Raw genomic sequence first — 72089 nt, 5'->3', positions numbered from 1 at the left:
TACCATCACTGTTCATTCCCAGAGTGATTATTAAGATGTAGGCTCTTTGCTGAGAGTGATGTATACCATAATTCAGACCATCTGCTTGAGATGAAAAGGACTGAAATGAAATGAAAATCCATTGAGAAAACCTGGAAAGCAAGCTTTTTTTTTTTTTTTTTAAAATCACAATTAAAACTCCTGGGCGCTCACTCCACAATCCATGCTTTTAATCACCAGGACTTGATAATAAAACTGTTTCTTGGTGAGTAAACCTTCAAAGACAGATTTTCTTCTGTGTTTATGCTTATACTCAATAGAAGACTGTGGAGTGCATCTAAAAATAAAAGCAAAATAATTATGTTTAAATAAACAGACTTTTCAGATACTTCAATGTAACGCAATCTTCAAAAGTTCCATACTTCCCTTAGGGATGGCATTCAGTCTATTATGTGTTTACTACAACTTACATCAGATTAAAGTTTTCCCTCTTTCAGCTTTAGCTCTTGGACCAGGAACTCTTATTGTTGTTGGTGTCACCCCACTGCTGTAGAGGGTGTGCAGGTGGGTGTTTCACTGTTCTGTGGTGCTTGCTTTTCACCAGTTCTGCCCTGACAGTGGTTGCCTGGGCTTCAGAGAGCATTTTATATGAGGTCAGAGAAGTGTTTTACTAAGTGGCTGCTCTCCCTAACAATGAAAAGGCTACAGCATGTTCTGGAACTTCCCCTTCTTCCAGGAGTCTTACAGATCCATCAGACACTCACCCTGTGGCTTCAGTAGGCCCTTTGTGCTTCCCACGTCTTCTGGAACAAACTGTAGCATTCATCCTTGACACTAGGAATATACTGGTTCCCAAGATGAAGAAGTGTAGTTACTATTCACTCTCCTTCTCACTTTAGAAAGAAGTTAGGAATGTCTGTGATAAGAATTCCCTATGCCAGTCCTAGAACTCTACATTAATGATTAAGTAACCTTTCTCTAGTAAGCCCCAGATGGTTTTTGAGGGAGGGAGAAGTCAAGGGAATCCAGTTGGCTTTTGGCAGGTACTACACACTTGTTTTGTCTGCCCATTTGTGACCACAGATCTGTTTCTTCACCTTCAGGCACCAGTCTTTCCCTCTTCCTGTGGGCTTTTCCACACATGTGAGTCATTGCATACAACTGTGTAGGGTGCTCCCTGTAAAGGGTATCCAGTAGATAAGAAGGAGGCTGAAGGCAAAGCTTGTGCCTAACTGACACCTGCTGAGCTCTTTTGAACTCACAGAAAGGCACTGTGTATGTTGGCAGCAACCTGCTTATTATTCAAAAAACTGGCCAAATCAATAAAAGCATCATAACATGATCAAAGTCACCAATTACTATAGCTGGCATCAACGCCATCAATTCAGTCATTTACTTTTTAATAAAATAATGATCCTGTGTAAAATGAGCCCTGATGGGAGATGTCATTCTGTAAATATGTTTCTCATACTGGTTAATGAATAAAGCACTGTTGGCCAATAGGAAGGCAAGATAAGTGGGACTAGGAGACAAGGAGGATTCAGGAAGGAGTAGGGAGGAGATTCAAGATGTAGGGTGGGGAGAGCAGAATTCCGGCACCTCTCTTCAGTAAGATAAGACCACTTGGAAATACTTAGGTTAGTAGAAATGGATTAATATTTAAGACAGAAATAGACAAAAAGTAATGCTGGTAATTAGCCAATAGCATTATATCTAATATAATGTGTATGTGTGTTACTTGGGGCTGGTGCGGTTCTGGGACCAGGCCGGCAGAAAAACTACTCTTAACAGAGCCCAAGTAGAAGTAAATATATCTGAGGAGTATAAGGTTTGGGGACTCCATGCTTAGGGGCGCATGCATACTTGAAGACAAGGGACTATGAAGGGTAGCTCTCTAAGCTCTCTGGGCACCAATAGCAGTAGGGACTGTTGCAATGAGATACCTATTTACTATGATGACCAGTTGAAACCTATCTAAAGGGCCTGGTTTTCATCCACACATTCAACTTGGTCAATTTCCATTGCTTTCTCTAACCTAGAGCAAAGATACCTGTGCAAGGCACATGAATTAAGAGGCCTTTGTTTTCACCAGCCTGTTTGTGATTGCTAAATTTGACCAGCCACTTAAGGTCAGGACATGGGAAGTTAGGATGAGCTATTTTCCCCTGCCCTTACTTCATCTTCTTTGCTGACTGACAGGAAAGCTAGAACTCAATGCAGGGTAACTGGGTCAGTGCTTTTCCATGTAGTGAACAGGTTTTCCCATCCTTGGGGAGGCATCATTGCAAAATTGCTGTCATGAGAGTCTGCCTGCCTAAGCCACAGCACAAGAGACTATCCTGAGTGTCTTATTCCTCATCAAAACTCATCATCATGAGCACCGATGGTTAGCAGGGCACGAGATTCACACTTCTGTATCTAATAGTTTTAAACTCACTACATTCAATGATAATTTTGCCACTTGGAGCCCATTCCTGGTGTCACACTTCCTCTAACAAGGCCACACTTCCAGCACTTTCAAGTAGTGCCATTCTTTAGTGACTGATCATTCACACCTATGAGCTTATGGGGGGGCACTATTATTCAAACTATCATAGTAATTTTCATTTAATATGTTGAGGATGAACATGTAACTTATACAGTAGTTTCCCATGCGAATGTAGTTCAGTGGTAGAGTATTTGGCCAACATAAGTGAGACCTAGCACTTCAAAGCTACACAAGCCCATAATATTACACAAAACAAACTGCATTTAAATCATCAATCACTGATAACTAACTTATATGCCATCCTAGAGCCCTCATCTAGTAGCTGATGGAAATAGAAGCAGACACCCACAGCTAAACACTGAGATGAACTCCTGGAATCCAGTTGCAGAGAGGGAGGAGTGATAAGAAAAGGGGACAAGACAAGGCTGTAGAAACCCACAGATATAGCTGACCTGAATAAGGAGGAGCTGGGAATCCAGCATTGCACTGACTCAGACCCCCTGAACGTGGGTCTCAGTTAGAAGGCCTGAGCAGTCTAAGGGACCTCTGACAGTGGAACCAGGATGTATCCCTGGTGCACGATAGGACTTTGGGAGCACATTCCCCATGGAGGGATACTCCCTTAACCTAGAGGCAGGAGGGAGGGCCTAGACCCTGCTCTAAATGAGTTGACAGATTTTGATGATCCCTACTGGATGGAAGGCATCACCCACCCTGTGGAGTATGTGTGCTGGGGATGGGACAGGAGGAGGTGTTGGGGGGACATGGGCAGGAGGGAGAGGGAACTGGGATCGATATATAAAATAAGAAAAAAATAAATATTAGAACAAAACAAAACAAATCACCAATCACATGAAACAAGACACAAACTTTTCAATAAACCACAAGTGTCTCTTTTGGGTTTCATAATTTTGTTCATGAAGTTGCAGAAGGAATTCCTAGGCACCTAGGATTTTTTTTTCTTTAAAACTCGGACCATATAACTATTAAAAAAAAAAAAAAAAAAAAAAAAAAAAAGAAAAGAAAAGAAAAAAGAAAAAAAAAAAAAAAAAAAAAAGGAATCAGCTCATTTATAATTCCAAGTTTGCAAAGAAGCCTTGTAGCAATGGCTGTAATTGTGCCAATGCTACTGGAATAACAGTCCAGGGCTTCGGGCTGGTCCAAATAGAATCACTTATGCTCATTTCAAGATTATTCCAACCATGTGATCCATAAAGTGTTGGGAATGTCCAGAAAATGGGACATATCTGACATCATTAGGAATCAGCTGTGAATTTGGTAAATGTTCATTGTTGAAGATAAAATTATATGCTTCTATGGTTCCAGCATATACAGAGGTTTTGATAACTTCAATATTGGACTAGAAGAAACTAAGTTTTCCAACCTTTAAAATTGCCCATAACCAACAGTGGACTTGGGGTTAGTTCTAGGGTTAGGAAACGCATACATATCTGTGTCCATATACAATTCCACCAAAATAGCAGGTGTAATTATAAAAATAGCTAGAGTTTTAGTGAAGCCATCTTCCATTGGGTTTTAGGAATGCTTGAAACTTTGCAGAACTATATTGTAAATTGACGTACACCTTAAGAATGATGTGGTTTTGTGGTTTCGTTAAGCAAAAACTTTTACATTTTGATTGTAATTGTTTAAAATTCACTCATCCTCACTGGAAAAAAAAATGCACTGGGCTCCATTTCTAGCCTGAGACACCCCAAAGCACCTAATGACCCCCACCCGTGTGCTTCTAGGCAATTGCAATTATCAAAAGCAGAGCTGACAGGCGAGAAGACATTACAAAAGGTTAATGAAAACTCAATGAGGAATCTGAACAAACTTAGAAACAAGATGGCTTTCAAATCCTGTAGCTATGTTTTAGAAATATCTCAGTGTGCACATTCCCCATGGAGGGATACTCCCTTAACCTAGAGGCAGGAGGGAAGGCCCAGTCCCTGCTCCAAATGACTTGACAGATTGTGTTGACCTCTCCTGGAAGGTACCACCCTCCCTGTGGAGTTGGGGGGAGGGGATGGGATGAGAGGGTGGTCTAGGGACATGGGAGGGAGGGAAAGAAGGAGGGAGGAAGAGGGAACTGGGATTGATATGTAAAATAAGAAGCATAAATAAATAAATAATAGAAATATCTCAGATTGTGAGAAGATTTGATATAATTTCCAGTCTTTAACTGAATAAGTTAAAAATTCAAATCAAAAGAGAGGAAAATAAGACCCTAAAATTGAATATATATCCATCCATCCATCCATCCATCCATCCATCCATCCATCCATCCATCCATCAGCGTTCAGGAGACAAAGGCAGGTATTTCCCTGGGAGTTTGAGGCCAGCTTGTTTTGCCTTGTGAGTTCCATGCTAGCCAGGGCTACACAGTGAGACCCTGCCTCACAAAAGTTTATTTCTCAGTGGTGGTTGCTGGGGTTCTGGCTGGCAGAGTGCTGCCACCTACTGGGCCACCTTCTTAGCTCCTGGGAATCTTCTCAGTTGCAGAAGAACCCTGTTGCAGTACCATGGTAGCTGTGCTGTTTATATATTAAGCAGAATCTGCTCGGAGCCGCACAGACTATTTTTTTTCAACAAGTTCATATTCTTGAATAATGAGATGCAACTTTGAAGAGAACTTCTGGGGATTTTATGAAAAGTAATACCTCATTTAAAGGACAATAGTGATTTATGTAGAGACCAAAAAAAATTTTAAAGCATTGTTGAAATAATAAATTCTGTCTATGTCTGTGCTATTTTTTTTGTCTGTGCTATTTTTTAACAGTTAAGTGACTATGTACTTTTCTTTTTTTATTTTTTTAATTAATTTTTATTTTATTTTATTTTATTTACTTTTATATAACAAAGTCCAATTAAATGAAAACAAACATTTATACACAATATTTGGGAATTTGGGCGTCGTTCTTTCCAAACTACTTCTTGCTGGTAAGGGGCGCTGTCATGGGGGATTCGAAGAAGATTCAGATATCCTGGCTGTAGTCTGTAGGGCTGTTTTGTCCAGCTGTTTTGAATGTAGAATCACCTCGTACTCTGTTTCAGGCGGTCTGGCTTGATCAAACCACATTAGTCTGGAAGGAATCCACATCTTTTCATTTCCTGTGGAAACAAAAATAGAAATCCTTTTCCCCAGTAACTTGTCCTTCAACTTCAATTTTGGAGTCAAAACATTTTTTTTTAAATTTAATTTATTATTTTACATGTCGATCCCAGTTCCCTCTCCCTCCCTCCCTCCCTCCCCCCATCCCTCCCTCTCTCTTTCCTTCCCTTTTACCCTCTCTGCCCTCTCACGACTAAGTACTTTTCATACATCGCTTTGTGAAAACAGATGCAGGCTGTTTTAAAAAATATTTTTGATTTTTTTTGGGGGTATAGAACTACACCACTAAAACCAAATCAACTGTCAATCAATAAAATATTTATCTCTATGTGTATATTCCTCTATCTGTAATTTCAATTTCTTTGGTGCTCATTGTTATTTTACAGTGTTTTGGCTTGGGGAAATAATTCTGTGCAATAGGGTGGAAAAGTCAAATTATTGGCAAGAAAGGGACTTTATTTAATTTTTATTTTATTAGTGATTTATTATTTAGTATTATTATTATTGTATTTTCCCTTCGCCCCACCTACCCTCTGCTTCTCCATGCACTCCTCCTCCGTTTCTATTTAGAAAAGGGCAGGCCTCCCACGGATACCAACCAAACATGGTACATCAATATAATAAAATTACAACACACACACACACAGACACACAAAATCAAATTACAATAAAACCAGGCACCTCGCCTTGTGTTAAGGCTGGGCAAGATGTCCCAGTATGAAGAATAAGGTTCCAAAAGTCAGTAAAAGTCTCAGAGATAGGCCCTGCTTCCACAGTTAGGAGTCCCACAAGCGGACCAAGCTACACAGCTGTCACGTATACGCAGAGGAACTAGGTCAGTCCCATGCAGGCTTCCTGTTCATCCGTTCAGTCTCTGTGAGCCCCCATGAGCTCAGGTGAGTTGATTCTGTGGGTTCCCTTGTGGTGTCCTCGACCCTTCTGGCTCCTACAATCCTTCCACCTCCTCTTCTGAGGGATTTCTCCAGTTCTGCCTAATGTTTGGCTGGGGGTCTGCATCTGTTTCCATCAGCTGCTGGATGAAGCCTCTCTGATGACAATTGGACTAGGCTATTTATTTTTTTTATCTCAGAATTTCACACAGGGATGTAATGTATTCTGATGACTCCACCTATTTATTCTCTTATCTCCTCCTCATCCCAATCAACTATACCCCATTCATCTATACCTGTCCCTTTAGCAGGTTCATGACTTGGTTTTGTTTTATGACCACTGGACTGGACCTGGAAGCTTTTAAATACTCTCTTCCTTGTGGACTCTTTGTTTTGGGCTGTTTCCTCAGCTCGGACACAACAGGAAAGGGTGTCCCCACATGCTTGTGTGGACACCAGGGATGAACAAGGAAGGGCTCAGGCTAAAGCTGAGGAAGGAATTCACTGCCAGAGGACTCTGAGCCACAGATGCCCAGGATCTCACAAAACGGGCATATCCCAGCCAATGTCCAGGCTGCACCCAGTCCTGCTCTGGATGCTTCAGCTTTGCAGTCTCTTCGATGCCCCCGGTACTTGGAATCAAGGTATTAGTCAAGGTTTGTCACTTGAGAACTAGGGAACTTGTGAGAAGTGTCCTGTTTACTCCACACAGCGTCAAAAGAATGTCGCTCCTCTGCCAGCGTCTCATATTATCTTCCACTAGATGGCGACATTCGTCATGGTATGGACGGGTGTCTCATTTTAACCCTTTAAGTAAGGTCTGTGAGCTCTGAAGTGTTTTATATCGTCTGCTCTACTTCTCTGAGGACATTTTTCAACTGAGAAACACACGGTGACGTTACTTCTCTTAATGATAATATGCCTTAAAGTTTTGTACAAGGCACCTGATACCTGATGCCACATCTTTTTTTCCAGTCACGATGCGAGTGTCTACATGAGCTCTTCAAGCATCTTCAAGCTTTGTGTGAAGCAGTAGTGTCGTCGCCTATATGTGCACCCATGGATCAAATCCATCTTTCCGAACTGACCTTTCATGCCTGTTGATTACTAGCATAGCATTTCCCTCCATCTCAACCCCAATGATAACCATCCAAGATTTCATGATGTTGATAATGATACTATTTTTTTATTCATGCATGAAAATTGCACATAATTTTGAGGTACTGTGCAATATTTCAAGCACATACATGAATATCTTAAATTAAATGTTTTAGGTATTCTGCAAATGACGGAATCCTGCTGTATTTGTCTTTCTGGGCTGGTTTATGTCACTTATAGTTTGTCATTTATCTGTGATACTGGCACTGTAGAATTTCCTTTTTTCAAAAAAAATTTAAATCCTGAAAGGGTCTTAAATATTTTATTCTTAATTTTTGAGAATTTAACAACTATTTTGATCATATTCATCTCCCACTACTCCCCTATCTCCTTCCAGATCATGCCCATATTTTCTTCCTTCCTTCCTCCCTCTTTCTCCCTCCCTCCTTCCCTCCCACCTTCTCTCTCCCTCCCTTCCTCCCTCCCTCTCTCCCTCCCTCTTTCTCTTTCTTCCTATCTTTCCCTCCTTCATTTTTCCTTCCCTCCTCCTTTCCTTCCCTCTTCTTTCTTTCTTTTTTCCTTCCTTCCTTCCTTCCTCCCTCCCTCCCCCTCTCTTTCCTTTTTTTTTTCAAACCCATTGAGTCCAGTTTTTGCTTTCCATATACTCCTTGGGTGGGGCCATCCACTGGAGCATGGTGGACTGGCTAGAGGGTGGGTGAGCATCATATCCTTAACTAAAACTGCCTTTCCCTCTGCTAGTAAGTATCCAACAGTCTTTCAGCTAGCGGTGGGAATTTTCGATCGCTTCCCTCCCCCATGCTGGGATTTTGTTTGGCTTGATCTTGCACAGGTTTTGTGCATGCTGTCACAACCTTTGTGTGTTCATATGTGTCACTACCATATTGCGTTCAGAAGACACTGCTTTCTTGTAATTATCTACAACCCCTATCCCTTACAATCTCTCTGTACCATCTTACACAATGATCCCTAAGCCCTGGGAGTAGAGGTGTGGTTCTGGTGTCCCATTTCAGACTCAAGATTCGACAGGGGATTTTTTTGTTTGTTTTTTGTTTTCGTTTTTCAAGACAGGGTTTTGAGCCTGTACTAGAACTCAATCTGTAGATCAGGCTGGCCTTGAGATCCACCTGTCTCTGCCTCCCATGTGCTGGGATTAGAGTCATGTACCACCACGGCCTGGCCTGCTTCAGCCGTTTCTTAGTCTCTGAACTTTGCTGAAAAAAATAAGAAAAATCAATAATGAGAGATGAGAGAGGCACTAATCTGGACTTAGAGCTAAGTCATTAGATAATATTTTTTAAATTTGAAACAAGCTTGTTTTACATGACAACCCCAGTTCCCTCACCCTCCCCTCCTCCGAAACTCCCAACCCCATCCCATCCCCTTTCTGCTCCTCAAGTAGGATGAGGCCTTCTAAGGGGGATCTTCAAAGTCTGTCATATCATTTGGAGCAGGGCCTAGGCCCTCCCCCATGTGTCTAGGCTGAGAGAGTATCCCTCTATGTGGGATGGGCTCCCAAAGTCCATTATATACTAGGGATACATGCTGAACCACTACCAGAGGCCCCATAGACTGCCCAGTCCTCCTAACTAACACCCACATTCAGGGAATGTGGGTCAGTTCTATGCTGGTTTCCCAGCTATCAGACTGGGGTCCATGAGCTCCCACTTACTCAGGTCAGCTGTTTCTGTGGGTTTCTCCAGCCTGGTCTTGACCCCTTTGCTCATCACTCCTCCCTCTCTGTAACTGGATTCCAGGAGTTTGGCTCAGTGTTTCACTGTGGGCATATCTAGAAAGCTGATTTTCAACTATGTTCATTTAGCAGAAAAAAGAAGCTCTAGTTCTCTCTTGGGTCCATAATCTATTAAACCACAGATTCTTGGCCCCAATCATGGTATGAGCCACGGAGTCCTTCCACAGAGGACCTTTAAATCAAACGAGAATGTGGTTGGTTATCCCCACTAAACACATTTTTTTCCCACTGTGTGGCTGTATTGAACCTCTTTTTGCCCACCAGCTTTTAAGTTGCCCCCATATCTTGGCTGCAATGAACACTGGGGTTGTAAAAACCTTTCTGTTATTTCAGATGTATACCCAGAAATGGGCTTGCTAGGTCATACCGCGGTTGTGCTTTTAACTTTTCAGATGCCTTTACAGCTCCCATGTGATGATACTATCTTACAGTCTCACCAACCATGTACACAGCTTCCGATTTCCCACTTCTTTGCTCCTTCTTGTTGTCCTTTGAACTTTGTCACAGCAACCATCCAAGCAGGTGCAACTCTCTCTCACTGTGGCTCTGGTTGGCACTTCCTAGGGATTCCTGATGTCAGACACTTTTCATGTACATGTTGGCATCTATGTGTCTAATTTGAAGAAATGTCTACGTAAGTCATTAGCATACATTAAAGTCAGGTTGTTAGTATTATTGAGTTGCAGGAGCTTCTTGGATATTTTGGTGATTAAACCACTGGGATGCTTTTTTTTTCTTTTTTTCTTTTTTTGATGATCTAATTCTTTGATTTCCATTATTAGCTCTTTGTTGATCACGCTCCAGTATTTATCATCAGGGGTCCATATAGCCAATGACTTTTGGGGCAGTAAGCCCTAGGGCGTGGCTTTGTCTGCACATGTGACCACTTAAAAGCTGAGGCAGAGGGGTCTTGGGCTCTCTTGCTTTCTGTCTCTCCCGTGGTTGGACCCAGAGACTGGGCAGGTGGTCCCCATATCCCCTGAAGAGAATGGCAGGGCACACCAGCTGGATCACAGTGCAATCTTGATGGGAGATGTCATTCTATAAATATGTTTCTCATACTGGTTAATGAATAAAGCAGTGTTGGCCAACAGGAAAGCAAGATAGGAGGGACTAAGAGACAAGGAGGAAAGAGGAAGGAGTAGGGAGGAGTCAGCATGGAGTGAATGGGGAGACCAGACACTGGCCCCACTCCCTGGTAAGATGAAATCATGTGGAAATACTTAGATTAATAGAAATGGGTTAATACTTAAGACAGAGCTAGCCAACAAGAAACAAGTAACTGGCCAACAGCATTAATATCAAATACAGAGTCTCTGTGTGTTATTTGTGGCTGGCTAGTCAAAATTCATCCAGGACCTGGAGAGATGGCTCAGCGGTTTGAGGGTATATGTTGCTCTTGCAGAGAACCCAAGTTCAGTTCCCAACACCCACATGGTGGCTTCTAACTGTAATTCCAATTCCAGGGGCATGCAATGCCTCTTTTGATCTTCGTGAGCTCACATACATACACATAAAATAAGGTAAATATTTTTTTAAAATCTTTAACGATAACAAATGATTGATCCGTGAAAAATTGCATATCCCCAAATCCCATGCAGGTCAGTCCTGAGACTAAGCATTTTGGAGTAAACACCACCTGGGATTCTGAAACAGCTTCCAAGGACCCCAGGATTAATAAATTCATAACCCACAGGGCAGCTGCAGCTTCATAGACACTTTGCCCGTAACCCTGAGGGTGCCTGTGCTTTCTTCTGCTCACACAATGACCAATCAGAGAGATGCCTAGCCCTGGGCCGCAGAGGCACAGGACTTCCTCTGGTCTTTTACCGATGTCATGTAAACACACTTCTGCTCACAGGACTTCCACCTGTGAGCCCCGTTCCCTTGAGCAGGGTGTGACCCCATGCTCAGTGTAGGCTCTGACTGATCTAATGCCTTAATTGCGGAGCACACTCAGTACCAGGATGGGACAATAGTGGCAGAAGTCATGCTCCCGCCTCACCCTGGAGGAGGATGAGGAGTTTTCAAGCAGGTTAAGGGTGGGGCGACAGCTATTTCTGGGAGAGGAAGGCAATAAGAGTGAAAAGGCCGTGTAGTGTGTTTGGCCGCATCAGAGAGGCCTGTGTGGCCAAAGAGAGACATGGGCAAGAACAACGTGTGTGTGTGTGTGTGTGTGTGTGTGTGTGTGTGTGTGTGTGTGTGTATGTGTATGTATGTGTGTGCCAATTCTGGAGATCCACACGGGGAAGCAGTCTTTCACAATGGCAAGGGAAGTGTGTTTGTGATTGATATGCCAAGGGAGTCAGCGAAACAGATGGAAACAAGCCTCAGTTGGAAATAGAAGTGCTGACGACGGGGCGTTATGGTTCAGGACAAAGATCCCAAAGGCTTTAACCCAGGAGCACAGGCAGTGAGGGGGCCTGACACCAGATCGAAGAACACAGAAACCAGGCAAAAGCCCAGTGCCTGACAGTGGAAGAGAGCTCGCAAACAGGAGGGAGACTCACCGCCACCTCAGAATAACAAAGTCACCTCTCTGTCTCAGCTGTCATTCTCCCTTAGAAACAAAAGCGCCCAGGTGCATCTCTTCACCCATTGCTGGGGGATCTGAGTGCCGTGGGCATGCAAGATCCAAGTTGGGCTACTTTGTAGGGGTCGGTGTCACATGCACTGCAGCACAGCCTCGGTGAGCTGCATCTTTGTAACCCTTTACTGTGCGCGCATTGGAAAATTACCTGTCACAAGTCAGGGCTCTGAGCTGGCTTTGCTGGTCATCGGTCTGACCTTCATTACACAGTTCATTCACAGCCATTCTTCCCCTCCTCCCTCCCCCTCTCCCCTTCCTCTCCCCTCTTCCCCTCTCTCCCCTTTCCCCACCCCTCCCCTCCCCCTTTCCCAATTCCTTTCCTCTCCCTCTCCTCTCCTCTCCCCTCCTCCCCTCCCCTTTCCCTCTCCTCTTCTCAGCCTCTCCTACTCCTCCCCCCTCCCCTCATCTTCCCCTGTCCTCCCCTCTCCTCCCCTTCACTCTCCTCTCCTCCCTTCCCCTCTCCGCCCTTCCCCTCTCCTCCCCTCCCCTCCTGCTCCCCTCCCTTCCTCTCCCCTTCTCCTCCCCCTGCCCTCCCCTCCCTCCCCTCACCTCCCCTCCCTCCCCCTCCCTCCTCTCCCCTCCCTCTCCTCCCCCCTATCCTCTCCCCTTCTCTTCCCCTCTCCTCCCCTTCCCTCCCTCCCCTCCCCCTCACTTCCCCTCCCCTCTCCTCTCCTCTCCTCTCCTCCTCTCCTCTCCTCTCCTCTCTTTCCCTCTCCTCTGATCTTCCTCCCTCTATCTGTCCAATGTTGGGATTACAAGCATGCCTGGTCTCACTGATATTTTCCAAGGGGTGTCACAGGGTGGGCAGGTCTGCAATTACCCTTCTTTCTAAACTCCCAAGTCTCAGGTTTTTGAAGTAGAGGAAGCTCTTTAAATTTTGGCTTGCATTTCTCATCTCTGCTCTTCCTGGGGTTTTTGGCTTGAATTGATGAAGATTTTCTTAAATTCTAGCCAACCTTCGGGCCATTGATTTACACCAATTGCACAAGGAAGAAGGAGAAACTGTCAGAGACAAAGGGCAAGTCTGTACTTGTAAAGGTGTGGACCACAACATGGGCTTCACAATGAAATGCGAGAATTTTGTTAAATGTAAATCACAGGTGACAGTTCCTTTTTTTAAAAAAATGATAATATTGTTTTATTTAAATTAAGATAGGAGGGGCTAGGAGACAAGGAGGAAATAGGAAGGAGGAAGGAGGAGTCAAGATGGAGAGTCTGGAGAGAACAGAACCGCCATTCCTCTGCTCTTGGTAAGACCACGTGGAAATACATAAAAATGGGTTAATAATTAAGATAGAGCTAGCCGATAAGAAACTAATAACTGGCCAACAGGATTATATCAAATACAGAGTCTCTGTGTGTTAATCGGGGCTGGCGCGGCGGCGGGACAAGACAAGACTGGTGGCGGGAGAAAATACTGTATGCCTTACAGAAACAAGCTTGCTTTACATGTCAATCCCAGTTCCCTCAGACTTCTCTCCCTCCCTATCCCATCCCCTTTCTTCTCTCCAGGGAGGATGAGGCCTTCCATGCAGGATCTTCAAAGTCTGTCATATCATTTGGAGCAGGGCCTAGGTCCTCCCCATGTGTCTAGGATGAGAAAGTATCCGTCTATGTGGAATGGCCTCCTAAAGTCCATTCATATACTAGGGATAAATACTGATCCACTACCAGAGGCCACATAGACTGCCCAGTCCTCCTAACTAACATCCAAATTCAGGGGGACTGGGTTGGTCCTATGCTGGTTTCCCAGCTATCAGACTGAGGTCAAAGAGCTCCCCTTTGTTCAAGTCAGCAGTTTCTGTGGGTTTTTCTAGCCTGGTCTTCACCCCTTTGTTCATCACTCCTCCCTTTCTGCAAGTGGATTCCAGGAGTGTGGCTCAGTCTTTAGCTGTGGGTGTCTGCTTTGCTTCCATCAGTTACTAGATGAAGGCTCTAGGATGGCATATAAGGTAGTCATCAGTCTCATTATCAGGGAAGGGAATTAAAGGTAGGCTCTCCACTATTGTTAATTGGGTTCATTCTGGTAGATCTCTGGATATTTCCCTAGTGCCAGATTTCTCTTTAAACAAACCTATAATGGCTCCCTCTATTATGGTATCTCTCTTCTTGCTCTCCTCTATTCTTCCCCTGACTCAATCTTCCTGCTCCCCCATGTCCTCCTCTCCCCTCCTCTTCCCTCCTTCTCTTTCTCCTAACTCCCTGCCCCCCTCCCAATTTACTCTGGAAATCTTGTCCCTTTCCCCTTCTCAGGGAGACCATGTATGCCTCTCTTAGGGTCCTCCTCCATGTTTCCAAGCTTTTCTGGCAGTGTGGATTGTAGGCTAGTGATCCTTTGCTCCATGTCTAAAATCCATGTATGAGTATATATTATGTTTGTCTTTTTGTGACTGGATTACCTCACTCAGGATGGGTTTCTTCTAGTTCCATCCATTTGCCTGTGGATTTCAAGATTCCACTGGTTTTTTTCCCACTGAGTAGTACTCCATTGTGTAAATGTACCACATTTTCTCCATCCGTTCTTCAGCTGAGGGGCATTTAGGTTGCTTCCAGGTTCTGGTTATTACTAATAATGCTGCTATGAACATTGCTGAACAGATGTCCTTGTTGCATGAACGTGCATCATTTGGGTAAATGCCTAAGAGTAGAATTGCTGGATCTTGTGGTAGACTGATTCCCATTTTCCTGAGGAACCACCATACTGATTTCCAAAGTGGCTGAACAAGTTTGTACTCCCACCAGCAATGGAGGAGTGTTCCCCTTTCTCCACATCCTCTCCAGCATAAACTGTCCTTAGTGTTTTTTATTTTAGCCATTCTGACAGGAGTAAGATGATATCTCAGAGTTGTTTTGATTTACATTTCCCTGATGGCTAAGGATGTTGAGCACTTTCTTAAGTGTCTTTCAGCCATTTTAGATTCCTCTACTGAGAATTCTCTATTTAGTTCTTTACCCCACTATTTAATTGGATTATTTGGTGTTTTGGTAACTAGCTTCTTGAGTTCTTTGTATATTTTGTAAGTCAGCCCTCTGTCCGATGTAGGGTTGGTGGATATCTTTTTCCATCTTGTGGGCTACCATTTTGTCTTGTTGACTGTGTCCTTTGCCCTACAGGAGCTTTTCAGTTTCAGGAGGTCCCATTTATTAATTGTCCGAGCTCAGTGTCTGTGCTACAGATGTTATGTTCAGAAAGAGGTCTTCTGTACCAATTTGTTCAAGAATACCTCCCACTTTCTCTTCTAAGAGGTTCAGTATGGCTAGATTTTTGTCGTTTTTGATCCATTTGGAATTAAGATTTGTGCATGGCAGTAGATAAGGATCTATGTTCAGTCTTCTACATGCCAGCATCCAGTTATGCCAGCACCATTTGTTGAAGATGTTTTCTTTTTTTCATTGTATAATTTTAGCTGCATTGTCAAAAATCAGGTGTTTGTAGGTGTGTGGGTAAACTCAGGGTTTTCAGTTCGATTCCATTGGTCTTCCTGTCTATCTTTGCACCAATAGTGACAGTTCTTGAGGCAGCACAGACTTTAAGTAAAGTTGTGGGTTGAATCATGCATTCTCAAATTCAGTGACTTAGGTCAAATTACTTAACATCTTGAGTTTCCACTTGCTCGTCTGCAAAACTGGAATAATACTCTCTGATAAACATTTAGTGAGGCCAACCAATAAAATACATTTTAGTGCCTGACTTAGTGGACTTTCAACAAATTCTTGCTTCTACCCCATCATTCTGCACACTGACTGTCTCACACCTGTTCCTGATATAGATAACTATCAACAAACACCAAGGATCCAAGAGATTACTTAATGAAGCAATTGCATCTATTCGGATTTCATTCTAGGGGGAAGGTTGTCATAGTTATAGAGGATACAATTTTGTTCAAATTGTGGCACTCAGAGCATTGAGAGGGGACAGCCTGACAAAGCTCTTGTTATTATAACAAAGTGTTGACTGCTGCTCTGTACCATTCAGCAAACATGTACTCACAGGGCTTCCTATTAGTCTAAAGGTCATTTCTGAAATCTTGGCAATGGTAACAATCTAATCAACACATCAGCTGGTTCTCAAGGCCCTTAGAACCAAAGCCTATCCTTCTGCCTGTTTTATATGTCCTATTGTGAAAGGCTAAAGACATCTATTAGTGCTGGAATGTCACACAGATATAGGACACACTGTATATTTTAGTTCAAAATGCTCAGGGCTGCTCATCTCCAACTTTCTACGTACAAGTTTGCCAAGATCCTGCTCTCCTCTTGCACCTACTGCAAATGCTTGAGTATTTTCATATGGCCATATGTCAATGACGTCCAGGAAGGTCATGGGTTTTTAGAGAAAGTCACAAGTACTACAGGAAATTTCTATTTACATGTATCTTATCAGGCCAGCTACTTGGCATTTCCCACTTTCATGGCAATGACAGAAGGACCAAGTTCTCATGGAACCTGAATTTCGGGGCTTTGGCAGACACGGAGAGAATGCCGATTAGGGGGTTGGTGTCACATGATGTGCTAGGCTTGGTGTCATAGATGTCATAGGAGTGGTGGGAGTGTTGCATGCGGAGGTGTAGACTTCAGTAGCTTTTCTCCGACTCAACAATTCTGTCTGTCATCCACCCTGTGCTCATCATTAAGAGCAGGGTTGTTAGAGATGAAAGAGATTGTCTCCATGACAGATGCAAATGGTTCTTGAAATTCAGCTGGAAAGTTTGCTAAAGAGCTGCTGCCTTTAGTGGTGAATCTTCAAAGAGTCTGGAACATTCTGTCACCTGGATGATGCCTGAAATGAAAGAATGAAAAATGGGGTGAGGGAGAGGAGATGGTGGCATGGGAAAGAATGTTTGTAGGGTTCTTTTCCAGGTGTCCCAAACCTTCCGAAGCTTGAAAAAACTGATCTTGAGTGTGACAGATTCTTTGACATATAGTAAGCACTCAGCTCACATTTGTGATTCAAAAGTTAAGTTCTAATCTGGGGAGTGTATAAGATTGAATATAAGGACAGTATTTAAGTTAAGAATGTCATTTACTTTGTCATCTTCATACAGTCACTGGGTAATCCAGCCATTGTCCATCCCTTCAATTTTTGTGTGACCAAATACAGTACTTCTTCCACTCCCCCAGTCAGGAATGACATAATGTCACAGCTGGAAGGAATCAAAATTCCCTTTATCTAAACCCTTAATGCTGCAGATAATGAGACAGAAGGCTAGTAAGCCCTTGGAAAACATGTTAATCCAGACTCCTTGCTGGCTATTATGGTGACCAAGCTACCCCCTTTGTCATTGCTGATCTAGACCTGGGGCTTTGGATGTTAGTTTGCATAACTCTATCCATCATGACGTGTTTGCAATCTCTTGTCTCATAGTAAACCTTCCCAACTCTTGTAATGCCATGCCCCAAATGAAACATATAGAAAGATGTAATTGTAGACATCTGCCCAGGAAGGAGGAGACACATGTTTGGACTTGGGAATATGTGTTCTCCTTTCTCTTATCTCTTTGGCACCTTTTTTTTTTTTTTGGCACTAAACTTTTATGACCCATGGATTTAGGTGGCTGTGCTCTACACTTCGATGAAGGAGGTTAGCCTGAACTTGTCAATGATATGTTTAGCCACCAGAGAAAAGATCTGCAAGGTGAGGTGGCACTGGAATACAGAGAGAGGCCTCTGCATTTAAAACCAGGAAGCACATTGGCTTGTTGTCCCATGTGTTTCCATCCTTGGTTCTCGCCCACTAGACTCACATACTCAGTGGAGAAATTCTTCACCAATACTTCCTAGCTAACATCACTTCACCAGCAGGCTCAGCATTTAAATAAGGGCATACTTGAATAATGTTTAATTTTTACTTGAAGACTCATATGTAGAGAGCTGTCCAGACTTATTATTTTATTAAAGTTAGAGGGACATGAATTTATCATAGTATGGTCTTGTCATATTGTCTTCCAAGATATTTCCTAACACATGCACGTACACACACACACACACTCTCTCTCTCTCTCTCTCTCTCTCTCTCTCTCTCTCCTATGAACTTTCCACAAACAAGCATAATATTGGCTTACACAGAAGTTAGGTTCTGCTGATTGTGACTCACACTTTGGTTCTGAGGTGTCAATCTAGTAGAATTTGAGAAGAACCAGAAATTCACAAAAAGTTTCCTTTTTTTCCTTTTCTGACAGCAGAAAGAGTCAATGTCTAGGAGAAACCCACCAACCAGAGTGCCCAGGGACTTGTACGCATTTGTATTCAAATATGGTATATCTATTCATTAGTCATCATAACTTGCCTCACAAGTTGCTTTTTTTGGGCTCAGTAAGTTTGCAATAGTGCTTTTGTCTTCTTTGCTTCTGGCATAATGACTAGGTAGCGAGGAAGGTGTGTGCCTGGGATCCAATGTATTTGGAAATCGAAATTGCCTAATCCATTCATAGCACATGATGACCAACAAATTAGTTTCAAATGGGACACCTTCAGATTTTCCTGGATCAGAGTCCACGTCTTACAGAAATGAAGCAACTTTTCTTAAACCGTTTCAGATGAGTTTCAAAGTTAATTTTAAGAATGCTATCCAAGATCACCCATTAATAAATATAAACAAAATGCTGTATTCAAAAGTAACATATTTACAACTGTTATTTGTATAATTTAAATGAGAATCACTAAAGGATACTAAACTTCAGAAATGCTTTAAGGATATTTATTTGAAATGTTTCTTTATGATTTATACAATAAAAAGAGCAGTAAGCACTTAAAGTGGACATCATCAGTTAGGTGACCAAAGACACAGAGGCAATGTATGACATAGTGCAGCCAGTGCTTTGTAAGGCCATGAAGCTACATACATGTCATTTTTATCCATATATATATATATATATATATATATATACGTGTGTGTGTGTGTGTGTGTGTGTGTGTGTGTGTGTGTGTGTAGAAATAAAAAAAAATAAACTCAGGGCTATTTTTTTACACTATACCTGACTGTACCCTGCTAAAAGTCTTGAGTCAAGAAAGGTAGGGATTGTTTTCCTAGATCAGAAGACTAAAGAGAAATGGCTTTACATGCAGCCCATAATCCTGGATTAGATAATGGACTGAGAAAGATGGATTTAGACAGCATCTGGGGAAACCAGACTATGTGTCAGGAACTCTACTAACTGTCCAGATTTCAGTAATTGTGCTATGTTTATATATGAAATTTCATTTTTTATTAGAAAATATTCAACATATCTGGAAGTAAAGGCATAATGTATTAACCTAATACACTTCCAGTTCTCATATACATGCATGTGTACCCATGTATATTAAAGAGACAATTATAAAGAAAATTAGATAAACTGTCAATAACTGGCAAGTCTGGATAAAAGTTATATAGTAGTTTTTTAAAATAATATTTCTTGAAACATTTTAAAAATGAAACAAAAGTTCTCTCAGAAAAGTCCTAAAGAAAAATGGATCCTTCATTTAACAAAAGTAAAAGGTCTAGCTTTGGAAATAAATAACAATAAATTTGAAGACCAAATGATAGCAATATGAGAACAGTCAAAGCAAGATTCACAGTTAAAATGTATATCATCAAAAGCATGTGTAAGCAAAAAACACAATACAAGATAATTCAATTGTTAAAAGTGGCAATGAATTAAAAATATTAGGACATAAAACCTAATGTTAAAGAATATGAAATTATATTACTCAATCAAGAAAACACAAATTAAAGGAATTCTATTCTTTACCACTTCAGCCAACGTTAGCAGAACTGAGATGGGGAGATTTGTCTTTTACTCCCAGGAAGGAAGCAAGGATGGGTTAACACTTCTGCCTCTCTCCACTCCCTGCCTGCCCCACCCAGAGAGGATTGCTTGGTTGGGCAGAAGCTGATCTCCACTGGACTGAGCCAATCATTGTGACTCTTGGGAAGGTTTCATATTCTGAACACTAGGTGTGCATCAGCATAATGCATAAATAGTATTTCACACCCTCAAAATGATACTATTTTCATACTATTCACGTTTCATTAGCATAGACACCCAGAAGCAATGGCAATGGCAGCAGGAAAAAGATGACAATCCTCCACTTAGTGATGGGAACATTGGCTAGATATTTAGACAAAAACAAAGCTTAAAATCCCTACTTCATTTCATAGAGCAAACAAAATAATTTAATTTGACTGACCTTATTCACACTAGCCTGCAACATACCATATAGTTCAAGTTTAGCCTCAAGGTCGTGATTCTTCCGCCTCTGCCTCTGAGGTACTCGCCATGCCTGATCCCAAAGTGAATTCTTGGTAGACTGAAAAAAGAGTGAAAATAGTCCAGAAGATGTAGATGAACAATAATCTGTCCTCTCAAAGGAGGAAACTTTATCAACATAAAATAATGAAAGAAATAACCAAAGAAAGATTGAATCCACTACCATGAATGCATGTTTGTCAGCATCAGTGAGCACATATGCACCTTACAGACACATTGCCAGATGTGTTCTTGGCTGAGTGGGACACGGTTGAAGAACTGGCGTGCAGAGGTTGGCAGGTTCATAACTATGTCCTCTGGAACTCCCAATAAACCACATGTTCCTCCAGGGAAGAAGAATGATCTTGCATCTGTTAACACTTTATGAATTCTGTTTTCTGTTTTCATTGATTGGGGAAATACAAGAATGGTGTGCAGGTGTGGCCAAAGGAAAGTAATAGAAAGGCACAGCTAGCAGCTCCTCATCTGACAAAACCGTGTAGTTTTAATGATAGAGCCACAGCGTGTAAAGCTTGAAAGACAATTTGATTGACTGACATCTACACCCACATTTCTAAACTCAGGGATGTGGATGCATCCTACCAGTATGTCCAGAATATTGTTACTTGCTGGTTGTTATTTGTGAGATGAAAACAAACCAGAGAGTTTTGATTTTCTTAAGGGGTCAATTACAAATGACAACATTCTAAGATTTGAAGTCAATATCATATAGGAAGCTTCCTGGCATGGTTAAAACTCATACAGAGTGGTAGCATTTCTCAATTTACATTTAGCAAGTGATGGTCTGCTGTTATTTAAATGGCAAGTTTCTTTTGTGTTTACATATGATATTGAGAGCATGACACAACACTTTAAGTGAGTGGAAAGTGAATAAGGCCACGAGGACACTGTGATGAATTGGGGCAGTCATTGATTTTTTTTTCATTATAAATTGAAATCCATGAATTTTAACTTTGGGTCTTAACTTCCAGAATCACCTTGTTGGCATATGCCCAGTGATTAATTGTTTACTTCTAACTGAAGATAAAAATGACATGAAGTCAGGCATGCTGCTACTTGCCAATAATCCCAGCTAGGGGAGGTTGAGTCAGGAAGATTGTGCATCCCAGGACACTCTCTCTACTCTCTCTCTCTCTCTCTCTCTCTCTCTCTCTCTCTCTCTCTCTCACACACACACACACACACACACACACACAAAAGAGAGATGGAAACATAATGTCCACATGGATGGTCTACAGCCACCTGGACATCTACTAGGAGTTTGGGTCTGCTTCAAGCAACATATATGAAATTTTTGAAGCAAAACAATTTATTAAGATATAATTCTCATAGCAGAAAATTCACTTTGGTGTATATAGTACATTTCTAGAGTTGTGCAAACACTACTATAGTTAAGGTTAGTACTTTCATCACCCTCCAAAATACTCACTAAGCACTCACAGTCCCCTCTTCCAATCTCTTCTAGACACTCTTCATATCCCTCTACCCACCCAACTCCATGTCTTTTTGTTTCCTTTCTCTTTAAACAAAATAAACAAACAACAAACAAATAAAAACAATCAATCAAATAAGAAAAACCCACAAGGAACTCCTGTCTGTCTGTCTGTCTGTCGTCTGTCCCTCTCTCTCTCTCTCTCACTTACACACATATAACAAAACTACAAAATTAGAAACCATAATACACATGAACATGTCCAAACAAAGCAATATGAAGCAAAACCCCACAAAAATACCGTTGAGTTTGTTTTCTGTGGCCATATACTGTTGAACACTGGAGAACACTAATTTTGTCTTTGTGAGTAGATGTCAGTTGCAGATAGATTCTTGATTAGGGGTGGGGGTCTGTGTCCTCTTCTCCCTCCCAGCTCTGGGACCCCATCTGGGACCCCATCTGGCTTGAACCCGTGTACGCCTAACATTCACAGATTAGATAAAACATAATTATTTGTCTCTTTGGGTCTGAGTTAACCTCATTCAGGATTTTTGTCTAGATCTACCTTTGAACTACAACTTTTAAAAAAGAAATAGTACCTTTACATTACTGAGACATAATAATGTTAAGTTGTGACAAATACATGCACAAGAGGAGAATTAATAGTATGGTTTCACCTTGTCTAATATGGAAACATAAGTAAACGTCTAATTGGCATGATGGGGCCCTAGGAATGTGGGGCCAGAGCTTGAGGTCAGTGATGGACAGCACCAGGACTGTTACAGTACATGAGACGCATCATTAATATGTTAGCCCCTCTGATAAACTAAACTCAGTGAGCCATGCAGCAAGAAGCCAGGAAAGCAGGCAGGGACTCCGAGTGGGAGGAGGATGAGAAAAGGGAATGAGGGAGGAAGATGGGGTGAGCGGAACTAAAATTCATTATGTAAATGTATGAAATTATCAAATAATAAAACTACCTTTTTTCCCCCTCTGAGACATTTATAATGAATTATGAGTAAAGAAGACTAAAATTAAAAATTAAAATTCTGACTCCATAGCAATCATAGGAAATCTAAGGAAAAGAAACTCAAAGTTTCGAAAGTGGGAATTCTACAAGAGTTTGCTGATCATCTGGTCCCTGTACACAATAGAAGAGGCAGTTTCTAGAATCCAGAAAATGACAAGAAACACATAAGGAAAGTTCCAGGATGTCTTAAGTCAGAATGGAATTTGAAAGGTTGGAGGAGTCAGACTGTTTCATACTCAGAACGCATGCTGAAACATGGTTGGGTGGGAGAGGTGGGCACATCAGGGGCTCCCTTCCAGAACCCAGATTAGGCGCAAACCACACCCAAACACCTCTTTCCCTTTATTAAAGGGGAAGAAGAGGTAAAGTGTCTGCTTTCTGACTCAGGCAGAAAACAGCAGCAAAGACATTGCAGGCGTCAGCCTTAAGAACTCAGAGGACAGGACGTCTGTGTTAGATGGGTCAGGATGTGGTGCCAAAGGAGCTAGGAGATGCAGGAGAAGGAGAAGGGACAAGGGAACCAGGACATGGATGTTTGTCCCAGGGGGACAAAGGACTGCCTCTGGATAGAGAGTGACACATAGGCAAATGATGGTTTATAAAGGGAAAAGGGGAAGCCCCCGTGTTAGGATGAGGTGTTTAATTTTAATTGGGCATGCTAATTAGGTGAACTAAAGGGGGCTTCTGTTTGCTGAACTTTGCTCCTCAGCCTCAGGAGGAGGCAGTGGCCACAGAAGAGACTAGACCTAGCTTTAGGAATGTAATCTAGCAGATTTTAGCAAAGGCAGAGGGAATGAGAAGGGCAAGGCCTGCCAGAATCCCAGTGGGCTAATGTCCCCCCAGGCCACCTGTGGAAACATGATAAGGTGGATGAGTTAGGTGATGTGGGGTGTCCTGTATGCTGCAAACAGGTGCTGCTTTTATTGGTTAGTAAATAATGTTGATTTTGCTCATGGCCAGCAGAATCGAGCCAGGCAGGAAGTCCACACAAAGGCAGTGAGAGAGAAAGAATGTGGGATCAGGGAGACGCCATGCAGATGCTCCAGAAGTAAGATGTGAGGTAAAAAGCCACTAGCCTCGCGCAATAACAAAAATGGGTTGTTTTAATTGTGAGAGCTAGTCAGTAATATGCATGAGCCACTGGCCAAACAATTATAATTGATTTCAAGCCTCGGAGTGTTATTTTGGGGACTGGCAACCAGGAGAGAAACCACCATCTGCAGTTAGGCTGTTATACACTCACAGAACACACTGGAAAACATGGTAAGGTCGTCATTTGCCTTATGAAGGAAGTGGTGTCTCACTAACACTGAGATTTTGTGAAGAGCAAGCTAGAAAATGTGTGTGTGAGTGTGTGTGTGTGTGTGTGTGTGTGTGTGTGCGCGCGCACAATGTCAGAAGACAACTTGTGAAGTTGGATGCAGCAATGGCTTGACTCATGTCAGAAGGCTTGGATGCAAGTTCCTTTATCAGCAGAGCCATTTCAGTGGTCTGTAAGTTAATTTTGTGATGACTTTTTTTTTGAATTTTTGAATAAATGAAATGCATCTTGATCTGGCAGGGCAACTGACCATGGGTTTCATTACAGCATGGGGAACAACATCGATGAATGCGGCTTTTCTTGACTGGCTTGTCACCAATTTCATTTGTGGCTGTTCAATTCTGCTATTTGTCCCTTCCTTGGTAGGGCCAAAATTTGGAGGCAATGTGTTTTGGGTGGTACTTTGTGTATTTCCTATGGTTTGAAGAAGCTAGAGAGCCCTTGTATAGAGTCACAGGGTCAGTGACATAGGATGTCACATGTTTGTTAATGCCTCAGGGTTTTCTCCAGAGGTCCTGATGCTCCTTTCTAGTTTAGAAATAATGAATGGACTGAATGAGTTCACTTGTGAGCATTGTCTGGATTTCTATGCATAACCACAGAGCCCTGGCTTCACCAACGACTGCCTTGAGTTAGGCTTTCCTCAAAAGTCCAAGTTAACTGACTCAGTTTCGTAGGACTGAATCGTGCTGCCACTATTTAAACTGTCTGTCTTCCTGGTTCTCTGAGAGAACAGGGGACACAAGCTCCTCAATCTCTTGGGACATTTCTTCTGTCCAGGTGCCGCTTCTTCTTATGATCCTGAGTCTTCTCCAGGCTCCAGTGACTCTCAGCCACAGACATGTTCCTCCAAAGGCTCAGGCAGGGCAGATGAGGGGCTATAAAATAAAAAGCAAGAGTTCTTGCTGTATTCTTGTGTACTTCCCAGGAAGCCTGAAAATGATCCTAAAAATAAAGCCATGCCCAACTTGGAAAAATGAAAAGCTTGTCTTATGCAGTTGTATCTGTAGGCTATATACTTGTAATTTTTAATCTTTCCCCTTTTGAGTAACTAAGAAAAGTAAATAATCTCTGTTAAAAAATAAAGGTATTTTTTAACATCAAAAAACAAAAAAAAGTTAGGTAAAGCATAGAACACTCAAATGTCAGCCCTCAACAGGGCTGTATAAGCCCTGGGATGTGCAATGTGTCACTGTGCCTTGGTCATACTTATCTCCAGAAAGAATGAAAGGAAGGTTCTTGGACATGGGAGAGCAGAGGGTAGTGGGAGAGATATGTTAGGAACTACTGTCTGTCCTTCCAGAATTTGCCAGAATCTTCCACCTTCTACTCTTCACCATCAGAATCCTGCCATTCTGCTTGTGCTTGGGTACTTGCACTAATGTCTGGAGTAGAATTTTTCTACAATGAATTACATTTTTAAGCACTCAAGGAAACTAGGACTGTGGGGGTGAGCACTCTCCCAGAAGCCCTCAGGTTGTGCGGGATAGCCAGGCAGGCATGAGAGAGACGACATGCTGTATGGACTAACTTCTAGCTCCTGGTTAGTGAACTGCTAGAATCAGGTATTGCGTATTTGACGAATCTTCTTCCGAGGTGTTTAATACAGCCCACTTCCAGAAGCCAGGGCTTATGCCCCAGAGTAGCTCAGCAGAAGGACATGGGTAACTGCAATCCTGTGAGAGTCACAGGGAGTCTCCGAGTTGTCTTTGTTCCCTTAAGAATACTCAGGAAATTAGGTGGTTACACCCTGTCCCCACCCCACTGTGACAGACTAGTTGGAAGGATTCGTACACCCTGGCTTGAAAGAACTAAAGGCTGTCTAAGTAGCTTCTTGTCTGCTTGTGAAGAGCAATAATTTATGTTACAGGAGACATAAGGGTCATTTTCCTTCCTCTGTTGGGGATTTCCCTTAGGAGAGAATGGTCAAGATAAGGCTGCACAAACAAATGTCAGGGGAACAGTACACTTCACGGATGGAAGCATTCTGGTTTACAAATGCTCCTGAGCTGTGCTTGGTAATTCACCATTCACACATCTATGCAGAACAAGGAAAGCATGCGAGTTTCAGATCAGAAGGTTAATAAAAGATTTAGATGACACCATTCATGTAAATTGGGAAGCCAACTTGATGTCAAATCATAAAATGGATGAGTAATTTGTAAGTGGTTCTTCTAAATAGAACTTCAAGATATGGGGAAATGTTTGGATTGAAGTATTAAATAAAAAACGGGCATAAACTATAAGTGTAATCTGAACTCAACTATGTATAAAGAACATATAGTGACTAGAAAATGATGGATTTTCTGGACTTGTAAATTATCTTTATTTTCTTTATTATTAATTTTTTTCAAATGACATCATTATGTAAATTTCATTGATATTCCACCATCTGCTATTGTATTTAATGCCTCCTTATTCAAAGTTTTATGGCTTTTACAGCTCTCTTATTGGTTATATTATTATTCTATGGGTTAAACCTGTTTAATGGCAGCTTGGTTTTATTTTGCAACTGACACAGTAGTCGAAGTTCTTTGGGATCTTGTGTTCTTCGGTTACAGGCACCTATTGGGGTTATCATGTCTTAGAGTGTACATAATGATGACCTGGACTACGCTGGTCTCAGTTTGGATGAAGAGCCTTTGTGTTGAAATCTAATGGTGGAACTTTATTTCCATGCTACAAATCATACCAAATGATCTCAAATATCTTGAAGCCCCTCCAAGGATGCTATTATACCTAACAAAAGATGAACTGTGCTTGAAAAAGAATCAATGTTTTATATTGACAGGTAGTATCTGCTAAATTGTGCAGGAGAATTAATTCATCTGTTGTGATCAGGGAAAGATGGAAAAATTGTGTCAGAGGGATGAGAAATGGAGGAGAGGAGGGATAAAGAGTTGAAGAGAGGGAAGCTGGGGCAAGAAAGGAAGGAGGAGAGATTTGTGGTCATGATTGAATAGGTAACAGAAGAGAAGAGATGTTGACAACAAAGGATGTAGCTATAGCTTTCCACTTGGCTTAGGACCACATAGACCCATCTGGACCCAGATCATTTGGTACCGGGTTAGCACAGGCTGTGGACAATACTCTACTTGGATTTGGTGTAGTTCATATGTAGATTATATGCTTGTGATGTAGCACTGTGCTCAAAGGGCCATGTAAAGTGCTTAGGGAGAACAAAGAACAGAGATTCCAAGCTCTGGTCCTTTTAGCAGCCAAATCATTAAAGGCTCTAGCCCCTAATCTATGGCTTTCTGGAAATGAGCAGGCAGTGTGCCAGCTTGAAAAGAATCTGATTCACGATCATTATTTAAAAGTCACAGAACTGCTTGCTCAACACCACTCCGTACCAGTCCTTGCAGGCTGTAGAGTTTGGCTGTCCCTACCTTGAGGTATTGAATTGACTTCAGCAGAGCACGGACTTCAGCTAGAGACGGTCCTCACTGGCTTGCAGGTATGTATTGAGAGGCAGACAAGCTGCTATAAGTAGTGATGCCTCTTGGTGTTAGCTGTCTTGGTGTGGAAGCCATGTATACTGTTAACCTTTACTCTGGGAGATTCAGGGAAAACAGGTAGATGCTCGACTGCCATCCAGTCTGCTACTTTCCAGAAGGATGGCTGAACTACTGTGAGTTCTAATCGTTTCTCAAGTTGTGTTGAGATGGTGAAGTCTTCTTCAAGTTATTGGAAACCTGAATGAAACAATGGCTGTCAAAAGGCTTACTACACATAAGATCTTCAACTAATGTTTTCATATCTAACTGCAGGTGATCTAGTCTGTACTGTAGAGGCTTGCTGTGCCCAGATGTCATGAGTACAGGGACAATGACAATCTCATTCTCCATGTCCCCAGTGTCTGCCACACAATTGACATTTGATAACTAGTAGTTTAATAAATCAACATGACAACTATTGTTTTATAGAAGATTTAAAGGGATTGGAGCTTTACCCGGGACTGAGATAAAAACAAAATATATTATTTTTAAGTTATGTGCATGTGTGTGGGTTTGTGGATTTGAGTTCAGGGTCCTGGAGGTCTGAGATGCTAGATTCCATGATGCTGCCGTGACAGGCAGGTATAAGCAGCCTGACATGTCTGCATGAACAAGTGCTCTTAGCTGCTCTATCTCTAGCCCAAAACACATTTTACTGGAAGAAATTATTTCTTATTAGTGTGCTATACATTCAGTCAGTGTAAGGACAACCTTCATGTTTCAGAATATAAATACTTCACAGACTCCAAAGTTATAATCGTTTAAATCAAGAATCAGCAAACTTTATAGTGCTAAATCTTGGCTTTGCAGGACATGTGTCCTTTCATAATAAGCTAAGTCTGCAAGGCTGGAGCAAAGACAGTGTTAGGAATTGCTATGTGGATAGTACAATGTGTTGCTTTCTGACAAAACCTTATTTAAAATTTGGGCGATGGGCTGTTTTTGCCAGGCCTATAACTTGTCAATACTGATTAAAGAATGAAGCCTTGATTTACAGTTCTGGAGCAGCATAAATATATTCCTAAAGACTGGTTTCTATTTGTTTACAGGTGAGAAGATTAACAGTCACAAGGTACCTTGTTCAAGGTCCCAGGCAGTCAAATTCAGGCAGATTTGGGTCCCGAACCCCATGTGCTCTGCTCCTATGAGCCTTTATTTTCTGCCTTCTCTCTGCTACTTTGGCTGTCTCTGACACCTACCTCTCATTCAGACCTGGACAGAGAGTAAACACTATTTCCAGTCTTAGATGATACAGCTTATGCTCTGAGAGAACTGAAGGTTTTATAGGAAAGGAATAGGTACTTTGTTTGTCTGTTTTGGTGTTGTTTTTTTTCTTTTATTTTGTTTTTGAGACAGGGTCGCCCTATGTAGCCTTTGCTGTCTTCAAACTTACAGAGATCCACCTGCCCCTGTCTCCAGAGTGCTGAGATTAAAGGTGTGCATCACCTTCAATTGTTATTTTAAGGGCAATTTTAAATTAAATTTGATATTTTTTCTAAAAACATATTTTATTTTCTTAGTACTGAGGTATAAAATTAGATGTGAAATTTAACATTTTGAATGCACTACTGTCACCAACAGGAGATTTTTGCAGGAGGCTTTTACTCATTGTGTTTTGTGTCAGCTGCTGGCAAACACTTTGGTTGGTGAATCATTTTGGTGTCCTTGAAGTTTTAATTCCAGGCAGAAAAGTCCAATTAGTCATTAAGAGGTTAATTAATTGGCTTATAACTCATGGTGAGTTAATATACCTGGGAGGAAGCCATGCTAGATGAAACCGGAACCATTTTTTTATGGTGTGGTGACAGATTTTTTCTTTGTATTTTTTTTTTACCTTGCCTTGCATACGATGCCCAGACTAGTTGACCTCCAAAATTCCTTATCACTTGACAGTATGTGTTTTCTCTAAACGCATCCACAAAATTCTAAAAGCAAGGTTATGATTCAAGCTATCATATATAGAGGTATCATTAATTCTTCTAGAGTTCTAGAGTTCACCAACATTAGTGACATCCTCAGGATACCGGTCACAGGCACCTCATGACATGGTCCTTCCCTCTTTGGTGGTAATATGTCACGTGACTTCAGGATGTAGCTGTGTCTTGTGGATTTTGTCATCACTGTTGGAGCTGCCACCCCACCCCAAATCCTTATGCTTATTTGCAGTCATCTGTAGTCAGATTTTTTTTTATTGTTGTTGTATTTTCCCTGAGGTTAAACAGATGCAATCCTAGATTAAAGATTATCAAATGGGACTGAATCTGCTGAGGTGACTGAAATCTCCTGGCAATATCATCAGCCAACAATAAGAAAAGGGAAAGTCACAAATCCATGAGAATAGGCAAGAAGCTACCCTGTTCTAAGGTTTTTAAAGAGTGACCTTTGTAAACAACTGCAATGGCAAACATCCACACAAAGAACCAGTGATTAATTAGCATGAGGCATTTATTAAATCACATGTCCTACAAATCATTACCAACAACTAGGGGGTTTGGAATTGTAGAAGATCACATTTCAAGTGATCATGGAGTGGAGCATATTAATAGAAAACTTGTTTTCTCTTGTTGCTGTTGAGACTGGAGAAAGCCTTCCACTATTTAGCCACTAATTCCAATTGATTGACAGCTTATGCTGTAAAGATGACTTCAATTTGCTTTGTTTGTGTACTAGATGCATAGGTAGCTTATATTCTCCAAAAAGCAGTATCACCCTAAAGCAGTTCATTTGACTTCTCCTGTATCTCCATGGCTCATATTTGTGGCATGATAGCGCAGACAATATTGTTATCTGACATGAAGTTAGCAAAAGAAGGTATAAGTGGCTTCCACCCCCCCCAAAGAAAACCAAGTAAGAGAGGGACCCTCATGTGTTGCTAAACCCTGTTGGTTCCTAGTGACTCTCCACAGCTCTCTTACTTGTTATAGCCTTATCTAGATGACTTCCAGTCATGGGTACAAGATAGAAGTAATAATATCAGAACGTTCTTTAGTTCAGTTTAAAAACCCCTTCCCTCAAAGTTGTTGAATATCTATTAATGAAAGCTTCTACAGAATTTTATTTTCTAAAGAAAAGCAGAGGTATCTGAGCCCCTGAAATTCTTTGAGTAAACATATTGTAAATAGGCAAGCAGGTCAGAGCTGAGGAAGCCACAGTAGACAGTCAGTTCTTTTAGTGATATTGATGTATGCCAAGTGTATTTCCATTCCTCCTAATAATGCGTTCTATTCTAGAAGGTTCTTTCTCTGCCTCTCTCATCCATACCTTCTCTACCAAATTCCCTTATAACCTTTATCATCTGTTGGTATTCAGCTATTCTAGGTCATAATTAAATAACAGTCCTCACTCCTACCTTTGTACCACTGCAAGAAAAATACTACTACTTTGGACATAGCTTAAAGCATACCTTGCAAGTCTCATGTAATGAGTTGTGGAAGCTCATACTAATTGAAGGTCAGATGTTTGACTAGGACAAGGAGCATGCAACATGAATCAGAACCCTGCTGTCTTTTAATGTGGATGTTGGGATGAAGGGTGCTGAGCAAATGTTACTTTTAGGGACTTATGAAAAGACACAATTGGGAAAGAGAATACAAGCATATTAAGTCAAATATTGAATTTAATTGAAAGCATAAGGCAAGGGAACCTGCTCTAAGAAATAACCTGCCACATTTTCATTTCCCTTCCATCAATCAATGATAATTCTACTTTAGATTTCAACATGGTACCTGGAAAAGTGCCAGCATGGGAGGGGCCATGCTGATATATTTCCATCCCTGACAGGGTGTGGACTGAAACTTCCCTGGCCAGGGCTCAGCAACAAATCTGAAGGCAAGAAGGTAAATGCTTCATGCTTAATATTTTTTTTAAACAACGAGACTGTTCTGAAGACCATTTCAAATACTAGCAAACCAAAAGAAGCAATTGAAATGGTACCATATCCTATTTTTATTAAGTCAGGTGCCTTTTAAAAAAAGAGCATTTTGTTTTATGATGGTTTGGATTTTCCTACAGCTAAGGCAAATACTCACTAGATATAGGGCCAGCATTCTGTTCCTCAGGCCCCAGCTACCCTGTCAGGGACTTGATGTGCCTGAGTTTTTAAAAGATGTGGATTACTGAATATTTTCACCTTCACATACTTCAGTATGCCCCATCTTTTTAGTACATTATTTCTGAAATATAAAATACCATGATATTATAATGCCTGTATTTTAAACATTATTGATTTAAATATATTTTTTGTATCATACATTAGAAAAACACTTTTGGTTTCACATTGTACAAATCTTTGTTTTTAGAAATAACTTACTATGTAGTGTGTTATTTTCTGGGTCAAATTCCAGCAGAATAACATCTAACTGTGTAAAGTTGGAATTTCTTTGGTTTAGTAGATGAGGAAATTATAGAAATAATAAGATCTGATATATTTTTGGAGTATAAAATTTTTTCCTATTGTATATAGGAAAGAACAATTTTTCTAAATGAAAAAAATTTGTGTGTGTGTGTGTGCTTTGTGATGTGTGTATGCATGGTGTATGTGTGTTGTGTGTACATGTGTATGTGTGAGTATATGTGGGTGTATGGTGTGTGCCATGGCCATGTGTGGAGGACAGATGAAGGCTATGGGAATTTGTTCTTTCCTTGTACCTGAGGATCAGAGTCATATCATTAGGCTTGGTGACAACTACGTATTCCTCATGAGTCATCTCGTCAATAAGGAAAGAATAATTTTATTCAGAATATTTGGTATTGTTAGAACCTCTATCCAGTTTAATTTTTTTTTTACATTTTTCCATATAAGGGAAGCATAATTTCATGCAAGAGCTGTTTCTAATGTAATAGAAAATGAGTCAAGGGCTGATTCTACTATGCAACACTTCTACCAATTATAGATGGAACAGATGTCAACATGTTTGAATAATGCCGCATAAGATTTCAGATGGTAGAACCATCTACCATGGAAACAAGACAAATGAATCCATAAACACTTGCTGAATGCTTCTATGTGCTGCACAGACAAACTGCAGAGATGAATAAAAACACCTGCAAGAGATCTGTGTTTAGAGTTGAAGGCTGAAGTATAAAAATCAAGTGCTTGTGGGTAATAACAACAGCAAAGAGACATAAATGCAGTGCTCATCACAGACAATGGAAAATAATTGACTCTTAAGGAGAAGAGGGTGGTTGGAAGTATAAGAGGGTTTTGCATGAATAGAAAAGCCGAAAGAGAGACAGATCATGGGCTGACACCTTAAGATCATCTAAGAGGGCTGGAGTACAGCATGGCCGCAGAACACACACATGGCTGGCCCTTGTCCCTGTTTCTAGCATCACAAAAAATTTAGAAAAATTTAGGCAGTAAGTCAGCATATCCTTTCCACAAACCAAACAACTTTAAATTTTTAAAAAAGGCCCTTTTGTTTTTGATTTGGTTTTTGAGACAGGATTTCTCCATATAGCTCTGGCTGTCCTGGAACTCATTTTGTAGACCAGGCTGGCCTTGAACTCATAGAGATCTGCCTACCTCTGCCTCCTGAGTGCCAGGATTAAAGGTATGTGCTACCACCACTTGGTTAAAATGTCCTTTTCTTAACTCAAGAAAAAAATGTTAAGAATTTAAATACACAAGATAGATAACATTAAGCAAGGGATATTCATTTTTGTATAAAGGTTAGAAATTGATGTTTTAAAATTTTATGTAAGATATGATAATTTCAATTTTGAAATGACAAAGTAGTACCAAAATATCGAGAATTCTAAATAAATAAGAGTAAAAATAATTTTACAATAGCAATAATAGGAAGTAAAATTAAGGATACATCATCAGCTAGCAAAATATTTTAAATGATTTTGTGAAACATTTTATACATATATATGTACATATATATATAAACAAACATAAAGTGTAATGTAGTCAACCAATACATTTTTATGACTTTGATAGAAAAATGACAGGTGGACATGAAAAGACAATTAGCAGACAATCTCTAAAAGGAGAAGACACATGACCAAATGTTCCCACATTAGCAATTGTGAATGGAATATCAAACAAATACAATTGTTTTTGTATATTTACTTTAAAAAAAATCTGCGTGTGTGAAAGTGCTTGTGTGCATGTGTGTGTTTGTGTGCAAGCACCCATGCACAGTGTGTAAATGAATGTTAGAGTACAACTTATGGGAGTCAGTTCTCTCTTGCACCATTTGGGTCCTAGGGATCAAATACAGGTCCTCAGACTTGTCAGCAAGACCTTTACCAGCTGAGCCATCTTGACCCCATTTTTTATATTTTAAATAATGAAGAATGACAAGTAGTGATATTATCAGATTATGATTCATGTGCTTCAATCTGTAGCCCTGAGATGTAGTGTGAAAGATAAAACCTCATACATTTTTTTGACCTAGAAATCTCATGCTGAAGACATATCATAAGTAAATAAAATGAAAGAGGAGAAAACTATATTTAAAAAGATGTTCACTTCCTAATAGAGAAAAATGGGAAACTGATAAAAACTTGCCATTAAGAAAACATTACTTTTAAAATGTATATATGTGCATTTAATTGTAACTACAGTAAAAGGACAAATATGAAAATAGTCACAGTGTAGCCATTGAGGTGAGGAGTGATGAAGATGATGCATGCACACAGATGGACATGCATACATACACATGTGCACACATGTACATAAATGCACACATTTGTACACACATGATAACCATACACATATGCACATACACATAATGTATGCATAATATAAAATGCATGTTAAATTTGCAAGACCTGGAAACACATGAGAAACAAAGACAACAAAGTTATGAAGACTGTAAGAACAAAGCTCTCATTGTCATCATCTTTCCATCTGTACGGTGAGTTAGAATTTGAAAATCAAATTTCTTTTATATTATCACATTCTTTATATTTTGTTTCGAGTGAAAGAGTGAGTTAAATGGAAATGTTGGCAAAATATGATAGTTTAATAACTATCATATTTCTTTTTTCTGAATAAAAGTTGCCTGTTATGAAGTTATGCAAGAGGGTCTCAATTAAGGTTAAGGTTATATGCAGCCTTAATATCTCAATTTCTGTCTGTAATCATACAGATTTCAATGCAGCATGAAAAGATTTTACAAGGCCAAGATTATGAGCAATGGGTATGAGAGTCTTGGGAGGACACACTGTAATCTAAGATACCTTTTGGCAAGGAAGTCCTTCAAGGAAGTTCTAAGATGAACCCTTTAGACTGGGAATTCTTTCTGTAAATAGTTGCCTTGGTGAGAGACAAACCAGTCGTAACAGAAAGGTGGGTAATAGGGTACCTAGGATGTGGTGTTTGGGTGCTAGTATTTGCTGAGGGCAGGAAAAAGTAGAAGGGAAGGTTATGACTGATACCAGACCAAGTTGACTAATTTACACACTACTGATCACTACACTTAATTTGAGGATGTGAATTTCTAAACTTACAAGATTTTTTTTTTGAGAATTAGAGACAATATTTGCAGGACATTCAGTACGCTGTGTTTAAAATTCTAAAGTCATTGTGTGTGAGGGTATTCTAATTGCTTGAGCTGAGTGGACTTAGGGGAACTTTACTATTTTAAAAGATTATTTCAGGTTGGTTTGGAAATAGTGATGACTGGGATAAATCATGGTCAAGTTTTTCAAGTTGCAGCTTAAGAGGCAGCCTGCACAAGCAATCAGTCATCTTTAGACTTAAGCAATCTTACTTTGAATAGTGACTATTTTCCATAGCAAAAGGAAAACATTTCCTCTTGGTGCTTGGAGAGCACGCCCTGCTTGGATCTATAGCTTAGGTTTCACTGTGAGATATTGTGTCTCAGTTTTCCAACATCCTTCATCTTTGTACCAAACACACAAACAGGCAATGTCTTAAATTAACCTCCATGCTTGATAATACATTTACAATACCTTTTAAAATGAAAGACACACACATACACACATGCAAGCTATTTTTATATATAAGTCCACATGAATGTTTAATAGATCAGGAAAGAGAGCATGACCAGCTTTTTAGAAGTCTCCTGGAACTTTCTGTTTTTCTACAAACCTGGGTACAGTGAGGTCCTGTTGGGAGTTTGAAATTTATCACAGTGGGTGCATTTACACCACAGAAATTAGCAAACACTATCCTTGCTCTGTTTGGGGAGTCAGTTAGTCTGTTAGATCACTGATATTTCTACCTAAGCCTAACTACTATTCCCTAAACCCACCCTCAATGGTAACTATTCTCCTCACTTTTAAGATACCAGATTGGGTCTTCCAGAACTTTATATATTCTGTCAATATTTCTCAAAGGCAGACATTGCTTCTCTTTCAGCTTTCAGTTCACCCTTTACAGTATCTAACTTAGTACAATAATTTTATAAATATTTATTGAGTAGTGAGGTTATCTTTAAGTATGAGAACTGCATCCACAACAGATCAACCAACCAACCAACCAACCAACCAACCAACCAACCAACCAACCAACCAACCAACCAACCAACTGGCCTTGAGAAGTTGGATATTGGATGACATCTTAAATTATTACATGTTCATTTTTCCTATCTTCTAGACTTTTGTGCAAAGACAGAAAGAACCTTCATATTATAGGCATTTACATCTTGTTAGTGTTGTAACATTAACTCTGTTTCCTTTTTTCTGGCCATTTTCTGTTGCAAATTTTTCCTCGAAAGAAAGTGCTAAAGCCACCCAGATTGCACTAGGGGATGAAATCAGTCTGAGGCATTCTAAACTGTTCATACTCAGAAAATAAAGCCGGGGTGAGAGCAGCCAGGCCAAGAGTATCACAACAAGTACTTCACAAAAATCTCTAGATGTTCTCTGCAGAAGTGGCAGAGAGAGCTTGAGAGTATTCAGTGTAAGCAAGACAGCATGGGCATTAGAAGCAAGTGCAAAATATTCCTAATAAAACAAAGATGTTGCAACAGAGAGCAGGCCTGGGCATGGTGAGGTCTGTAGCTTGGCTTTTCTCTTGGCCTACACATGGTGGTGTGCAAGTCACTTCGTTTCATCTGTTCTCAGTGTAGTTTTGTTCTGACAAGAAGGGAGTTGCTCTACATGAGCAGTCATGTTCTTTCTAAAGCAGGGAAGCTTCAGTTCCTTCAGCTCTGTGTGCTGGGAATGAACACCCCTCCTGATGGCCAGAGCAGGTGTAGTGAATCAGCCGAGCGGCCACTCACCAGGCTGAGACTTTTGCCAGCCAGGATCAGATCCTCCGGTGTCCCCTCCAAGCCCTTCTTTCAGCCATTACTGTCTTCTCTTGTGAGGAGTGAATGGCCAGAGTGGCCAATGACTCCTCCACCCACACTGAAGGTTTTACTTACATTAAATGCTGCAAGTTGAGGCTTTAGGGAATTAAGCTATTTTTTTTTCTTAAAAAAGGGTTATGCTTAAATCAAAGCCATGAAATCCCCTCAACTCAGACCATTGGTGTTCTTTACTTCTCTAGTATACTTGCTACAAAATTGCTGATGGAAGCTGAATTTAAAGCAACTATAATGAATGTGAAGGTATTTCTCCGCAAGCAGTTTTTTTTGAAAGTTGTCTAGGCTCTTTTTGAGTTGTTTCATATGCATAACGAGCATCTAACAAGCTGGGAAGATGTTAGGGCCAGCATGCACCATCGCCTTCAGCACAGGAACTATTCTCAATGCTGACTCTGTGTTCAATGTCTTGCATTTGTGTGTTGGAAATATACAAGGTCCATGAGCAAAGGAGATGAAGAAAACAAGTTTCAGTTTAGAGGGAGGGTGAGAACTAAATACGACTCCGCGGGTATTACTAGACTCGATTGAGGGTGAGGCAAGGAGTAGTTATTAGGGAAGTCAGTTTCCTGGTTTACTTCTGTTTTACCTGTGGTGTTGTGTTAAAAGAAAGTCAATGGCCCCTATCCTATGGCGGCTTTCGAGCTCTGTTATCTCTTGGACAGTATCGATGAGTGGCTAAAATATGTCAAATTAGATTGTACACAGGTTGAGTCAAAAGACAGAGTTCACTAGCTGAGGACATGCTACATAGCAATTTGCTGGGCATTTTCTGTCACAGACCACTGAGGGAAGAATAAGCAGGTACATTCCTGCTTGATGTTAGCCTTTGCTTTCTTTGACCTGAATGAAGTGACAGGAGTGAGTGGACTTGTTTTAACTTCAGACCTCTGCTTTTATGAATGTATTTGGACATAGTCTCTACAGATGCAACCAAGAGACGATGAGGTCATGCTGATTCAGGGTGCTGAGTCAGTGGATGAGGAAATGGTGGACACGCATATGTGCACATACAAATACAAGATATACATACATGTCATGTGAGGATGGAGGCAGAGGTTAGAATGATACCTCTGTAAGCCAGTAAATATCAGAGATGACTGACAGCACCAAAAACAGGAGAGGTGTGGGGCAGAATTTTTTCAAGAGTTCCAGGAGGAACCAATTCAGCAGATACCTTGATTTTGGATTTCTAGGGCTGTGGGAGAGTAAATTCCTGTTTATTAAGCCAACTGGCTATTGTTCTCTGTTGTACCTGTGAGTAAAAAACTTATGTCTGTGTTAATACAGACACCAATTCCACTATTTATATCCAAGGTTGGTAGGTTTAGTTTTCTAGCTCTTCCTCTCCCCCCATACCACCTCCCTTGCTCACTCCCCTCTCTTCCTCCCTCTTCCTCCTTTCCCTCGCTTTCCCCTCTTTTCCCTTGTCTTTTCTTGGATCCTCTCTCTTTCTTTCTACATCCTCTTTTTTTCTCCTTCCCTTTATCTCTCCCCCTTCTTTTATCTTATTTGTGCAAGTATTTTACCACTGAGCTACACTCCAAGTCAATTTTACAGTTCTTCATAAACCATAAACACATCAAATAGTTACGTATTGTTATATCTTGGCCATTAAAAATAGGACTTGGTTGTTTACCCATTTTTCTCCATTCACTTTTCCTTTCCTTTTCTTTCAGACGGTAACCAGTTTTACAATGGACTCTCTTATTGCAGCAAATAGCAAATTTAGCTTTGATTTCTTCCAAGAGATTAGCAAAGATGATATTCACAAGAACATCTTTGTCTGCCCTCTGAGTATCTCAGCTGCCTTTGGTATGGTCCGCCTGGGAGCCCGAGGTGACAGTGCACGTCAGATTGATGAGGTATGTATCCTGAAGGATGCTGAACAGGCCCCTGTGCTCTGTCTGGGTCCGCACAGGATGCTAATCTGACCCTCAGGTGAGCTGGGGTTGCTCACTGCTCTCAGCGTTTGGGCTTGGAATCCTCTGCAGTTTCATTTCTGCTCATCTTTCTTACGGGCCTTCTCCAGCCTCCCTGCCTGATAGCTTTCTCCATTCATCTTTGCCTCTTCACCTCTGTCTTCAGGCCTGTCTTTCTATAGTTACCGAGACAAATACTGTTAGTAGCTTTAATATGAGTGCTTTTCCTCTCGTTCTTCCCTCATTAACCAGATGTGTATTAGAAATTAGATATTTAGCCAGCAGCTTAAGATCCTCCTAGACTTTCTAATTTCACTAGTCAGGAAATCCTGTTGGCTTTCCTTTTGACAAACTTCCCAAACTCCCTGAGGTCTGAACTCTATCATCTCTTCTGGCTTGCTTCTATGACAGCATCCTGTGTTTCTGTCATGGGCAGTATGCTCCTTACCCTTGTGAAAGGACTCTTACTTTTTGGCCTTTGGGTTCCTTTGTCCTGTGTCTCTTCCCTCAGTGTTTTAGTTACTTTTCTATTGCCGTGACAAAACATTGTGACCTCAGAATGTAAAAAAGAAACCACTTGATTGGCCTTACAGTTTCAGAGGATTATAGTTGGTGACGGCAGAGCAAAGACACGGTGGCAGAGACATCCAAGACTGCACATTGAGACTGAAAAACAGGAGACAGAGAAACACACTGGGAATGGCGCAAAGTCAGAGCCCACACCAGTGACACATCTCCTCCAAAAAGGCCACACATCCTCATCCTTTCAAAACTGTTCCACCATTAAGGGACCAGCTATTCAAATGTATGAGCCTATGTGGTTCACACAACCACACTCATATACTTAATCCATTGGCTTACTTTCTTCCTCATCAGTGTTTGCCATTTATCATCTTTGAAAAGCTCACTCTTATCTCCCAATCTGATGCTCCATTCAAGCTCCCAATCCCAGAAATGAGCCTCGTCACATTTACCTACATAACACATATTACAAGGCATACAGTAACCAATTACTATGTATATTATTTTTATATCTTCTGCATTGCTGCACAATCTCCAAGAGACTTTGTTCTACAATAGCACCAGACCCAGAGTAGGCACCCAACTGATGCCTGTAGAATAACGAGTGCACAAGACAAAAGTGCTTCCTGCCTCCTCAGCTGTGAGCTTCTGAGGCTCGTACTTTCTTGGCACAAAGATTAGGCATCAATACACAGAGGAATTGGATTCACAGATTAAGGCAGAATTATTTGGGGTCATTATGCTCTTGCATTTACTTGTACTTGCTGTACCATCATTTCCTGTTCCGTAAGTACTTCCTGTTCCATAAGCACTTCCTGTTTCATAAGCATTTTCTGTTCCATAAGCACTTCCTGTTCCTTAAACAACACATAGCTATACAATGGGGTCTGTGTCCTCCAGGACCAGCTGGCGTTCTTTCTCCATGTGGCTCCATAACCTGGATCTGAGCAGGGGTGGGGGGGTGACTGTCCTTCCTCACTTCCTCTGAGATGCTGGGCTGCTTGTCTCCAGTCATACTCACTCCCCAGACTGATGTGAAACTTCAGATCAGTGCTGTCCAATACAAATCTGACTTAAGCCACACATAAACTTAAAGCATTTTTAGTAGTCACATAATAATTTTCAAAGATAAGACTAAGTTTAATAATAAGGTTTAGGTAATTCATCATTTTCACAGTACCCTATCAATACATAATCAATATACATTTTAATGAGGTATTTTACATTATTGTTTATTCTATCCTCAAGACCTCATGTGAATTTTATATTTGCACCTAATTAAGACAGGGTATGAAAAAGTATAGGTTAGTAGTGGCCCATAGCTCATGAATTCCTTCTATTCCTTGGTTTGGAATATTAATTCTAGCTGTGTTCTTTTCTTTGTGTGTGTGTTTGTGTGTGTCATGTAGCCTGGGCTGGCCTCGAACTTTCTATGCAGCTGAGGTAAATCTGGAACTTCTAATCTTCCTGCTTCCCCTGGGATTAAAGGAGTGTGCATGGGTTAGAACTCTGGGCTCTGTTCCCAGTCTTGAGTGTAGTCAGAGGAGGAGGGTGGTATCAGTGACACCTGCTTCTGTGAACAATTGTTGGCTGTTTTGTTGACTTCTTGTCCATCATATTGTCTGAAAAGCTCCATGTCATTGTCACACAGGTATTACATTTCAATGAACTTTCCAAGAATGAAAGCCAAGAATCCAATGATGCCTGTTTAAAAAGCAAAAGCAAAGTGTTGTCTGACAGCTCTCTGGAAGGGCAGAAACAAGCACCAGCATCTCAGGAGAAGCAGGTGAGACTTTGCCTCAAGACTCTACCCTTCACTGCTAGCTCTTTCTTCTGCCTGTGCCGTGCCTAACAACAGATGCTTATTCTGTAAGTTAGGTGCAGGCATCAGTCAGCAGACATTTCACACAGTCTGAAGGCCCTTTCTAAGGACAACTTTTCTATGCCCTTAGTTATCCCCATTCCTCTCTGCCTCCCACATCTGGTGACACTGGACAATGGCATCTCTCTGGCCAGCGTTACTTTCCTCCTGTAAAAACAGTTAGTCTTTAGTGGTGCTTAACTTTGATTTCAGGAAGCCGTTTGTTTTTCTTTCCTTAGGATGAATCTACAGATGAGAATGAACTGCTTGGCTGCTACTTCGGGAAACTTCTCTCCAGATTAGACAGGGCCAAAGCTTATTACACTCTGAGTATGGCCAACAGACTGTACGGAGAGCAGGGATTCCCAATCTGCCCAGTGAGTTACTGTTGCGAGTAGTTTTCCCTGCTGCTGGTCTGGACCCACCATGGCGGTAGCCCCAATTAACACACAGAGACTCTGTATTTGATATAATGCTGTTGGCCAGTTACTTATTTCTTATCGGCTAGCTCTGTCTTAATTATTAACCCATTTCTATTAATCTAAGTATTTCCACGTGGTTTCATCTTACAGAGAGTGGGCCCGGAGGTTCTGCTCTCTCCAGTCTCTCCGTGCTGACTCCTCCTTCTTCCTCCTAGTCTCCTAGTCCCTCCTCTCTTGCTTTCCTATTGGACAACAGTGCTTTATTCATTAAACGGTATGAGAAACATATTTACAGAATGACTTCTCCCATCATCTCCTTTTTCTGTCTAAAATAAAAAGAAGGGTTATAACCTTGCTACCTGATCAGTCACCCAAAGTTCTGTAATGTTCCATCTTCAGCCCCTAGGCCATAGTGCATCTGGCAGACTCTTCAGCAAAGCAGGAAACTTTAAACTGTCTTCTTGTATTGGCAGTTTGTCAGTCACTTTTCTCTGTGTCCTGCAGACTGTCTGGCAGACTCTTCCATGAAGCAGGAACTCTGTAGCAATGTCCATCTTAAATCAGCAGTCACTTTTCTGTGGGTCCTGCATGTCCAGTTATATAGCATAAAGTCAAACAGTCCAGACAAGAGCAGTATCTTGTTTAAATGGCTAATCTTGCCATATTGAAAGTAAACTTCATTACGCGTTTCTTCAATGTCCATCTTCCTTTCTGATGCAGGTGGTATTGTCAGGAGCAGTTATGTCTCATTGTCAAGAAAAAACCCTAAACCGTTTTAAATGTCATATTCTGTAGGTCTTTGAAAGGTTTGAAGAATGCCTATTTATCTGAAATACATCTCTGTATATCTAGAAAATGTAACTCATCTAACTATAAGTTTTGACTATTATAGGTAAAACCTAACTTAAGTTTTGACTATTTTAGGTAACTATCTATAATCTTTACTAAATTATATATTACATTTCTAAATGAGCTATATAAACACAATACCTAAACAAAAGGAGAAATATACATATCACAAAATTGACCTTAAATTGTATCAATAATGAAAATCCATTTCAAAACAAAGTATTCATATCTATACCATAATTCCCTTTTTACCTTTAAAAAGATATTGGTTGTGGTCATTAACTATTTAAAACCAACCCCATTTAAATGAAAACAACTTTATAAACAATATTTGGGAATTTGGGCGTCGTTCTTTCCAAATTGCTTCTTGCTGGTAGGGGGCACTGTCATGGGGATCCTAAGAAGATGCAGAAATCCTGGCTGTAGTCTGCAAGGCTGCTATGTCCCAACTCTTTTGAATGTTGGATCACCTTCAACTGTTTCAGGGGGTCTGGCTTGATCATACCATGTTAGTCTGGAAGGAATCCACAGCTTTTCATTTTCTGTGGAAATAAAAATAGAAATCCTTTTCCCCAGTAACTTGTCCTTAGACTTAAGTTTTAAAGTCAAAGCATTTTTAATTTATAAATTGAATTAATCCAGCAGCATTTCCTTTAACAGTTGTTGTTTCCTCAGCAGTCAAATGATACAAAGACAATGTAATACCATAAAATATCCAGATTTTTTTAGTACTTTTATTTTTACATGGCTTTTTTATTATTCTGTTTTTGTTAGTTCTATTTTTTTATTTCTTAGTGTAACTTTTATCTGTCCTGGAATTCACTCTACACACCAGGTTTACTTTGCAATCTCAGAGATCTGTTTGCCTCTGTCTCCTGAGTGCTAGCATTAAAGGTGTGTGCCACCACACCCAGCTCCTCTCTGTCTTTTTAAAACCAAGCTGCCAGCTTGGAGCTGTGGTCATTGCCATTGCCAGCTCTTGTACACACCAGTAAGTTGTTCTTTAAAAGCCGTGTGGTTTTTTGCTGCTTATGCTGAGTCAGGAAACCTCCCTTAAAGGAGCGGTGCAAATCTTTGCTTGTCTCATGTAAATCAGAATCCAACCCAGAAAAATGATGTTAGCAAGAAGCCTTGCTTGTCTTTTTTTTTTTTTCTAAAACTCTTTTTAAAGCTTTTGTTAAGTTTGAAATGGAAGTTTCTTATTAGCCACGTTGCGGCGCCTTATGTTGTGAGCAAGGTTTTTCCTGCCAGCCTGGTCCCACCACCACGCCAGCCCCAAATAATACACTGAGACTCTGTATTTGATATAATGCTGTTGGCCAGTTACTTGTTTCTTATCGGCTAGCTCTGTCTTAAGTATTAACCCATTTCTATTAATCTAAGTATTTCCATGTGGTCTCATCTTACCGGAGAGAGGGGGCCGGTGGTTCTGCTCTCTCCAATCTCTCCATGTTGACTCCTCCCTACTACTTCCTCTTTCCTCCTTTTCTCCTAGTCCCTCCTCTCTTGCTTTCCTATTGGCCAACAGTGCTTTATTCATTAAACAGTATGAGAAACATATTTACAGAATGACATCACCCATCAAGTTACAGGGAATGGGGTGTCCACTGAGCATGCTCAGTAAGTAAGTGAGTGGGTGGATGATATACCTTCCATATAGTCTGGGCCTGCGGACCTGGTGCAGGACTGCAGCCTGCTTACTGAGGTCCCACAGTTGTGTCTCCTTCCACCCAGTTTTCATGTTGAGTTTAGGAGTCCATTTACAAGTGTCACAGAATGGATACAGAAAGGGGTACCTGATTCACAGCCCATTGGTACACACATGAGCTTCGTGAGGTCTTTCCCCACCAACGTGCATGGTAGCTGTATTTTGTGGCTTTTTCGCCTGTTGGCTGCCTTTAAGGCACTACTCGAAGACCCCCTGTTGTGTATCAATCAGATAGTCCCCAAGGGACCTGTGCTCCCCAGAAGGTGCATGGGGCCGAGAAAGGTGACCCCACCGGGAGCCCCAAACCACAGCACAGGCCTTGTTTCTGTGGACAAGCAGCACTTATCTGGAGCAGGACGGACTTCGATTAGGATTCCAGTCTCAGTAAAGTGAGCCGCATTGTCATTTAGAGTGATGTGTGTGGGTAGAGGCAGGTGTGACACAGCTGGTAGGAGCTGGCCTAGCCAAGGGTACAAAGATCCTGCTGTACTTCACAATCAATTATCTTACCAAGATGCTACCTTATATCCGATTAAAACCCTAGACTGTTGAGAGCTAACTTCACACATGTAATACATTTATTAAAGAGTAGACAAATTAATGTTTTTGGTAATGCATTTATTTATTTAATGCATCACTTAATCATATATAATTTGTGTATTAATTTATATATCAAATATAATTTAATACATGATGTATTTATTTAAAACATAATACACAATAAATAATTTAAATAAAATTATTTATTTAAAATTATACTAAATAAAAATTAATACAAATACCCATATAAACTATTTTAATGTTTGTGAGTGGAATTATATTCACAATTATTACGCTTTTTCCAAAGAGAAAGACTGTGAACATTAAGTTGGCCTTGATGTTAGGTGACCAGGAGTTTCTTTTCAGGGGGCTTTTTGTCACCATCTCATCCTAACGAGTAGCACCTCCATGTGATTTTGTTACACTCTTTCCAATGTATTTGAATTGAACAGGAGTACTCCGATGGCGTAACTCAATTCTACCACACGACAATTGAAAGTGTAGACTTCCGGGAGGATACTGAGAAGTCAAGACAAGAGATTAACTTCTGGGTTGAAAGTCAATGTCAAGGTAAGAAAGGCCTAGCAGTGAGGTGGATATTCCTTTCTCCCAAAGAAAAGCAGTGGGTTCCCTTTGCTGGTGGCTCATCTTCTGGGCTTGGTGTTTGCATGTGTGGGGCATGTTCACAGCTCATTGCAGGATGATGTTTGTATGTGTGGTGTGTGTTCATAGTTCACTGTGGCCTGGTGTTTGTATGTGTGGGGCATGTTCACAGCTCATTGCAGGCTGGTGTTTGCATGTGCGTGTTGTGTTCACAATGTATTGCTAGACAGCATCAGAATAGATTGGGCATACTCCGGCTGGTAGCTACTTAGGCACTTCCATCATTTGTTTCCGTTTTTGTTTTTGTTGTGTTTTGTTTCCTCCCAGGATGTCTGAGTTTTAAAGACTTTTGAAATCACAGTTATTTATTGTGCATGTATGTGTGTGTTCACATAGGCCTGTGCTTGAGGTATGGCTGTCAGAGGACAGCTTGCAGGAGCCAGTTCTTTCTTCCCATATGGATTCCATGATTTAGCTCAGGTTGTCAGGCTTATGAGCAAGTGACTTTACCTCTGAGCCATCTTGCCAGCCCATGACTTTTCAGTTATATTCCTGCAATCCCAGTGCTTTTTATTATGGACTTTCCTCTGAATGGTAGGAAGGACTCACTGTCTCTTTTGGAATCACACTAATGTTTGCAGAACTGAATGCATCTCTGTCCACAGGATGAGGCTCATCTTTTCTACAAAATACCCATTTAAAAATTGGAGTTCATCTGTCATATTTGAGTTATTGAGGACTCTACTTTTACTTGCAATATCTATCATGTGACAAAAATAATATAAAACATTAATTTTTTTCATTGAGAAATTACAATGTTGAAAGCCATGGTAGCACTCATAATGCATCATGCATACTTAGAATTAATATAGACATATATTAATTGAATAAGAATACCCATGCATATATGATTTTAATATCATTTTACATGACACATTAAGAATGAAGGCAAGTTAGGGAGTTTAAGATATACATTTACTTTTTAATTTAGTGTTTAATGTATGTATGTGTATATATCATTGTAGTTTGGTAGTATCTGCCCACCCACCTTCCCAGCCTCTCTCCTCCTCTTTCCTATTGGTCTCCTTCTCCTGAAATAGTCAGTTCTGCTTTTGATTCCTTCAACTGCATGATTTTAGATTCACTATAGGAGAGAAAACATGCAGTATTTTATATTCTTTCCCCATCACCCACTCATTCCCCACCCACTCTCCCTTTTAGTGCCCCTTCCACCCTCACATGCCCATCTAATACGAGAGGAGACCCGGGTTATTTGTCTTTCTTAGCCTGGTTTATTTTGCCTACCTTGATGACATCCACTTCCATCCACTTTGCTGCAAATGACATAATTTCATTCTTCTTTATGGTTAAGTAAAACTGTTGTGTATGTGTGCAGTTTTTACTCATCAAGTCTAATAATAAATACATTAAACAAGAGTGGGGCCTCTTCATTTATCAGCTGTTTCTGAACTCAGCCAATAGGGGAGGAACCTAAACTGTTCTCAGACATTTTCCCCAATGATTTGTTCACTTGCAGCTCGTTTGCTCTTTGTCCCTCTTGACTTTCACCACCAGCATCATGGTAAAGACCCAACCAACTCAAGCCTTCGTTTCATGGGGGGATTGAGATGTGGTCTTCAAGAATGAAGTCTTTAAGTCATTAAGAATGAAGACAGGGTCTCAGCCTGAATCTCTAGATGGTGGGGATCCCCTCTTCTACCTGTGCTTGCATACTTTACAAAAATGGGCTCTTTGTCTCAGGCCTGAGCATTAGAAGAGGACAAGTAATGGTTATGAGTGTGGAGTTCTTGTTCAATGAACTTTGGAGAATGGGAGGGAAAGGTGGTATATCTAAAGTGAGCCTGTGACTCAGGGCACATGCACACTTGGGTGACTGACAGACAGGGAACAACAGTGGTTGGCTTGTTAGCTGCTCTTGGTACTTGGTGCAATACTTTCTATTTCTTTCTTCCATCGGAGGCTTATTCTCCTTGTTTCCTTTTAACATGGAGTTAAAGTCAGCTTACTAATGGTGCTTACATAGAGACAACCTTTAAATACCACATTTATTTACTCTTCCTTTTCTATGTACCACAGAATTCCTGTTTGGCTATTAAGAGTAGTAGTTTGGTAAAGAAATATGGACTGAACCCTAATATATATTTCCTCTTTAGTGAGTTAGCTTTCCTTGTGTATTTTGACATAGTGTATTATAGAATCTATATACAGCCTTCATCAATATGAAATGATCCTCCCTCATTAAGATCTCAGCATGCATTAATAAAGTAGAAAAGTATGTGTCTTGAAATGGACTAGCTTGATGACAGCAAGGACCACTTCCTGCCACTTTTATGGATACTTCCCTTTCTCCTTACTATTTTTTTTTTACAATGGAGAGCTGGTCTGAGATGGAAGGCCTCAGGATCGATGCTCACTCACCTTTTTCCATTTTGACCATTTGGTGTCTCCTTTTATTGCTTATAGCAAATTACTCCATTAAGAAGAAATAGCTATCAGTACTTCCAGAAGGCTAATCTCTATCTAGAATTTAGAAGGTACCCACTTCTATAAGTGAATGTGTTTGTTTACAAAACTGAATGGATTCTTCGTTTGAGCTGAAATGAAAGAGGGTATAGAAACATTTACAAAATAGGCTTTATACTAGGCCGTGTGTGTGTGTGTGTGTGTGTGTGTGTGTGTGTCTGCGCGTGTGCTTGTGCACGAGCATGCATGTGTGTGTATCTGTTTATATCCTATCTATCTATCTATCTATCTATCTATCTATCTATCTATCTATGTATCTGTATATCATCTACCTATCTTTATATTTTTGGTTGTGAGCCTAGCCTTTAACGGCTGAGCTATCTCTCCAGCCCCTACCTATCTTTTTATATGTGAAAGCATATACTGAACTTCAATAAATGCCAGAGAAAGGAAGTTCATACTGTAGTTGTTCTATCCAGGAAATTATAAAAGTTAGGTGGTTAGATACATAATATGAAACATAAGCCATTGATGTCTGGCTTATATTAATTTGCAGCCAAAAGTGTCCAAGAGAATCAGAGAAGATGCTCTTGTTCTCTGTACTCTGAATTTGGCCTTCCTCCAGGGGAGTGAGTATTCTTCCCCAGCAACTTCTACCCTCCTTCAAGCACCCATAACCCTCTAGGTTTCTTGTGTAAGCTCTTGAGTGAAGCAATCTCCAGTGTCTCTGTAAATACTTTTCATGCAATGCATGTTCAGGTTATTCTCTGGCGCTTTTTCTCTAGGTAAAATCAAGGAGCTGTTCAACAAGGAGGCTATTAATAATGCAACTGTGCTGGTGCTGGTGAATGCTGTTTACTTCAAGGCCAAGTGGGAGAAAAACTTTGACTGTGAAAACACAGTTGATGCACCTTTCTCTCTAAGTGAGGTACTTACGGTATTAGCTTGCCATTTCTAGGTAGTCCATTCCTAATTTCTGCTAATGGTGATTAGTAGTGTCTAGACTCAAACCTAATGCTTAGATCTGTAGCTTACAATCACATTAACCATTTTGTGTTTTATAAAAGGCAGTACCCAAAGTTCACTGAACATTTTAAATAGAGCTATTCTACAATGCACACATATTTGAGAACATGGCATACATACCGAATACATACAATCAGTTAATGAATTAAAAGTTTGTATAGACTGGCACATGTCTAAAAGCCCAGCACTTACAAGGCAGAGGCAGGGGGACCACCACAAGTTCAAGTCTAGTTTTGTGTACATAAAAACTACAAGGAATCTAGAACTACATATTGAGACCTTGTCATAAAACAAAACAAAACAAAACAAGTGTATACACTTAAGAAAATAGACAGGCCTCTTCATTTTGAATCTGCTTCTTACCTCAGATAGTTAACACATGAGACAACTCTAGTTACCTCTAAATTTTCTGTCCCCAGACCCAAACATCTCCCCCTAGATTTATCCTCTATCCCTTTTTCAGAGATTATAAACACTGAGTATATTTTTCCTGGGAAAAGTGATCTGGGTGTCAGTCCAGGAAAGGGAGCATATCATTGAGATAGTTCCTGAATTACCAAGATGTACATAGAAGACTGTGCTTTCTGGGATTGCTTTGGCTGAATTAGGGTGTGGGAGATAATTGGATTGAAAGCCTAGCAGTAAGTAGTCTCAGGAGCTAAGGAACTGATGAAGGATACAGACGGATAAAGTATTGGTAATGCCCGGGCTGCTTTATTGATCGGTAGGTAGAGAGGTGTCTTAAGTCGGGTCATTGGCTTGGCTCTGAACTTCTGGCGTAGGTTCTTTTCTTCTTGAAGCACTCTAGTTCTCAGGGATGTTGAAGCCATGGGTTTTAGAGCTCTCCATGAGCTTTTGTGATAGCATCCATGTCCTCTGCAGAATGAGAAGAAGACAGTAAAGATGATGAATCAAAGAGGGAAGTTTAGAATTGGCTTCATCGAGGAGCTGCAGGCACAGATCCTGGAAATGAAATACACCATGGGGAAGCTCAGCATGTTGGTCCTGCTTCCATCTTGTTCAGAAGACAATGTGAAGAGCCTGCAAGAGGTACAGCTTCACCTTCACACTTGTACAAATCCCATCATCCAAGAAGGATGCTGTCTCAGCTAGTAGAGACATTGGAGACACATGGAATCTGATTGAGATTGGATATTCATTTTGTTTGTTTGGTTGTTTCAAACCAATGAGTGAATGCCATCTATATCAGAACAAGAGTTCCCCCACTCCCAAATTTACAGACTTCTGCAATTACTTCCCAGACCAAAGAATCTGGATGCCAAGCAGCTTGACAATTTTCACAAATGAAACAGTTCCTCTTTCTAAAATAGCTTGACCTTTGGCCTCTGCCATGCCTGGCTGTTTAGCTGCGAGTATTTTGTAAACATGCTATTTGATAGGAATAGAAATACTGATACCATAAGAAAGGACTCAATGAATGTTAGGGAGGCCCAGATACCTCTGCTCTGTGGAGAGGGGTAAGGAGAGGATAAGGAGACAGATAAGCAGATAGATAATAGATGGATAGAGATATCCACACTGTACTTATAGTAACTACCATTGCTCAAAATATATGCCACACCAGCATTACTTTTAATGTATCTGAGTACATTTCATAAATTATCTTGGTTAGCTGTATGGAAAAGGGAATTTTACTTCACAGTAGTAGGGCTGGTCTGAGCTTACCTGACTTAATCTTTCTGATTTTTGAGCATGAACCTGCCAAATTCCAAAGTGCAGAGGGATGCTGACTGTCCTACAATTCCAAAGGAGGAAATTTAAACAAAGTCTAGAGAGGAAAATTGAAATGTACCTATTCTGAGGTTTAGAGAAAGTCCTTGGTGTGCATATAACTGACTATTAAAACAGATTAACTCAGGAACTTTGGAGTAACTGAGATACTTTTGCTGGCTTGTAATCTGACTTTAAATGTCATTTCCTTCTTTTGTAGCTTGAAAACAAAATAAGCTATGAAAAAATCATGGCTTGGAGCAGCTCAGAAAATATGCCGGAAGAATCAGTAGCCATTTCCTTTCCCCAGTTTGTCATGGAAGACAGCTATGATCTCAACTCTATTCTACAAGGCATGGGCATTAAGGACATCTTTGATGAAACAAAGGCTGACCTGACTGGAATCTCTAAGAGCCCCAATCTACATTTGTCCAAAATGATTCACAAGAGCTTTGTGGAGGTGGATGAGATGGGCACAGAGGCAGCCGCGGCCAGCGGGGCTGTTGCTGCAGAGAAGGCCCTTCCGTCTTGGGTGGAGTTTAATGCCAACCACCCTTTCCTCTTTTTCATCCGACACAACCCAACCCACACAATTCTTTTCTGTGGCAGGGTCTACTCTCCTTGAACTCCCTCTGGCTCTCGGGTGCCTGAGGTGAATGGTTAATACAGCTTTCCCCTTTGCAAAACACGGGCATTTGTGTATTTGCTGACTGCTGAAGCGGAATGCCTTCTGTTACTGTTCCACACTCAGTCCCTCAAGCCGCTCAAGAGTTTTGTTCTGATGACCTCTGTCACCGGAAGCCAATTCTCCCTTGTCTGTTAATGAAGTCGCCTTGCTGTCTCCCTAATCTTTACTGTCTTAAACTTTCAAGCATATAAATTCACCTTCTATGATTTGGAGGTCAACACAATGCAGACTGGTATTGCTTTTATTTAAGTTTCTGCCCTCCTTTTGAAGACATACTGTAAGTTTCTCATTAGACCATTCTGAGAGATTGAAAAGTCAGAACGTGATAAGATGCATTTGAGCAACTTGGTTCTGTTTCTAGTGCAGTTATAATCATGGGTTCTGCATGGGCAAGACACTTGACCCCCTTTCATATGTGTTGTGCTGCTGTACTGTATCCTGTGATATCCATTCACTCCAGAGAAGATACGAGCTGGAGACTTGAGTGATAGCTCAAGTGCATGTCGCTGCCAATACTAATTTTGCACAGAAGGATGACATTTCTTTTATGGATTTGACTCTGACCTAAGAAAGTGGCAAGTCTATTCTAAAGGTTTGGTCTCAGTTTCCTACAAGGGATTCTCTTGTAATCGTGACCCTTAGGAATCATTACCATGTACTCACCTCAGTCTCTGCTCTCTCTCAGAGAATACACATTTATAGGTAGCTTCCCCTAAGCACAAGGATGCTGAAGCTGGGGAAGAAATTGTTCACCATTATGGATGGCTGGGAGACACGCTCTTCTATTTACTCTTTCTGATATGAACTTGTTTAACCTTCCAAAGGCCTAGTGCTGGGCATACTGAGAATGGATACTATATATATTTTTTCAGGAAAACTATTGATTTCATGTGAAATTCTAGGTTACTAAAAGATGAATGAATGCATGTTCTTGGGCTCCAAGCTTTTAGAGTTCATGACATGCGCTTTACCTGGTTGCTCTGGAATGACCACTGGAATGACTTCCAGCAAGGAGAATTATTGTTAGGCTCTGCTGTATCAAATAGTGTTCTTGGTGTGGTCCAGCATCCCTGCCCTGCACAGTGATGTCTTCCTCCAAGCTGCCATTGCACAGGGGAAGGGTGCTTGCAGCAGGTTTTTCTAGAAGCTGATCGATCACCTCAGCTTGGTATGATGTTGCTTGCCTCCTCCCTTCCTCGTGACTTCTCTATGCCATGAGAAACAAACCCTACATTCTTCATACAGACTTCTCATCTTTTAAGCTTATTCATGGAACAAAACAATTTGTTCTTTCAATACTTCTTTTTTATTGACATTTTTGGAGTTTCACATCATGCGCCCCAATTCCGTTCACCTCCAGGTCACCTATAACCCCCTCATCCCTGCCAAATCCCATCCTACATAAGGAAACAAATCAAAGCAAGCAAGTGAGCAGAAACAAAAGAAAAAACACACACAGCAAAACAAAAAACCAAACCAAAACAAAACCAAAAACCAAAATCAAACCCCCAAACCCCAAAACAAAACAAAAACCACAGCAGAAAAATCACTTGGCTTCTCCTTTTTTGCTTGTCCATCACCTCTTCATTGGTCCTGGCTTCAACGAAGGCTTCAGTGTTTTAAACAGTACACCACTTTGTCCCATCAGTTTTACTGGCACACACCTACTGCATCGAGTCACTGATCTGGTTCAAGGCCTCTGGCCATCACTGGATCCCCCCTGGAACTCCTCTGAGATATCCCGTGGCTGCCGTATGTCTTGGAGCTCTTGCTGGTATCATTCCACAGGACGAGTCCCTTCACAATCTCCAGCAGGTCCTAGATGGGATAGATGCTAGGGTGGTCAACCCAAGACCTGGCTGTGAGCCTGGATAGTAGCCAAGCTGGTCAGACAATACAAGCTGCAATGTTCACTCTTCTAAAGGATTTATTTTTTATGTATATGGCTGTTTTGTCTGAATGTATGTCTGTGCACCAAGTGTACACAATGCCCATGGAGATGAGAAGAGGGTATTGGATCATTTGGAGCTGGAGTTACAGATGGTTGTTTGATAACATGTGGATGGCAGGAACCAAACTCAGGTCCTCTGGGAAAACACATGCTCTTAACTGTTGAGCCATCTCTCCAGGCTCAGGAAAGAGATGGCAAGATTCATTTCCTAGAGGCAGAAAGAGCATTCAGGTCAGTGGGGTGTAGCTGCTAGGAAACCCAGCAGGTCATGACAATCATGATCAATGGCTCTTCCATTTTCCAGTGCACAGATCTCTCCATCCAGCAGAACAAATGGAGTGATGCAGCTTCAAAAACAGTTGCTGCCTTTCTGAATTGTACAGTGTTTGGTAAGAAAGCTCTAGGTGCAGAGGCCTTAACAGACCCTCTAGTGTTTCCAGACTCTCCATGATCTCACATTGACCCACCTCCTCCTTCTGATTTCTCTTTTTTTCTACTGCATCATTTCCCCATCAAACCCCTCCTCAAATTTTCTTCTTGGTATGGCTAAACTGGAACTTGTCACTTCATGTAATTGCTGCTTATTTCTTTTGCCTGTGTAGAACTTTTTTAAAAAAAAACCACTCAATCATTAACTTAAGGCTATTTCAATCTGGGAAGCAGAGTGGGAAGGCATGCGGTTGGCTCAGTGGCTGTCTTAGATGTGTAGTTGAGTTCCAGTTCCAAACGTAACAGAACTCATAAAGAGAAATAAAGTGCTAGAGTAATACAAATATAATATAAGCCTGTAAATAGCCTTTAAAAGTGGGCAAGAGACAGCATTGGTGGTTCAGTGGTAGAATTCTACACAGGAGGTCAAGACTGGTTTCTTGGATAATGCGCTTCCAACTTTTCATAAAAGGAGGAAAGAAAAAAAGAAAGACAGAGGGGGCAAGGATCAAAAGCAAGCCAGTGGAAGATATAATTACTGAAATAAATCAAATGAGAATGTTGCTATTAGGATTTATGGGAAATAGTGGAAGCTGCAAATTTAAAAAGAGAATGAGGGTTGTAGAGAAGGCACCATGTGTAAAACACTTGTCATGTAAGAGTGAAGATCTCCAGAGTACAAACACCTGGACACACAGCAGATACATCTAGACAGACAGCTGGACACACAGCAGGTACATCTAGTCAGACAGACACACACCAGGAAGTAAACCCAAGAATTACCATGCTCTTGAAAAATAGACATGCCAAGAAACTTTACAGAGTTTGAGAAAGATATTAGGCTGTAAACCATGACCAAAATAATTTTATATGTGGGATAAAATTAATATGGGCCTAAACTTATTTTTTTACTTATTCTTTGAGAATTTCATACCTGTTTAAAATAAAATTTGATGATAACCAGCCCATTTTCCCACTTCAATTTCTGAGTAAATCACAGTCTGAAACATTTATTTTGTGTTGGATTTTGGAGAAAAAGAAAGCCTGGTCCATAGTTTGGAAGGGGAAATACACATTTAAAACTTTTTATAGCCAAGTTGATGTTTGTGTACAAACCAGTAGGAAATTATTCTCTTCTATTTCTGTGTATGTAAATGTGGGTCTGTTCAGCTCTAGCACCTGACACTGTGCTGTAAATATCAGGGAAATTAAAATGAAATATGTGCTATTTGAGTGGATTCCAATGCAGGAAAAGACTCAACAAACCAGCCACAAAATTAATCCAGTAAAAACATATCCTTAATTTACAATTGCAAGAAGAAAAGAAACTCCTCATTTAGAATTTTCTACCATCCCATAGCTGTCAGCAGCTATGACTCTTCCTGGTAGCATCCATGCTTTTCATGTTTAGGATGCGTTTCAAGTTTCAGAGTAACAGTGCAGGCACAAAGTCTGAATTAGAACTGTGATAAGCCCAATACTTCCTTTGTCACTTGTGCGGTAGTGTTGGCAACTCCAACCCCATCAGACTATCAGCCATTCACCCCTTCCTCTCATTCGGAGATATATGTCACTCTTACTTTCACATCCAGCAAGTGGCAAACTGAGATACAGAGATTCAGTGACTTGACCAAGATCTTGCGGGAACAAATGGTTGACTCTAGATTTGGACCAGGTTGACTGTTTGCTATACAGTTGATAACCGCTTCTCTCTGCATCCTTCTAAGCAAAAATCAAGGCTACAAGGAGTCGTTCGCTTCCATCTCTTTATTTTACCTGCTTGGTCTATCAGAGCTCAGAGGTTTTGGGTGTAGGAGTAGAATTTGGGTTTAGAGTGCCAGTGTTCTTGAAGTTCAGAGATGGAACAGTTAGGAAAATGCAGAGTGGCAGGGCTCAGGACTGCAGTTAGTTTCAGGACTGCAATGTATTCAATAGTGAACGGCACAGACCTTTGTGCTCAGGCCGGATCAGTGTGTCAGACTGAGGTGTACTACAGTGGTACCTGGCAATCTAAAGGGAGAGAAGTTGTTCCCAAGAAAACTTATGAGCCACTAATGCACTTACATTAAAGAACTCACAGTCTCTCCCACTCTTACATTTCTGAAGCAGGCTGAGGCTAAGCCCCAAAGGGAACCATTCAGTTTGATGAGGGATTACACATGCAAAGACCAGCCTATCACTTGGACCTACCCAACAGTAGAGGAAAATAAAACCAACTTCAACAGTGCTTATAGACCAAATGAAAGACTTAAACAAATAGTAGTAATCAAGGATTCATTATTACTATGAATTTCATCAGTATAACAGACAGACAGCAGCCTGAGTAGCATAATAGACTGTGCCAAAAGTTAGCCATGTGGCTCATGCCTGCAATCCCAGGGTTGAAGGCTGAGGCAGGAGGATCACTATAAGTCTGAGGCTAGTCTGAGCTATACAGTGAAACCCTGTCTCAAGAAAATGTCATGTGCATGGTGGTTTAAGAAATATAACCATCTATTATGGAACATTCCAGGAATAAGAGAAAAAGGAATTGAGGTCAAGGATAAAAAATATATCTGCATGACCAGGGGTTGAGCTCAGTGGTGAGAACATTTGCCTAGAACTGGCTTATCAGGAACCCACACGTCCATACTGTGGCAAAATCACACAGATCAAAGAAAAATAAAAAAAACCCACATTCTAAAAATATTGATAGTTAAGAGAAATAATTCACAAAAGAGAATGAAAATCAGGACTTTTTTTGTGGTCCTACAAGACACAGAACAGTATTTGAAGTTCATGTTCAGATCAGGGCAGAGAGGTGGAGAGCCCTGGTTGCTCTTCCAGAGAAAGCTCACAACTGTTTGTAATGCCAGGTCCAGAGGATCCCGTGATCTCTTCTGGCCTCTGAGGGAACTACATGTACATGATGCACATATATACATATGCAGGCAAAACAAGCACACACAAACAAAAACAAAACACAAAACAAAAGTCAAACCCCAAAACTAACATGTTTGCCATATAAGCTGCCATTCAAGGTCGACGGCACCAAAGAAGAAGGCCTCCGAGTTAACTATTTGCTAAGCCTAACTTTCAAAAGTATCTAGAAGTTTTGTTCTAACTTATGTTATGAAAAGAAGACGTATGAGTACTAATGATGAAACGAACAATTATGACTTTAAATTAAGGTAGAACTAACTAATGAACAATTACGTTACATGATCTTGATACGGGAAGTGGCATGCGGCATTGTCAAATGAGAGAAGGAAGAAAAGCCTTTGGGGTTATTGTCCTACTTAGAGAGGCAATGGGAAAACAATTTAATCTAGGCTGATCGGAAAACGATGTACAGGATTTGCATTAAGCTATGGATAATCTGAAGAACTGAGAACACCAAGAAACACTTCAGAGGGGAGAAACTGAGAAACAAGAATGCACAGGGACATGTGCATACAGGCATATATACAATGGCCAGTGAGCTGGCCTGGTCCCTTAAAAGACAAGCTATGATACAAGGATCCAACAACCAACTATGCACAGGAGACAATGAGTTAGTCGGGTTTCTCCAGGGAAAGAGGACCAAGAGGATGACGACATAGGCACACATAGCTATAGAGGAAATGCCCTGTGAGGAATGGCTCCCACAGAAGCCCCACAAACTGCGTGTGCACATCGAGGAGCAAGGTAAGCACCTTTGTCATAGGCTTACAGTTTACACGTTACTCTGGCTGCTGCCACTCTGGCTGAAGTTCCTACAACCAGTTTTTTGAAGTTCATCTAATAAATTCTGGTCAAAAAGTACATTAGATAGTTACAGCTCAGTGATCCTCCGTGGGCTTCTTCTTTAAATGGTACTTGTTGGGATGCAGGATGCTTGGTTTAGAGTTCCTTTACATATATGTTCCACTGAGGGGCTGGCATGTAGTTCAATCAGTAGAGGGCTTACCTAGCATGCCTACTCAATCCCCAGCACCCCATAAAGCCCCAACACACTCACAGACACTGTATAATATTCATAATATTCATGTATTCCATTGATTTGCATTATTTCTAGGCAATTTTGCTGCCTAGATTCAAGATTGATTTGTGAAATACTTTCTTGGTTCGAAGGTTTAAATGGAGTTCTACTCCACAATTTTATTTTTTGTTTTCAGAGACACAATTGCACATTTTAAGGCTTTTTTGCTTTCTGCACATCTGTTCTATCTGACCTTTTAACACTATCTTTTGTTTCTGTTCTCTTGGTTATTTTTATACCTCTTCTCTATGTTCCTTCTCCATGTAATTCTGTAGGCAACTTATTCAGTATCATTTCTGGGAAGAATTAGTTATTGCTGTAAGTTTGCTTCCTGGTTTAAGACAACTACAATTAATTACAACTTTTGTTGTTGTTTTTGTTATTCACATCTATTCTAAATCATGGTTTGGAACATGTTCCATGCCCTCAGTCCCTGTGCAGGGCTGCAGGCTTCCCTCCCATGATCATGCTCGGCTTGCTGGCCAGGGTTCCCAGATGCTGGGAAATACTGATTTCGCTGCTTTCTTTCTACCAGGTTTCAGACTTCGTATTTACTGTCAAATTTTCACAGGTTTATATTTTCAGGCTATTTCTATGTCTAGATTTAGAATTTATTTTATTTTTGATTTTTTAACATAAGTTTTAAAGGTATCCTTGACTGTGTGTGCTAAACTGTGTGAAATATTTAGACTAAACATGGTTGACATATTATGAAAGTGATGTATGGGTGCTGTATTTTGTTTTTCTTGGTTCAAGACTGCCCTCTTCTGTTTGTGTAGATACGTGCAGTCTTAGAAAGGATGCCCAGGATATGGTGGTGTAATTCCTTCTGGGAAGTACTAGCATATGTTAATTAGACAGCATGTGTGAGGCCTAGAGTTTAATCATTTGTGCAACACACGCACACGCACACGCACGCACGCACACACACACACACACACTCACACACACACACCCCACATATATAATGCTGCAGGTAGAGACCAAGAGATAACCCAGCATGATCAAAGTGCAAATTTAGAGTCAGTATTAAGCCAGGCAATGACTGCCTTACTGAGCATACTTGAATGCATTTTACTGGGAGCTTTTAAAGGCAAAGAACACAGAAGCATCACATCCTGGTTGCAGAGGGAAGTAAAGCAAGCCAGCAGTTTAACAGAGGGAAAACCTTAGCTAGGGCATTCCTATCTTGAGATTGTAGAACAGGGCTGGGTATTTTCCCATTAGACTTTTCACAGTAAGGTTGGAAAACACTTGGGGGCCAGTTTTAGGTTACACCAAAGAAGATTCTGCTGAGATTCTTAGCCCCACCTTTACATTTCTATAACCGGGTGCGGCATGTGTGTGTGTGTGCGTGTGCGTGTGTGTGCGTGCGTGTATGTTCCCAGTGCTGCTGTTGTTATTGAAGTATGTCCACTGAGATTTGAAGTTAAGCAGCTTCAGGTATATCCCAGGGATAAATATTGGTAAAGGGTCACTAAGATGCTATTTGATAATTTTGTTTTTTGTTTTTAGAAAAATCCTTATGAATAAGTTACCAAGAGAGAATTATTGAATGTGATTAGTGAGCTATCCCTCGCAAAAGATTAGTCACTAGCAATAATTTTACAAATTCAATCCTTTAATTAATTCATAACAGTCTAGCAGAAACTGCCTTTTGGTACAGTATTGTACATATCTTGTCAGGAGAAAGCGACTTTAGTGAAGAAAGATCCTTGAATCAGATCCTCCGCTGTACTTTAGTAGTAGTTATGGATGTAATATAGAGTAGACGCTCAAAATTCTTTGAGTAAAGCATGGACAGCTCCTAGCCTGACTCATAAGATTGAAAAAACAAAACAAAACTGTGAAGTACTTGCCAAAGTGTCTGATCAAGTTGTTCTGTGAGTGTCTCAGTCAATGTACTATTGCTGGGAATAGATACCATGACCGAGACAACTCTTATAAATTAAACCATGTAATTGGGGCTTGCCTACTGTTTTAGAGGTTTAGTCTGTCATTAGCATAGTAGGAAGCATGGCAGCATTCCAGCAGATGTGGTTCTGGACAAGGGCTGAGAGTTCTTTGTCTGGATTCACAGGCAGCAGGAGGAGAGGAATTCTGGTCTTGGAATGAGCTTTTTGAAACCTCAATATGCCCTGCCCCAACACACACTTCCTCCAAAGGCCACACCTCCTAATCCTTACAAACAGTGCCATTCCCTAGGAGCCTATGGGGGCCATTTTCATGTAAACTATCTTAGTGAGGAAAAACATTAATATGGAATTTTCAAGAACAATTTTCCTTGCTGGTCTGGTCCCACTGCTATGCCAGCCCCGAATAACACACAGAGACACTGTATTTGATATAAAGCTATTAGCCTGTTACTAGTTTCTTAGTGGCTAGCTCTGTCTTAAATATTAACCCACTTCTATCAATCTAAGTATTTCCATATGGTCTAATCTTACCAGAGAGAGGGCCCGGACCGCTTTCTCTCAAGTCTCTACAAGTCGACTCTCCTCCCTACTACTTCCTCTATCCTCATTGTCTCCTAGTCCCGCCTATCTTGCCTACCTATTGGTAGAAACATATTTACAGAATGACATCTCCCATCATGGAATCATTAAAATATGCAAGTGTAGTTGGACATGGTGGTGCCTGCTGGAACTTCAGTCAGTTCTCAGGAGGCTGAGGTAAGCAAATTGCAAAGGGGAGGACAGCCTGAGCTACATCGAGAGAGTCTACTTTAAAATACAAGACCAAAGGTAAAATGAAATTTCAAGTACAGCTTAAACACTGTCACAAAATGTGGAGTTTGTAGTTGCTACCCAAGTAAAAAGTCAAAACACTCCTTCAAAATGTCTGCCTCCTGCCCTTTTTTGATTATGTCTTTGCTCCTCGAATTGTAGCATTCTAGTTTAGCTTTGCTACTTTGGAAAGTCACATAAATACAATCACTTACTAGGATTCTTTTATACTTAGCTACCTTCAAACATAATGTTTGTAAATCAATCCATTTTACTTTCTGCAGTTTTTCACACTGTAAATAGATCACAATTAATTTTGAAAATGCTGTTGATGTACAATTGGCTTCCTGGCATCTGGGTATTTTGAATTAAGTGCATGTGACTTTAGGTGCCCTGCATGTATTTAACTAGATGCATACTTGAGGTGGAATGGCCAGGTCATGGGTACATATGTTCAACTTCAATAGTATCTTCTGATTAGTGAAAATGTTTAAATCTTATACAGTAGAATCACCTAATCTTGAGTATTATCACCAGTGCTTTTGTGTGGCTTATTGTAGCTCAGTAATCTATGGCATCTGGAAATTTGCATATGGTATTTGGAAGTGTAGTCAATATTTTTTGTCCCCATTTAGGTATCTAATGGACTCAGTATAATGTTTTGGAACGTCCATTCTTTCCTTATTGCTGTGCAGCATCAGCTTAAATCAATTGTATGTGACTGTCCCAGCCTCACTCCTCCCAACACCAGACAGGCTTAGTTATTTAACAACAGGGCTTCCTATCTGTTAGGATAGTTCATCTCTCCTTCTCCCTGCCCTTGAAAGGTGGTTTGGCTACTCTTGGCCTTTTTCTAGTTCCTATAAATTTGGTATCACTTTGCCAGTGTTTTTAGAAATAAAACCTGGAATTGTGAGGAGATTTCAGTGATGAATTTGGAGAAAATGGACATCTTTAAGATACAGAATTTTCTAAACAATAAGTTGAACAATGCTTTCACTTACTGTCTGTTTAACTCCTTTAAAGCTATTTGTATTTTTTTCTTTTAAAGGTTTATACAGTTTTTTTGCATAAACTTACTTAGTATATGTTGATTTTTAAATTTTGTTTTACAAGTTAAGTAACAAAATTGTATGTGTTGTGTACAACCTGTTTTGATGAGTGTGTATATCTATGTATATCTAGCTACTTTGCTACACATAACTTTTATCCTTTTTTTTTTTTTTTTTTTTTTTTGAGAAAAGTCCTTTCAGTATAGCCAGTATAGCTAGTCTGGACTCCTCTTCCTGTCTCAGTTTTCTGAGTGTCAGGATTACAGGTATGTGTCATCATATCCAGAGTTCAATAGACTTTTGATGTTCTTTAAACTATATAATAGCATTTTCTACTATATGTTGTCAGTATATTTGATTTTTTATGTTGATCTTGCTTTAAGTAATCCTCTTTTTAATTTGCCCTTTAATTATATGTCTGTTTCAATTTTTTGTGGGTGTCATTGTAATTTTTCTCTGGAGTAATTAACTAGTTAAGTAGTCAGTTAATTGAGATCCCTATTCCACTTCTGAGGGTCTCTGATACAGTTGTGAATGGATGCAGTGATGGCATGCACAGACTTTGCATTCCTTTTTATCATGCATATCAATAATATTTATTGCCTCCCAGGATCATAGTTATTTCTTTTAGATTCTGTGTATCAACCCTAAGTTATTCAAAGAAAAACATTACCGTAATCAACATTTTCATCATGATCACACTTAGTATAATTGCAATGATATGCCCAAAATCTCACAGTTTAAAAATTCTTCAAGTCATGTTTCACTTTAATTTCCTTGTTTTAATCGCAAAGAGAAATCTTTTATTTTTATATGTTTCTGTCTCCCTGTGAGCTCTACCAAGGCATATGAAAGATGATAAACTTTCTTGTAAGATGTGTAAAAATGAAAAATATTAATTTAACAGGACCCAAATCTATATCTAAAGAGAAATTTTTCATAGGTCTTAGTGAATCAAGAATTTATGTAAAGGAAAATATATGTAAGAATTTTAAAAACAATGGGGTGTTTGGGCTAGGCATAAAAACACGTTTATGTCAAGTATCTTGGAAACAAAGACAAAAATACTTAACATTTTTTTTCTTACAATTTTCCATAGGGAGGAGATGCTTTGAAAAAAGAAAATTGGGGCAAGGGGAAGCATTAATTATAGGTATGTTTCCACTAGAGATTTGATTCTCTGATACCACAGGAGAATTCTGGAACCAAGACTACATAACAGTCCCGCATGATGTGTGTGGGGGGGTGGTTGGGCACTTTCATTTCCATGTAAAAATCATTACAGAATTTCATACATGGATATGGTGAGTGCTAGTCATTTTAACCCCCAATTCCTTCCTTTGTCCCCCTCCCCACTAATGACTAAACCTTTCTTTTTCACAAGTCTCTTCCTGCTTGCATGTCTTCTCGTGTGTGACCCGCTGAGTTCAACTAGAATCACTTGTGTGAACATGGGGAGGGAGATTGCTTACTAGAGTGTGAGGGCCAGTTACTGTGGCACTGGAGAATATGACAGTGCTTCTCCCACTAACCACTAACTAGCAATGGTCTCTCAGGGAGAGGGGAGGTCTCCGACTCCTCTCCTATTCACAGCGACACGCTGATGGGGCTAATCTTGTGTGGGTCTTATGCAGATAACCACAGCTACAGAAAGTACATGAGTGCAATGGCGATAATAGGCCCAGGAGATATTATTTGCTATGTGTCTCCTCATCCTCTATCTCTTATATTGTTTCTGTCTTATCCTCCCCAGTGTTCCCTGAGCCTTAGAAAGGGATGACATAGACACCTCATTTAGGGCCAAGCATGCCACAAACATTTATTCTTGGCCCTTTGACTAGTTATGCATTAACCACCACCCACTGAAATAAGAAGTGTCTTAGATGAAGGTTCTAAATATCACTAGCCTTGGATGGCAATCAGAAATTGGGTGGGATCTATCTTTTTATGCATGTTTCCTAGGGAGCCACAGCTGAGTTATACGTAGCTCCTGGATAGGTAGATTCCATTCAGATGAGAACCACTGACCTTAGTAAAGGGCACATGAGGGGGTAGATGTACAGGTTGGGAAAGGAATCTCATTGAGACACCAGCAGCATCTAGAACAATAAGTAAGTATAAGTAATAGATAAGTAGACATTGTAACAGAGCCGTGAGCTATATGGGAGAGAATAGGGAATCCAGTGTCATTTGCTCCAGGGCTTGTCTGGTTTATCTTTTTGTTCACTGGAACCAACATTTTCTTTCCTGAGGATGTTTGAAATCAGGAAGAAGAGACTGATAAAGTAGAAGAAATGGAAAGAATCTCATGATTGGAGATTGTGACAATAATGGGAATATGTAATGGGAATGTGTGACCACATGTAGTCATTTCAGTGTTCACTAGTTTATAATAGGAGCAGGCCCCGTCGATGGGATGCTCAATGTATGACTGTGTGAGTAGCCACTAAAGGAAATTGATGGAGGTCAGGGAAATGGGAGGTGCCACAAAGAGGCATAGGCACTATGGGGTGGTGGGAGCACTTAGAAAGGACAGAGAGGCCAGGTGCACAGGACCAGAGGGACATCCTATTTGGGAAAGCTTGATAATGAAAGTGTCCTAAGATTAAATGAGGGGAAAATGACTTGGAAGCCCGGAGAGTGGGGTGCAGCCATAATGTACTGCGCTTTCTGATCCCAGGATATGAATGACTGTTCCCAGAGAGGACTGTGAAGTGTCTGATGTCATGGGCAGCAAAACTGCCCTGCAAAAGCAGAGGGAATGTTTCTCAACAGAAGCAGAGAGCATTTGGAAGTATGTCCACAGTGGGGCAGTGAGTGTAGGGGCCACAGAGAAAGGATTACAGAATAAAAGTGGATAGGCATATTAAAGCATGAACTATTATTGTAGACTTAATGATTTTATGCCATCAAAACCTGTAACATTACTGTATCATTGACATTAGGGTTAACCATAACCATGACTAATTGAAAACCTCTAACATTTCTACTTGACTGATATCAGGGTTAACTATAATCAAATGCTGATTCTTTCTCAACCGTACTCAATTTGCATATTTCCAGTGACAATTAAAAAGGAGAAGCTAGTTAAATACTGCTTTGAATCTGCTTTAAAGAGCATACTTTTTTTTTTCATTTTAAGAAATGAAGAAAGCCAATTGTGAATATTGAGACAGGTCTGTACATGAGCTCTGCCTCAAGGCTGCATCTCGCTCTCTTTGAAGGCCCATTATCAGGTTCACTGGAGCTAACATCGTCCTCCCAGGAGGGCTCAGCAATGACTACAAACCCTCACACCCCTGATTAAGAGCGAAGCTGAGTCTAGTCTTCAGTGTTTCTCTTGTTCTTTTGATGAACTGGTAAAGCCAGTTGGGATGTTCCAGGGTTGGCAAATTTGGACTTTGGAGGTACGGTTTCCTACCCAGCTTTCTCCAAGATACAGATTGTAGATTGTTTTTCTGAATCCCATGGGGTTGTTGAATATTCATGAAGTACTAGTATTTAGCACAGTGTCTGGTACATGGTACAGTCAATAATTATTTATGGAATTCATTCTGATGGGAGCCTTCTTAATTAATGGAACAGCAATTAATTATTTGGGAATAGCAGTGTGTGTGTGTGTGTGTGTGTGTGTGTGTGTGTGTGCGTGCGCGCGCCTGTGCGTGCATATGCTTGTAAGTTTGAAGTTGCATGCCCAGACTTTTCTCTTTTATTCTATCTCATGCCTAGCACAATTACGTTCTTTAATCTTATTTGCATTTGGTACCACAAAATAATAAAACCACAAACTAGAGCTTCATATACTGAATGGCCTGTCAGGGCCCAACACTGTTGGTCTGTGGTAAAATAAAGCGTGCTTTAACTGGTGTCTTCATTAACCTACATAAACAAGTTGTGCTCAGCCTCGTCTGTGTATCAACCCTGCCCTCCTGGATGACTCAGAGCTAGTTCTGGCTCTCACCACACAGAGGCTTACTCTTTCTAGGTCAGGGTCTGGGCACAGATGCTCAAGTCCCTCAGGGGTGTGATGTATTTCTAGGGTATAAAACTGCCGCTCTACAGAGTCTTTCCTCCCAGAACACCCTGCTATCATTTAATGATGGAAAGCCTCTCCTGGCTTGTTCACTTGCCTCTTGTGTCATGATTGCCTAGGCCTGGCCATTGAAGTTCCGTCCTCTAGTCCCAGTTGGAACATCTGCCTTCAATCCTGTTTTGTTCTCTGGTTGATTTGAATGTCTTTATCCTTGGTTTCCCAGTACCATGTCAGAAGGATCTGGAAGAAGTTTACTTCCTGTGTCTCTGAGCACACATTATTTGGGTTGAAGTGGATAATGCAGTTGCTGGTATTTAAGTACATGACTTCATGGCCATAAGGAAAATAAAGCTGTCAGTTTTCTCATAAACCCTGTGTGCTATTTTTATTAGGGAAACTGCCATTGAGAAACCAGAGGCTGTTTCACTGGAAAGACAAACTGTAATGACTAGGGAGAGGCAGAGAGTGCTATAAATTAAAGACCTCAGCTGCTCACTTTACATAGCTTCCTAGTCGCTTGTCCAGCCACTTCTGTCCCTTCAAGAGCCAGGTAAGTTCTTCCTCAGGTCCAGCTTAAGAGCCTGTGTTTTGAGAATGAGAATGCTTGCTAGTTTGAAATAAATCTATTTTATTGTTCAGAGACTCTTCTTGAGGTGAGTTTTATTTATCTCAGTGCCCAAATGGCCAATGCAAGCCATCTTCTCCATCCAGTGTGTCAGTGAGTTAAATCCTTTTGTTCCTGAGTAAGGATTCCCTGTAAAGGAACTGAGAGGGAACTTCTAACAGTGAACGCAGGCTGATGGGTGGGATTTCCTAGCAGGAATGAGATGTAGAGTGTGAGGGCTGCCAGCTGCTTCCTTCACTTTCTTCTTATGTGGTTTTCTTTAAAAGACATTATGAAACAAATGCTAAAGAAAAAGAAATAAAGCACATTTGTACTTGTTTATTTTTGTTGAATATTAGTTGCTCTTTGAAAATTATTTTTTGTTACTTAATAACAGTAAGATTTTCACTGCAAAAAACGAAAAGTGCAAGAAAATAAAACTACACCACCTAATAATCCGTGACTATGGATACCGCACTGCTCTTTAGGAGACAATTCAGTTCATAGACTACTTTTTGTGGGGTTAGGAATCAGGGGTTAGGGGACTTAATATTTTTGCTTCTCTGGACTGTATTTGGGTCTGTTGAGACATGGGGACTGTCAGATAAGAATACAACTGTTGTTGGTATAATGAATCTGGATTGGAGAGCATTGCTTGATTGTGAGGATAATGATTTCTGCGCTTGCTGGGCAGCTGGGTAAGCTGCTCGCCAACAAGTCAAGGGTGGGTCTGTTCAGAGACGCTTATTGTAAGATGTGGAGGTGGGAAGCAGATTCTGGCTATGGATAAACAAGAGGAGAAAACCATTAGGGCATTACCCTACCTCCTGGGGAAATGAAAACTGACAACTACTGGATGGAGCTAGAGCCTCAGGTGACTTACGTCTCCTGCCATGGGAACAGGAGCAAGGATCAGGGAGCTGTTCAGAGAGGGCCCCAGACATCAGTGTTCTGGATAAATTAAGGAAGGTGTGACCACAGCATAAAGGAACCCAGTCCAGATGCTGTGTTGATTGTTATCGCTGTTCTAGATTGCTTGGAAACCATCATGGACTCACTAGGCACAGCAACGGCACAGTTCGGGTTTGATCTTTTCAAAAAGCTGGATAAAACAAATGATGGCAACGTCTTCTTTTCTCCTGTGGGCATCTCAACAGCCATTGGCATGATCCTCATGGGGACCAGAGGAGCCACTGCCTCTGAGTTACAGAAGGTGGGGAGTTTCCTTTGATTTTTCAGGCAGATTTGGTTTGGGGGTTTAACCCTCTATTCTAGCATTGAAAATGTGCTCATCTTGACATACTAGTCAGAAAACAGAAGATGAAGATGTCGAGCAATTTCAGGTCTGTCAGGAAAGGTCTCTTCCCTCTCTAGATGCCACAATAGCATTTTCTCTTTGATGCTTGGAATTCCTTTAGGTGGGAGTGTGATGAGGGTCCTTGTCAAAAGTCATTATTCTCATATATAAAGAAGGATTATGAAAGCTCAAAGCCACTGTGATCACCTATGTGATTTCTATTTGGTCTACCTGACATAAGGTAGATGAAGACTTAAGTGAGCCCATAACTAGGCTCCTTGGAAGAGATCATTGGGCAACCTAGATATTTTCCTGGTTTATTAAGGAGATTCTGCTGCCTGTACAGCCCTGAAAAGACTCGTGCCATCCATTGGCTATATGAAATTTCTCTCTATTCTGACAATGACAATGTTCTTTCTCTACCAGGTACTTTACTCTGAAAAAGGCACAGGAAGCTCCAGAATAAGGTCTGCAGAGAAGGAGGTGGGCTTGTGTTTTATACTCTAATGGGATTACTTTTGAGGTGTAGGATCAACAAAGAGACGCACTAGGAAAAACATAGAAGGTATAATACACTTCATTTACTATGAAGCAGTAGCCAAATAATATTACTTGGCATATTAGTTTATTTTCTGTTGCTATAACAATGTACCAGAGTCTGGAAGCTTTATAAATAAGAGCTGGTTTAGTTAGCTCATGGTTTTGGAGGTTGAAAGTTCTAGATTGAATGTCTTTATGTGTTTGGTTTCCATGGAGCTTTCTCTGGAACACATTATAATATAGAGGATTAGGGGATGAACACTAGTGACACACAGAAGGGGGATGGACACACAGAAGGAGATGGACACCAGTGACACACAGAAGGAGATGGACACCAGTGACACACAGAAGGAGATGGACACCGGTGACAAACAGAAGGAGATGGACACCGGTGACACACAGAAAGGGCTAAGCTTGTATGCTGGCCTTGCTTTGTAAAATCAACTCTCAGAGAACTAACTTACTTTGGGAGACTACCATTAATCTCCTCTCAGGGAGGTGCCTTTGGTGACTTAATCACCTTTCCTACAAGCTCTCGTAAGTGTTTCACTACCTCTTAACATTACTATACCAGGGTTAGACTTTTAGAACATAAACTCCCTGGAGGAAAATACCATGTCCAATCACAGCATTTGAACTGCGCACAAACAGTAAATTCTCAATAACAAGAGGAAATCATAACTTTAACAGACATCAGCCACTATGAATCCTGACACAGTGAAAAGAAGTTCTATAACAGCTGTAGAGTTACAGAGAATTGGGTCGAGTTTTGTTTTGGGCATGTTAGGACTATGGGACTCTGGAAAATCATTTCCTTTATTTAGTCCTCTGACATTTCCAATAGAATCATCTAGATCCTATATTTAACTCAGTACTGGTGGGAGCTGTAAACAATATTATTGCTAAACTGAATTTTGCCCCTTTTGCTAAAATTTTCTTAAATATTATCAGCACAGGGACAGGTCATCTTCCCGATCTAGTGTTCTGGTATTTCTTGCTTGATCTTACCAAATATGGGTGGGATGGGGCCCATTAGGTCAGGGTTAGCATCTGGAGGTGGTAAGAACTCTCAGAAGGCACAATTGCTCTGACTGTAATCACAACCCAGCACCTCTCAGAAAGTCATTCTTTCAACCTCCCAACATTGTGAGCTGTTCACTTCACAATCCCACAATGCTTGATTGTCTGGGTGGCCCGATTCCAGTTGTGAACTTGGGCTTCCTTCTATGGGATTTTTAACTGAGATAGGTTAAGTGGCTGCTCCCATGGGCACTTAATTGAAATATGCAGAGTACTTTTCTTTCTTGGCACATTAGTCCCTGCAGAACCTTCCTGCAGATTACACAAGGCATCTCATCTGGGACAGATGCCCTTATCCCAGGTGAAGAGATTTATGATTGGATGGAAGCTGCCTTTCAGCTTAGGGCAGGTATAACCTGCCCTCTTCAACCATGAGCCAGTTCTGTCCCTTCCCCAGGATGCTTTGGGAACTGAGGACACACAGAGTAGAGGTACTTATGAGACTGGAGCTGGGGCACATTCGAGAGGTCAGATAATTCCAATCTCCTCATTGCTAGATGAATAAACAGATGAGTAAAGTCCAGTGGCAGCTGATGTGTACTACTTGATGATCACATGAATTCAGAATATTCTGCACCTTTCTGGTCCAATGTTATATTAAAATCTCAAGGCTGTGAGGGAGGTAGAAGGAATAATACAATGAGTACCTCTCCCAGTGTAAGGGAAATGACACTAGTCTCCTGGTTTGTGGGTGGTGCTAAGTCAAGTGAGAACTTGAAATGCATCTGGCTTGACTTGAGATATGCTAAAGGTATAACATATTTGCTATACTTCAGGAGCTTAGTTTGAAATATCCACATAGAAATGATTAATTTTATGTGTTGTGTGTTAAAACAGTATGGTATCTGTCATATAGGAACATGTGCATTATTTTTCTTATATTTATATACTGAAATGTCATTCTAGATATTTCAGATTAGATAAAATATTAATTTCTTTATTTTGATTTCTTTGAAAACAGATTTATTGAACCATAATCCATGTATTCTGAAATTTACCTATTTCAGTTGTACAATTTAGTGGTTCTGTAAAATTACAGAATTGTGTGACCATCAGGATCACTATTAGAATATTGTTATTGCGCTAAAGTGACTCTATCTCCATAGCCATCAGTACTCATCCCCATTTCTCATTTCTCTATCTCAGCTTATCATTTCTCCTTCATCCTCAGGCCTTAAAAAGTACTTACCAACTGTTGTCTATATTAGACATGATTAAAAAAATCCCTCTGTCTGAGTCTAAACACATATCCTTTGACCAGCATTTCTCCATTGAATTCTTTCCTTTTATCTCCCCCTGGTGAACAACATTTTATTTTCTACTTCTGTGAGAACAATAATTTTTGGTTCTCCACATGAGTGGGACAATGTTTGCTTTTTTTTTTAATGCTTGACTTATTTCATGCAACATAGAATCCTCCTAGTTATTTCATGTCATCTCAAGGGACAAGATGTTTTAATGGTTGAGTTGTGTTTAATTGTGTGTATGTGTCTGACTCTGACATTTTCTTTAGCTACTTATCTGTTTTTCTTTTTTAACCTTTAAAGTATAATTACTAGGGAGCTTATATTAACACGAGGTTCACATCTGTGTGAAAATGTTAATAAAAAATCATTTATACCAAGCCATTTGCTAAAGGGACTGTACAACATTTGTCACTATTAATAGTGATTACAGGTTCATTTTATAATTTCATACAACTGTCCAAAGAGATTAATACTTAAAAATTCCATGGCCTTACAGCCCTTGGGCATCTGTGAATGCATGTACTCTGTCTTGATTTTCTGTTTCTACAATACTTTAAAATTAAACACATTTGGTTTACTAATATTTTGTTAGTTTTAAAAATGTTATGAATGATGTCAGAAATGTTTTTCTTGAACATTTTTGTTGTGTTAGCATCAAAATAACACTAGACTCTTCAAATGAACTTATTGCATATTTTAAATATGTATATTTTGTCAATTCTTCAAAAGTTTCATACATGTATACAGTGTGTTTGATCACATTCGCCCTCCCTTCTCCAAGTCCTCTTAGATTACTCCACTGGATCACTGTGACTTTAGAGAAGGCTGACTCTTCCTTCCCTAGAATCCATCAACTGTTAATAGCTTCTGAACTAGGGCTTGAGGCTTTTGAGACCCTCCCATCTCTATACTGGAACCTTGATTGACTTAACCTTGTATGGGTCTTGTGCAGACAACTACAGCTATTGTGAGTTCATGAATACAGAGGTCATGTCCTGAAGACACTTTGTTCACGGTCCTCACAACCTCTGGCTCCATTATATTAAGTAAAAAGCTGTTTACTCTAGTTATTCTCTAGAGTCCCCTTTTTTGTGACCTTGACAGTTTGGTTATGATGTGTGTCTTCAGAGGTCTTTATATCTTTATCTTGGAGATCTTTGAGTTTCTGAGTGTCCATACCCCCCTCTCTCCCTCCCTCCTTCTCTCCTTCCTTCCTCCCTCTTTTCTCCTCCCTCCATGTCTCCATTTTTATCCTTCCCCCTTTCCTCTCTCCCTTCCTTCTTTCTGTTCTTTTGTTGAGACAGGGTCTCACTATATATTCTTAGTTGGCCTGGAACTTGCTATATTAATTAACATGGTAACTTTGTACTCACGGAGATCTGCTTGGTTCTGTCTTCTGAGTGTTGATATTAAAGACATGTACCACTATGCCCAGCATGGGATATATATCTCAATAAAATTGTTGAAATGTACAAAAATCTACCAAACAAAGAAATAAACCCAAACATTATTTTTCCTGGGGATTGTCTGTGAGAAGCTTGTGTATGTAATACAGTTGGGTATTTGTAAGTTGCTACTTGGTCATTCTCCCTGTTGATTTTTAGTGCCACTGAAGGGCTCAGAGCCCAGATACCTTGTTTGTGTCATAGCTTAAATTCAGAGGAGACATAGAGGACTCCTTCCTATGGTTTCCTGAAAGTCAGAATGCTGAGCATGCTTCATTCTTCTCTTTCTCTCTTCTCCTTGGAGCAGAGTTAGGAGCAGGCTCAGCTCTGCAGTCTCCATGCTGTGTTGTTGGAATTGTGTGGGGAGTGAGTTCCAAGGACTTCCCTGTTGGTTTCAGTGTACTTCGTTTCACCTTCACTTGAACTGGTTGGGAAAATTTCCTGAGGTAACTTTGCTAGCATGAAGCCCCTTTGTAGGAGGCTTGCTGGCATCATCACTTTGTGGTTTCCTTAGTAATGATTCACACATGGTGGATGCTGTCAGATTGTTCAGCTTTGCTGTGTTTGAATGACTGTGTAGCATTC

The 72089-nt window shown here is 40.6% G+C and overlaps 2 protein-coding genes across 2 annotated transcripts in view; both read left to right on the top strand.

The window, feature by feature from the left end:
- Positions 1-27289: 27289 nt before the first annotated feature.
- Positions 27290-51119, top strand: Serpinb12 (serpin family B member 12). The gene is made up of 8 exons (XM_051203892.1): positions 27290-27420; positions 38424-38609; positions 40840-40974; positions 41289-41426; positions 45021-45138; positions 48441-48583; positions 49564-49731; positions 50633-51119. The coding sequence occupies exons 2-8, from the start codon at positions 38442-38444 to the stop codon at positions 51035-51037; spliced, it is 1275 nt and encodes a 424-aa protein (XP_051059849.1). The 5' UTR covers positions 27290-27420; positions 38424-38441; the 3' UTR covers positions 51038-51119.
- A 15804-nt stretch (positions 51120-66923) lies between these two features.
- Positions 66924-72089, top strand: part of LOC127236285 (serpin B13) — an 18123-nt gene continuing 12957 nt past the window's right edge. The window contains exons 1-2 of the mRNA XM_051203899.1: positions 66924-67108; positions 67619-67675. Of these exons, the coding sequence (XP_051059856.1) occupies positions 66944-67108; positions 67619-67675 (222 nt within the window). The 5' untranslated portion in view covers positions 66924-66943. The remainder of the gene's footprint in view (positions 67109-67618; positions 67676-72089) is intronic.

The sequence above is a fragment of the Phodopus roborovskii genome, unplaced genomic scaffold, assembly GCF_943737965.1.
Source record: "Phodopus roborovskii unplaced genomic scaffold, PHOROB, whole genome shotgun sequence".
NCBI classification, from domain to species: Eukaryota; Metazoa; Chordata; class Mammalia; order Rodentia; family Cricetidae; genus Phodopus; species Phodopus roborovskii.
This window is presented reverse-complemented; position numbering and strand designations above follow the sequence as displayed.

What these genes read in the sequence shown, in the direction of transcription:
- Serpinb12 (XM_051203892.1), top strand. Translation starts at nt 38,442, where the DNA reads ATGGACTCTCTTATTGCAGCAAATAGCAAATTTAGCTTTGATTTCTTC. An exon ending in GTGCACGTCAGATTGATGAG is followed by an intron (nt 38,610 to 40,839) that starts GTATGTATCCTG and finishes ATTGTCACACAG; the next exon opens with GTATTACATTTCAATGAACT. An exon ending in AGGGATTCCCAATCTGCCCA is followed by an intron (nt 41,427 to 45,020) that starts GTGAGTTACTGT and finishes TGAATTGAACAG; the next exon opens with GAGTACTCCGATGGCGTAAC.